The 65,615-nt window shown below is 38.1% G+C and overlaps 2 protein-coding genes across 2 annotated transcripts; both read left to right on the plus strand.

Annotated features, from left to right (window-relative positions):
- The first annotated feature begins 1,001 nt into the window (after positions 1–1,001).
- On the plus strand, positions 1,002–15,834 carry TRIM69 (tripartite motif containing 69). The gene is made up of 6 exons (XM_060003572.1): positions 1,002–1,475; positions 2,314–2,409; positions 4,731–4,964; positions 5,736–5,758; positions 5,841–5,965; positions 15,293–15,834. Exons 1-6 carry the CDS (start codon positions 1,101–1,103, stop codon positions 15,832–15,834), a joined length of 1,395 nt encoding a protein of 464 aa, XP_059859555.1. The 5' UTR covers positions 1,002–1,100.
- A 5,953-nt stretch (positions 15,835–21,787) lies between these two features.
- TERB2 (telomere repeat binding bouquet formation protein 2) lies at positions 21,788–42,437 on the plus strand. Its single transcript, XM_060003573.1, has 7 exons — positions 21,788–21,851; positions 21,968–22,049; positions 22,837–22,976; positions 25,214–25,275; positions 28,788–28,873; positions 36,888–36,976; positions 42,295–42,437. The coding sequence occupies exons 1-7, from the start codon at positions 21,788–21,790 to the stop codon at positions 42,435–42,437; spliced, it is 666 nt and encodes a 221-aa protein (XP_059859556.1).
- Positions 42,438–65,615: the final 23,178 nt, after the last annotated feature.

Raw genomic sequence — 65,615 nt, forward strand, 5'->3', positions numbered from 1 at the left:
TAAATCTCACAAATATAATGTTGACCAAAGAATCCAACAACAAAAGAGTATATATTGCATGGCTGCATTTATATAAAATTCAAAAACAGGCAAAACTAATGTATAGTGTTGGAAGTCAGGATGGGGGTCAACCTTGATGAGGGATAGTGACTTGAAGCAGGCATATGGGGAGCTTCTAGGATGCTGAAAATGTTTCTTGATTGGGGTGATGATTACACAGATGTGTTCATTTTGTGAAAAGTTATTGAGCTGTACACTTATGATTCTGCATTTTTCTGTATAAATGTTATTTCTGTAATGTGTTTTTTAAAAAGGATGGGTGGGACTTCCCTGGTGGTGCAGTGGTTGAGAGTCCGCCTGCCGATGCAGGGGACACGGGTTTGTGCCCTGGTCCGGGAGGATCCCACGTGCCGCGGAGCGGCTGGGCCTGTGGGCCATGGCCGCTGGGCCTGCGCGTCAGGAGCCTGTGCTCTGCAACGGGAGAGGCCACAGCAGTGGGAGGCCCACGTACCGCAAAAAACAAAAACAAAAACAAATAAAAAGGATGGGTGGAGGGCCTGGATGATATTATAGTTGGTGATATTATGCCATTGACTGAGGAATCTGACTGATCTTCCAATTCTTTGCATATGACTTCCAGAAAACAAAACAAAACAAAAAGGTAATAACTAGTAGAACAGAAGTTGGAAGTAAAGCTTTCAACTGATACATAGAGAAAGTGGTGGAAGAAGCGATGTACAACGAAATACATTTCTTTGATTGAGTACTCTTTCTTCTTCTGCCTTGGTTCTCTATTAAAGTTCAATAATGTTGGGAGTAGTAATAAACTATGATGTTAGATAACAATGAATTTATTGATCACTTTCAAAGAAGAGATTATGGTGCCTTTACTCAGACTGCATCAATTCTCAGCTCCTTTAGGAATAGAGCCCACTATCCTGGAATGCTGAAATGGGCAATGAGAAAGAGAAACTCATTTTAGCTGTTCTTTTCCAAAGGTATCTTCCAACCCCTCTGTCAACATTGACCCAGACAACTACGTTGAAGTGAATGATTTCATCACCCAGATACCCTCTAAAGTGCAGATACAAGATATTACTATGGAGTTACACTGCCCACTGTGTAATGATTGGTTTTGTGATCCACTGATGCTAAGCTGTGGCCACAACTTCTGTCAGTCTTGTATCCAAAACTTTTGGAAGCAGCAAGCACAAGAAACATTCTGTCCTGAGTGTAAGATGCTATGTCAATACAGCAACTGTACATTTAACCTTGTACTGGAGAAGCTGGTAGAGAAGATTAAGAAGCTACCCCTATTCAAGGGCCATCCACAGTGCCCAGAGCACGGAGAGAACCTGAAACTGTTCAGTAAGCCAGACAGGAAACTGATTTGCTTTCAATGCAAAGATGTTCGATTGTCTGTGGGGCAGTCTAACGAATTCCTGCAGATCTCTGATGCTGTCCGTTTCTTCACGGTGGGTGAGCCCTGGGTTTTGAGCAATCTTGAGCAATTCCTTAGGAAGGCTGGGAAAAATCTTTTGTTGGACTTCTTCTCTCTTCCAACACCACCCCTTTATTCAGATGATTACTAGAAAGCTCAGAGTGCTCAGAAAATACAATATATCTTGCAAAGTTCTTTTTCTATAGTTGCCAATTATAGGAAAGCAGTGAAGGAGCTCTGGTCTACTCCCTCAGTCAATCAAATATTTACCCAAACCCTGCCACGACAGCATTCTACTAGACACTGTACAGAATATGGACATATAAGATACTGCTTTTGTTATAAAAGTCTTGAAATTTAGTCCAGTTTAAAATGAATAAAACAACCAAAGCAATATAAGATAGTCTACTGTTGTGAGCTAAATTTTTGTCACATTTGTAATTCACAAATATTTAGAATTTCAGAGGAGATTAGAGAAAACTGAAATAGTCAGGGGAGGCATGGTGAAAGAAAGCTTGAACTGGAAAATTATTTGAATTTGGATGGGCAGAAGGAAGAAATGAGTGTTTTAAGTGAGAACAATGCAAGTAAAAGTATAGAGAGTGAGAACAATGTAACTAGAGCAGAAAATATATAGAGCTCTGGTATGTTCTTCAAACCCCTGAAGTTAGCTAATAAGAGGATAAAACTAAGTTTTTCTGCTGCTTGTAATTTTCTTCACAATTTTTGCAAGAGACAGGAATTACGATACAGGCTAAAGGAGACTTTTGTAACAAGAGCTTGCTTTTTTTACCCCTGACACCCTGGGGCTTTGGGGGAGATGGCCCTTTATCTCTCAATTACCTTGTGTTAATTCTACATGGTATTCCCAGGAGGAGCTTACTATCCATCAGGGTCAACTGGAGGCAACCCTGAAGGAACTTCAGTCCCTGAGGAACATGCAGAGAGATGCTATTGCTGCTCACAAGGTGAGGAGCAGGGTAGAGGGGTTATGAGATACAACCGGAATATACCCTCCTTGTAACTTCAGCTATGTGAGTGGAAAGGTACCTTTACATACCAGGCACCTTTGAACCCAGGTCTCTCAGATTGCTGGCTTTTCTCATCTGATTTGATCTTTCCTAGCTTCCCTAAAACTAAATAAAACTATTGCTTATACTTTCAACTTCACAGGAGGTTAATGGTTAGAGACTTGGCAAATCAGTTCCTAGGTTGGGGGAATAAACTGGGAGTTCTGTTTCTTCATTAATTATTCTGTAGAGGGGTGTCTTCTCTGGCATTTGGCATCTGGAAGAAGAAATATGTACAATGAGGGAAAGAAGAAGGATAGATGGAAATGATGTCTCAAGAGAATCTTGTTCTTGTTGTAAGAGTTCCTAGTTCAGCTATTACAGTCAACATCATTCATTCAACAAATATTTATTGAGTGGGTCAGGTATTATACTAGACACTATATTCCTACCATGGTGGGAGATAGATGTTAATTAAACAATCCCACCAATAACAATAAAACAACAACTGTGGTAACTACTATAAATGAAAATATAGGGTATATTAGAGCATATAAATGGAGAACCTAATCTAGACTGGGTGTTCTTTGAAGAAGCCACTTATTAAAAATTGAGAATTGAAAGGATAAGTGTTATCCTTAGCCAAGTGAACTGGGTCAGGTGAATATGAAGGAAATTGCCTGGAAAATGTTCTGTGAAGAGGAAAGAGCATACGGAAAAGTTCTGAGACAGGAAGTTAGTTGTTATGTTAAACAGAGAGAAGGCCAATTAAGCTGGATCATGGTAAGCAAGATGAGACTGAAAAGGCAGATATGGGGCCAATCATGTAGGCCCTTGTAGATAATGTTAGGAATTTTGAACTTCATTCAGGGAATAATGAGAAGTCATTAAAGGGTTTAAATAGGACATGGCTTCATCTCATTTTGAAAGCATCAGTCTGGTGGCTATGTGGACTATGGATTGGAGAAAGACAATGACAAGGATAATGGTTAGCAGAGGGCTGCGGCAATGATCCCAGAGAATGATGATGGCTTGGACTAGAAAGGCAGTAGAGATCAAAAGAAATAAATAGCTTCAGCATATGCTTTGGAAATAAAAATTACCTGCATGTGGGGATTGATTAGATGTGAGAGGTGAGTGATGATATCAAACAGACAGTTGAATATAGGAATCTGGAGCTCAGAAGTTGCACTAGGATGAAAATAAGAAGTCAGCATATAGATTGTATTTAAAGTTGTGAAAGGAGAGGCTATTACCTAGAAAGAGAGTGTAGAATGAGAAGGGGAAAGAGCCCCAGGAAGAATATCAAGTAATCTAATATTTAGAGCTTGGTTAGAGGAGACTGAACCAACAAATAAGACTGAGAGATAGTGGTGAAATAGGTAAAAGGAAAAATGGAAAAGTCTGACCTAGAGGACAGGGAGAGTTAAGACTATTTTAAGAGTGCAATTATAATGACTGACCATAGAATGTAAGCTGGATAATAGGGGACACGAAGAGAGAGAAGTTGATGAATGGAAATGAAGGGGTCAATAAACAGGAAGTTTCAATGAGACCCAATAATTGTTGCAATAGGGGTTCCTGAGTAACTGAGCATAAAAAGTAATTTTAGAGATGGTACAATTGCTGGGGATGATAAAATCCTCAATGTGACTAAAAGAACGAGTAGATAAAGGTAAAAATCACTAGAAATGATGATGAGGAACTGAGAAGCCAGGATGTCAGATGGCGTACCCATGAGGATGTTGAGGTCACCTAAGAAAAGAGATGCCAGTGTAGCAGTTATCAATTTCAGTGCTTCAGACATTGCCCATCTCTTGCTTTTTCTATATTGTCCTGGCAGCAGGAATTGCATCTCCCCTAGTTCTCATTTCTTAAAAAAGGACAGTTCTTCCAGCCTCATATGGACCCAGTCTAACAGAATCACTTGGTAGATATTGGTTTGTACTTCTGGATAAAAGGGAATTATCATTCATTTAAAAATGTTTGATTAACCCCATGGTCTTATTTAATATGGCATTGGTTACCACCTCAGTACTGTAATAGGAACCTAGGATGACTTTTGACTATTTCGTGCTGAACTATTAAACTAGCTGGGAAAGACAGAGTAAGTCTCCCAAAGGGCTCCTTTTCGTACAGTTGAATGTTGATAGTCAGCCATTTGCATGCATTTTTCTGTTATAATGTTTCCCAAGTTGTATGAGTGTTAGTGGTGTGGGCCCCCATCCTCAAGTGTCAATCTCAATAACTACCATCGTGATGATCATGGAGTTTTCCAGGAAAACAAGCTACATCTGCAGCAACACATCTCCTCAGAGGTTCTAAAGCTGCATCAGTTCCTGCACAGCAAAGAAAAGGACGCTTTAAATGAGCTCCGAGAAGAGGGGAAAGCCTTGAATGAGGAGATGGAGCTGAATCTGAGCCACATTCAAGAACAGTGCCTCCTAGCCAGGGAGATGTTGGTGAGCATCCAGGCACGGATGGAACAGCAGAACTCCTTCGACTTTCTCAAAGTGAGACTCCATACCAACATGACTATGGGTACAATAGAGGGGGAAAGAGGGTTGGAAACGGTGTAGAAGCAGATTTTCCCCTCCAGGAGGGTAAAAAAACTGCTGTAGTGCTTTTAAGATTCCTTGGGAGAAAAGCAGGAGGCTGCTTTTACCTTATACTCAGTTGAAAGCTTTACTTTCACACTCCTAGAAAAGAAGATAATAAAATGCCATTAAAACAGCATGTTTTAATATTTCTCCATAAAGAAATTTGAAGCTTTATTTCTCAAAAGTAAGAATGTTGCCAAAAAGTTGTATCTTTTACTGGCTCTCAGCAATCATAAATTGACCTGTTTGAAAAGCTGTTGGTCAATTTTTGCTTCCTCACGCTTCACCTCTAAAGTGGCATTGGTTACTACCTCAGTGATCAGAAGCTTGATTAGCCAGAGTAAGGAAAAGTGGCCTTGGGGTTGGAATACCTACTGTGTTTTTCTCCTGAGACTATGTGGCAGTGTAGGCAAAAATAGCTTAACCTTAATTTCTTTCTTGTTCCCTGTAAAAGGGAACTCTAGAAAATCAGAGCAAAGTAAGCCAGTTTATCCTGGGATAGATGAAGGATGAAGATCAGAAAAGGCATATGGAGGAGAGGAGTTGGTGGCAATGGGATGGGGACCATCTGCATAGGATCACAGTTTTGACCATCAAATTCTGGTGGTGGCCAGTAGGACCAAAGAAATTTCTGGAGCTGATGAACAGGCATCTAACCTTTCTATTTCTCCTTTCCTCTCCTAGGACATCACACCTCTCTTGGATAGGTAAGTGTTTCCCTGTGGTATTAATACCCTTCCTTCAGTCCCTGGAGGATGTCTAAGAATAAATGATTTATGTCCCCTGCAGCTTGGAGCAAGGAATGAGGGTGCTGACACCCAGAGAGCTTATCTCCAGAAAGCTGAACCCAGGCCTGTTCAAAGGTCCCATCCAGTATATGATGTGGAGGGAAATGCAGTCCACTCTCTCTCCAGGTATCAGTGGGTAGTAGTTATTTGTTCCTGGGGCTCCCACTTTATGTTTCATCTGTGGGATGTCTTCTGTGGCCCTAAATAGTACATTAGAGTCTGGACAGAGGGAGGGGTGAAGTTTAGCCAAAAGAAGGCTAGTTGGTATGACTGAATTTCTTCTCTTACCGTCATCTAAGAATTTATGACTCTGTACTGGTAAACAGAGTCTGATGTCCGAATTACTTCTCAGCCTACCATTTTGTTTGATTGTTCTATCAAATGTGACAACCAATATTTTAATGTTTTTCTAAAACAGTTATGTAACTCCCTGAGGCATCTCTGCCCTGGAGGAGGAGGTTACTGTACATACTCACCGTGTGTATGAATACAGTTCCTCTTGTGCTTGACGTTTATAACATGGAGTTATCTCATCTTAGGAGACTGTTTAGAGATCTATAAAAATCATTACAGAAATAAAGCTCTAAATAAAGTTTTTTATAGACTTCATATAGACTCATTATTATTTGTAGTTACTGATTTAATGAAAATCACAAATCTATCCCTGTTAATTTTTCCAGGTAACTGACACTGAAAACAAAACAGTACTGAGGTATAATTAACATAGAATAAAATTCACCAATTGTAAAGTACAATTTGATGAGTGTGACAAATGTATACACTTATGTAAACATCTCCAAAATCAAGATATAGAAAATTTCTGTCATCCCAGAAAGTTCCCGCATACCCCTTTGCAGTCAATCCTTTTCTTCTAGCCTCAGCCACTGACACTCACTGATCTACTTTATTTCACTTTAGTTGTCTTTTCTAAAATCTCATATAAGTGGAACCATACATTATGTAGTCTTTTCTGTTTGGCTTTTTTCACTTAGCAAAATGCTTTTTGAGATTCACCTATGTTGTTGCATGTATCAATCACTGTATTTTATGGATACATCACAATTTGCTTATTCATTCACCAACTGATGGACGTTTGGGTAGTTTCTAGTTTATGGCTAGTATGAATAAACTTGCCTGAACATTTGTTTACAAATCTTTGTGTTTTAATTTCTTTAGGGTAAATATCTCGTGATGGGATTGCTAGGTTGTATGTTAGGTATATGCTTAACTATAAGAAACTATCACATTTTTTTTCTTAAGTGGTGGTACCATCTTAATTCCCACCTCCAGTGAATGAGAGTCCTGGTTTCTCCAAATCCTTGCTAAAACTTGATAATGTCGATCTTTTTGATTTTTTTAACTCCATCAAAAAAGATATTTTAGGGGGCTTCCCTGGTGGCGCAGTGGTTGAGAGTCCGCTTGCCGATGCAGGGGACACGGGACACGGGTTCGTGCCCCGGTCTGGGAAGATCCCACATGCCGCGGAGCAGCTGGGCCCGTAAGCCATGGCCGCTGAGCCTGGGCGTCCAGAGCCTGTGCTCCGCAACGGGAGAGGCCACAACAGTGAGAGGCCCACGTACCGCAAAAAAAAAAAAAAAAAAAAAAAGGTATTTTATTAAAGTTCCCAAAACAAATTTGAGAAGTTACGCTGCGTTTAAATTGAAAAAGGCCAAGTTAAAATATGGAAATAAAGTTTTCATTTGGTGGAAGCTGAAACTAATGTATACATTCTAATCAAAGATCTATCCCATGTGACATTTTTTGTTTTTAAGAGTCTACCAGGCCAAACCCTTCACTGCCTTTACTGCCTTTGCTTTGCTTTCCCCCTTTTCTTTCTTTCGCTTTGCCTTCAGCTTCTTTTTTTTCCCTCCCTTTGGCCTCTGGTTCATCCATATGGAGTACTGTCCACGCTGATCTAGAAGACTCTTTTTGTTTCTCTTAATATCAATCTCCATTTTTATGTCACTTTTTTCATCTTTCACTACATATTGGGTTTTCTCTTGACAATGTTTGGATACCACCACAGTTTTATTTTACCTTATTTTTTTGAAAGATACATTCCCTCATATAGAATTCTGGGTTAATAGACTTCTTTTCACTAATATAAAAAGTCACTCCATTGTTTTCTTACTTGTATAGTTTCTGATGAGATGTCTATTATCATTTTTATATTCATTTCTCTGTATGTACCATCTCTTTTCTCCTTGTAAGATTTACTTTTTTTGTCACTTGTTTCCACCAGTTTGATTATGCTGGATCTTGGTGTGTTTTCTTTTTATTTATTTAGTTTGTGGTTCATTGAGTTTCTTGGATCAATGGGTTTATTGTTTTCACCAAGTTTGGGAAAATGTCAGCTATTATTTCTTCAAGAGCTTTTTTTACCTATCCACCTTTTCTTCTCTCCTTCTGGAACTCTAATTTTACATATGTCAGACCACCTAAAGTTGTCTCACTTGTCATTGATGTTCAGCATTTTTTAGCCTTTTTTCTTTCTGTGCTTCATTTTGAATAGCTTCTCTTGCTATTGACGTTCTCTCATTTTTTTTTTTTTTTTTTTGCGGTACGTGGGCCTCTCACTGCTGTGGCCTCTCCCGTTGCGGAGCACAGGCTCCAGACGCGCAGGCTCAGCAGCCATAGCTCACGGGCCCAGCCGCTCCATGGCATTTGGGATCTTCCCAGACGGGGGCACGAACCCGTGTCCCCTGCATCGGCAGGCGGACTCTCAACCACTGAGCCACCAGGGAAGCCCAGTTCTCTCATCTTTTCACCTGCACTGTCTAATCTTCTGTTAATCCTGTTCAAGATGTTTTTCATTTCAGATACATTTCATTTCTTCAAAAAGTTGGGTCTTTTTATATCTTCAGTTTCTCTCCATACCATGTTATTGTTTCGTCTACATTCTCATGCAAATGGAAGATATATATAATAGCTGTTTTAATGTCTTTGCTAATTCCACCACTATTGTAATTTCTAACATGTTATTGCGTGAGTTTTCTTGAGACTCTAGGTCATATTTTCCTGCTGCATTGCATGGCTGGTATTTTTTTAAATTTTTAATTGACTTAATTTTTTTAGAATACTTTTAGATTTACAGAAAAATTGAAAAGATAGTACAGAGAGTTCTTGTATACCTCATTCCTAGTTTATATTATTATCTTATATTTAGTGTGATACATGATTTATAATTAATGAATCAATACTAATACATTACTATTAACTAAAGTCAATAGTTTCTTTAGATTTCCTTCTTTTTTTACCTAATGTCATTTTCCTATTCCAGGATCCCATCTAAGGTTTCACATTACATTTAGCTGTCATTTTTCTTTAAGCTCTTCTTGGTTGTGACAGTTTCTCAGACTTTCCTTGTTTTTTGATGACTTTGACAGTTTTGGGGAATACTAGTCATGTATTTCGTAGGATGCCGCATTATTGCAATTTGTCTGATGATTTTCTCATGATAAGACCAGGGTTATGAGTTATTGAGAGGAAAACCACAGAGTTAAAGTGCCATTTTCATCACATCATATCAAGCATACATACTGTCAACATAATTTACGACTGCTGATGTTGGTTTTAATCACCTAGCTGAGGTAGTGTTTGTCAAGTTTCTCCACTGTAAAGTTATTCCCCCCTCCCTTTTCCATACTGTATACTTTGGAAGCAAGTTACTATGTGTAGCCCACACTTAAGGAGTAGGTAGTTATGCTCCCTCCTCCTTGAGAGTGGAGTATCTACATAAATTATTTGGAATTTTGCATGAGAGATTTGTCTCTTCTGGCTGTCAAACATGATCAGTTTTACATTGCTATTTGCTGAATTTTGTTGTAATCCTTTAAGCTCTATGGATTTAACTTTGGCATTTAGTGAAGTTATTTGGAATAACTTTGTTCCTTTTGACACTTTAAGCTTTGCTGAGCCTTTAAGCTTTGTGAGAGTGGTTCAAGAGCAGCCTTTAATCTAGGGTTAACTTTGTCAATTTTCTAAGGTATTAACCTTCTGAGTACTCTGTCTGATGTTCTACATACTATAACATTTTTCCATTCTGGCTGACAGGATTGAAAACTATTCCCAGTCTTGTGTGAGCTCTAGAAATTATTAGGCCTACTGCTTTCTGGAGATTTTCTCTCTGGACTTAGTGAGTTTCACCGCATGCATGTGGCAATATTCAGCCACAGCCTTGAGGGAATCCCTTTGTAGATGTTTGAAAGTCTATGTACAGCTCCCTCCTCTGTGTTACTCTACCCTGCAAATTCTAGCTGTCTCAGGATCACAGTGTTTTTCTTCTTGTATTCTTTGCCTGTAAAATCAAATTTCACTTTTAGCAATCATTTAAAGCACAAACTGATTTTTTTCTTTTTGGTACAACTTTACATTTAAGAAAATCAAATGGGATTTATTTAATAGATGGCTATTTTAATAATAATGTACCATGGTAAAACGCTGGTAAAATATACTTTATACTTCTTATTTCTAGGCCTTTGCTTATTCTGCAGATTCATATTTTCTTCTTTCCTGCCTTATAAATGAGGCTGTTGCTTTAGGATAGGGGCTGATACTTTTTCTGTAAAGGGTCAGACAGTAAATATTTTAGGCTTTTTGGGCTGTTTGGTCTTTGTTGAAAGTACTTAACTATGCCATTGCAGTGAAAAAGCAACCATGGACAATATGGCTTTTCATGTATTCCAGGGTAGGGAATTGTTTAACTTAAAATATTTTAATATATTTCCTTTAGTTTTGTGTGTATTAGTAAAATATCACCAAAGTTCACTCATTCATTCAACACACTCTTCTAGAGGGCCTACTACATGCTAAGCATTAAGTTGGGCTCCAAGGATATGGAAATAAAAGACAGTTTCTGCTCCTCAGGAAAGGCTAGAAGACCAAGTTAGAGTCTATAGCAACCCTCTAGGTAAAACATTATTAAGATGTAAGCCAGAGAGAGGCATGGGAATGGGAATGGAAAATAAAGAATAGATTCTGGAGACAGAATTCCTGGAGCTGAAATATACAGGACAGTAACTGGTGGTAAGGGATAGAGAAAGGTGATGTCAAGGATGGAAATACAGGAGATGCAGATTTTGGAGGGTGCTGATGAGTTCAGTTTTGGCCATGTTGTGTTGACCTACAGGACAACTAAGTGAATATATTCAAATGGGTAATTATTCTAACTGGAGCTTAGGAGAGACGCCAGAGCTGGAATAATCAATATAGAGTGGGGGTAGCTGAAGCTATTCATGTAAATGAGATTTCCTAAGGAAACTGAGAACATACAGTCAAAGAGAGAGCGTGTTATAGAGAATAACAACAGATGAAGGTCAATGAAGCGTCAGAAGAGACTGAGGAATTCTGGCAACAGAAATAAAAGAAAAACCAGGAAATGAAGTCCACATGGAATCTAAAACAAAGAGACTGTCAAAGAGAAGGGAATGGTCATTCACGCCAAATGCGAAGATCAATTTAGAAAATGACTGGAAAAGAGATATTTTAAACCACAACTGGTGACTTTGGCAAGGCCAATTTCAAAAGAGTGGAATGAGTAGAAGTTATTGTGTAGGGTTCAGGAGTAATTTGGAATGAGGCGGTAATGAAGTGAATAGATCACTCATTTGAGAAGTTTCACTAAGAAGGGAAGATGTATGAATGGAAAACATGCTGAAGGGAAGTAGCCTGTAGAAAGGCAGAAATCAACAGTATAAGAAAGGGAATAATTGGTGGAAGTAGGGAAGAGTGAGAGCTACAGCAGAGAGAGGTATTGACTTTCCACAGTTTCCTCTGAAACTGGAAAGGAGATAAAGATGGTAGAAGTGAACAATTCTGTGGGGTGGGGTTTGCAGTATGAGTGGGAAGAATTGAGGGATTCCTATAAGACGTACTGTAGCTTCTCTGTGAAACAGGAGATGAAGTCTTCTGCCTGGGAGTGAGAAGGGAAGTGTCGGAATAGGGGTTTGAGGTGGGAGTTGAAGGTTTGAAATTGCTGTTGTGAGGAATTGGAGAGGATTTGATTTGGGAAATATAAGAGTTCTGGGCAGTGCTGATGGCCAAGCATAGAGTGGAAATAATGAATTTGTAGTGGTACCTGTATGCACAATTTTGTGATTTTCCTCCTGCAATGGTCAGGAATTGGGGTGTTAATTTGAATAGTTGAATAAATCCAAGGTTAGAGAGTTGCATGGCAGATGCTGCAGAAATAACATAAGAGGATAAAAGTGTTGAGGCTATTGACAACAAAGCTATCACTGCTAACTGTTTAGGGAAGGATTTTAAGCCAGGAAGGAAAGAGAGATAATAAAGAGAGATAGGGGACCAGAGATGTTAATGAAGTCAAGTAATGGTTGTAGGGAGAGATGAGAGTGAGAAAGCTCAAAAAATAAAGAGTATGGCATATCTGAATTGAAGATTTTAGAGAATGAATAGTTCCTGATGACTACAAGATCCAGAATATAGTCATTGATATGGACAGCTTGGATGTAATGGAGTCAAAAGTCACCAGCAGTAAAGTCAAGGACATGCAAGAATAGAAGAGTAGCTGTATATAAAAGATAGTAAAATCACTTGAGATGATGGGCTGGATTTGGGGTAGAGAAGTAAGGTTAACCCAAAGTGCAGGGGGTATAACCAGGAACTTTGTACATAATAGCATCAAATAGAGATAGAGGGAAATATGAAATGGAATGACAAGAGTCTCAAATGATGAGTGATGTTTTTACATGAGGATGAGGAGTAGAGTATGGGTCTGGAAGTAGCAGTGGTGGCAACCTGATCTCTGGCATCTGAATTTAGAAAATGAATAGTCTCATGAACTTCTGGAAGCTGTTTTTTAGTTAGTTTGTTTTTTGGAAGAACCAGCCAGATTTATGTTAAATTAAGGAGGTGATGAGAGAATTCTGTAAACTGAGGATACAGGAGAGATAATTAGGGAGGTAGTTCTAAAGGGCAGAGTGGAAAGGGTTGGGTGGGAACAGTGGAAGGATGGGTGAAGGCAGAGGAGGTAAAGAACAGAAGAGTGGGGATAAAAGTACAGTAGAGAATAAATCATTAGAGGAGTCTACATTCTGGGCATTTATGCCAAGGATAACAGGAATATGAAGCATGGTGAAATTAATTAGTGTCAAGGTTTCAAATGGAACTCTAATTGAAGTTCATTTATTTGTTTAATAAATAGTTACTTGAATACCTAGGAACAGTTCCAAATTTTGAAGATATATGAGGAAACAAAACAGATATGGTCCCTGCCCTTCTAGAGACTACACTCCAGTGGAAGAGACAATGAACAAGTAAATAATTTCACATAGTGATAATTACTGTGAAGAAAACAAAGCATGGTATACTCAGTAAATAATTATTCATGAGAGAAAATAAAGCAGGATAAGAGTACAAACAGTGATAGACAGATGAACATGCTATTTTAGATAGAATGGCCAGAGAAAACCTCTCTGAGCAAACAGTCCCCTCTCCCTATGTTTTACTGTGGACATTTCTAAACATACTGAAAAGTTTAAAGACTTTTACAATGAACACTCCTACACCTACCTAGATTCTATCATTAACATTTTACTGAACTTGCATGAATAAAGTCCTGAATGATGTGAAGGAGTGAACATATGGGGAAAGAGTGTTTAGGGACAAGGAAAGAAAAGTGTAAAGTCTCTGAAGTAGGAATGAGCTTAGTACGTTCAAGGAACAGCCAAAAGGCAAAGGTGGTTGGACCAAACTAAATGGGGCGAGGGGGTGGTAAGTGGTGGGAAATGAGGTCAAAGAAGTGGGTAAATCATGTATGTCTTGTTTGGTCTGTAAGGACTCTGGATTTTACCTTGGGTGATGGGAAGCATAAGTGCATTTTGAGTAGGAGAACTGGATGATCTCATTCATGTTATGGGCAGAATAGGCTGCAGATAGGCAAGAGTGGAAACAGAACAGTTAAAAAGCTATTGCAGTAGTTCGAAGCCAGTGGTATTTGTGGAAGTTATCTGTCTATATATTCTGAGTAGGCTCAGAATATATTTTAAATGTGGAGCTGACAGAACTTACTGTTGGATTGAACATGGCATAAGAAGAAAAGCGGGGATGCAAAGCTGACTCCTAGGAATCCTCAAAACCAAGGCCGGCTGAGCTAGCTGGAGGTGTCAGAGGTTTGGTGATGAGAGCAGACTGTGGTTCTTAAAAGGTTGGCAGGAATTCTTTATGATACCTCCAAAGAAATCCTAGTTCTCATACTGGAAAAAGTAACAACCCAAAGTGGATGAGGATCTGTGTGAGAGAGAAGATTCAGCCTATATGGGAACTTTTCAGGATTCTTCAAAGCCTCTTGTTAGAAAGAAAAAATCCTTGGGATGATGGAAAAGATTCAAGCTTTTCTGAGAAGAGAGAGATAGACTGGATTGATCTTCCTTCCAAGTATAAGTAAATCCATTAACAACAAATGTATGCATATTTGTATCTGTGTCCATGATGTGAACATACAATAGTTTTTGTGTTTCCTGTATCAAATTTTGTGCCAAGGTTCAATTACCTCACATCTAGTATTTGTGTCACCTTCTTGCTGATATGCTTCCAATCTCTCTTTATTTAGAAGTTCTTTTTTATACTGCTGCCTATTGATTTGTTTAAACCAATACTTCTCAAATTACCTGTGATAAAGGATCAGTTTTTAAAACTGATTATGTTTGTAGAATACGATATAAATTAATTACTTGAAAAGTGGAATTAAAATAACAAAGATTACAAAGTGCAAGCCCAGTTTTTTAACAAAATCAACTGGCAAAATTACTGTCAGAATTCTATGAAAGTTTCCAAGAGCTTACTCTCAATTCTGTACTATCCTGTCACAAACTGGCAACTACACAGTTTGTGAACCACATTCTGATTATCAGTGGCATCAACCATTCCAGACCTCAAAAGTTCCAGTGTCTATTAAACCAAATGTAAACTTATCACCATTGTCCTCTAAATTCTGTGCCAGTTAGCTCAGTCTCACCTGCTTCTAACGGGCAAGCCCTTATCTTCTCTCTCATGCAAGCTACTGTTTTTAACTCATTCCTTTTTTGCCTTTTTTTACCCAAAGCATCCTGATACATCTCATAGATGTTACATCAAAACTAAAATGGTTATTGCCCTTAGAAAGCTTTCCTAGGACCCACTTACCTAATCTTTACCCTTTCAGCATTTGTATTTTCTTGTATTTATTAGTACAGATTTATCTTATTTGCATTTTTTATTAGAGTATAATAATTGCTTCAGAGTAAAGTCTGATTTTTACCACAAATATAAAAATGTCTAGAATATAGCCACATGGATATCAAAACAATATAAAGTATATAAGTAATTACCTGCCTGTCTAAGAGTATATGGCATGGGGAGATAAAGCACTGGTGTCTATGTGAATACTATCTATGGGAACCTGCATTCATCCCTTTTCCCCCATGCCCTCCCTGATTTCTCTTATTTTCTTACTAGGCCTATCTCCATTAACTCTGGACCCTAAAACTGCTCACCCAAATCTAGTGCTCTCCAAAAACCAAACCAGTGTGTGGCATGGTGACATGAAGCAGGTAATGCCTGATGATCCAGAGAGGTTTGACTCAAGTGTGGCTGTGCTGGGCTCAAAAGGCTTCACATCTGGAAGGTGGTACTGGGAAGTAGAAGTAGCAAAGAAGACAAAATGGACAGTTGGAGTCGTCAGAGAATCCATCCTTCGGAAGGGCAGCTGTCCTCTAACTCCTGAGCAAGGATTCTGGCTTTTAAGACTAAGGAACCAAACTGATCTAAAGGCTCTGGATTTGCCTTCCTGTAGTATGAAACTGACTAACAATCTCAACAAGGTGGGCATATACCTGGATTATGAAGGAGGGCAGGTATCCTTCTACAATGCTAAAACTATGACCCACATTTACACCTTCAGTAGCACCTTCATGGAGAAACTTTATCCCTACTTCTGCCCTTGCCTTAATGATGGTGGAGAGAATAAAGAACCATTGCATATCTTACATCCACAGTAATTTGTCATACTATTGTATAAATTCAGAGCATTATTAAAGAGGTATTGAAATAGTTTACCAGTCTCACTGGTTTCTCTTCCCAATTTATGGGGAACTCTGGAATAATGAAAAGAGGATTCACAAATTGAATTCTGTTCTCACTGTTCTAAGTGGATTTCACTGGAGCTTTTCAAGCTGTCATTCTAACTCTCTGGGGTCTACTATGACACAGGAGCCATTCTCATGAGCATGATCATCATCCTATTATAACTGGAGCAAAATGCAACTTGAGTTTGTGATGCTCAGGAACCCTTTTAAAACGTGCTCAGAAATTCTATCATACCGTCCTTATTCTCCAACATAATGACTCAATAGATTAATTTTTAGATGTGTGCTCTTCTTCCTATTTAATTATCTTTTAATATACATTTTGCAACACATTTATTTTCTGGAACTTGTTACTGTAATTTAAAAAAAAATTGTTCCAGAGATTTAAAGAATAAAATGTTCTGGGCTAGTTTATATTCTTGTCTTGAATTCTCTCAAGATACTTTTTAGTCCAGCAAATCTCTGACTCTTTCTCAGTCCCTTTTTCTTGCTTTACCTACCTATGGAGCACTTGTTTTTCTGTATTCAAATACATTTAAGTATTTTCATTTACTTTTGACCATATCCTTTTAGTCATTCCTGCCTATAATTTAAATACCCATATATTTCATTGTGTCCTCTCCAATATACTCATCCTCTAGCTTGTTCCTTCTTTCTAAGCCTAAACTTCTTAGGCTTATTGATCTCAGCAGTACCCTTGATGAACCACCCCTATTTCCCTTCCTTTGGAAGTCCCATCTAACTGGGCTTCATGCTCTATATCTGACAGGTTTTTTGGGAGAGATGGGGGGCAGTACTTAGGACCTGCAGTATGGCCCTCTAAAATTACAATTAGCACAGCTCTTTGGGCAGGATAAAAGCCCTCTATCCTATCTGTCACAGTGGGAAGGATACATACAACTACAGGTAATATTCGTGTAGTGTTGGTATATACAATATACATACATTTATAGCTGCTGATTTGGGCAAACAGCCATGACATGTTATGGCTACATTTAAGAAATTACCTTTTTAAAAAAAAATGAATTCATTTTAACTGGAATGTAATAAGGGCCTATTTTGTGCCTGGAGCCTTGCTATATGTTTCGAAGGATATAAAAGAAGCATAAAAAGAAAGAAAAAGGTTCATCTAGGGGGATATAAAAGAAATTCAGGTGCCTGGACCCCACCTAAGACCAATTAAATAAAAATCTCTAGCAGATGGGGCCTAGGCATTCGTAGTTTGTAAAAGCTTACTAACGTGTGGCTAGGGCAGGGAACCACTGAACTAAAGGAACATGATTTCTCTTTTTTAATCTTTAAAAAAAATTCAAATGTAGAGGAAAAATTACATATTTATATGATAACTCCCATATACTCTCCACCTACATTACCAGTTATTAACATTTTGCTACATTTTCTTAGTCTCTCTCCCCCACATCCACCGCATATGATTTTGTGTGTGAGTATAATTATTACTAATGTTATTTTTGCTGAACTACTTTAGATTAAGTTGCAGGCATTATAATTCTTATTCCTAAATACATCGGCAAGTATCTTCTAAGAACCAAGGTATTCTCTTACATAATCACAGTACTAAATTATCAAATTCAGAAAATTTAACATCAACACAATACTACTTACTAGCTAATATACAGTCCATATAAATAAGTAAATAATTCTAATGGTGGGATTTTAGGCACTGTAAAATTTCAAGTAATGTGACAAAGAATTTGGGAGAAAGAAGAGGGTCTAGTTAAGCCATAGACAGAATTCTAGATAACTGATATCTAAAGTCTGTCCTTGGGGACAGACGAGTGCTACAGAGTTCAAAGAAAGGGGAGGTCAGTATTTACCAGAATAGGAGAAAATTCTAAGGAAAAGACAGATTAAGTTGGACATAATGAAAGATGAGTAGGAATGGATATAAATTCTAATCTAGATTTGGAAAATATACTTCTTAAAAATGAATGTTTTGTATTGATGGTTGCATAGCTATATAAATATACTAGAAATAAATGAACTGTAAACTTATAATGGGCAACTTTTTGAGATGTAAATTATACCACAATAAAGCTGTGTTTAAAAAAAGGGAAAGAAAAAATGAATGTTTTATTCAGATCACCAGGGGAATTAGAACAGGCCACAGGTATATACATATTTTCCACTATCTGTAGGAGTCAACCTTAATACTTTTTCTGATATACTATCTCAGCTCTCCAGTACTTGTCTTAACACAGATGACACAAATTTTCCCCCAGTTTTCCCAGATAATTGGTTATTTTTATAATTGGTTATTCTATACTGAGTAATTTGAACAATCCCTCTACTTAGAACTCAGACTATAATTAAAGGCAGGAATTCGGGACTTCCCTGGTGGCATGGTGGTTAAGAATCCACCTGCCAGTGCAGGGGACATGGGTTCGATCCCTGGTCCGGGAAGTTCCCACATGCCGCGGAGCAACTGAGCCTGTGCGCCACAACTACTGAGCCTGTGCTGTAGAGCCCGTGAACCACAAGCCCCCGCTCGCCGCAACTAGAGAAAGCCCATGCGCAGCAGCGAAGACCTAACACAGTCGTAAATAAATAAATAAATAAAATAACATTTTAAAAAAGGCAGGAATTCTTCTAACGAGTATGAATTATGAAACATCAATACGGGATTTCCCTGCTAGAAATAGACTCTGAATAGTATTCACTAAGAAGCATGACTGGGGCTATCTTATATACTGTTTTCTCTCAGGCCACAGGAGATGAGGCTGATAGTAACCAAAAAATGAAGTAGAGTATAAAGAGGCCCCAGTCAGTGTGTTGGGATTCACTGAGGTGAGAACCTCAAAAGGAAAATGCCTTGTAAAATACATTCAGAAGCATGTATGCAATGTATATGTACAGTTTGGAGAATAATACGAAGAAACAAACACTCATTAATTCACCATCTAGCTTTGGAAATAGAACAGTATCAAAACCTTTGAAGGCCCCTATGTATCTCTCCCAGCCCCGAGGTAATCACTATTCTACATTTTGTGTCTGGATTTTTCTGTTTTGCAAATAATTCATAGGTATGTTTTTCCAACAAATGTATTGTTTAGTTTTTTCCATTCTACATATGTATGTATTCCTAGAAAGTATAGTATCATTACGTCTGTTCTTTGAACTTTAAATGAATGGAATCATGTTGTACGCCTTCCTTAGCTTTTTTAAAATTCAAACTTATGTTGTATTCCAGTGTATGAAAATTCAACAATTTAAACATCCAAACTACTGTTAACAGGTAAGTAGTTGGTTCTAGTTGTTTCATTTTTTTAATTGTTGCTGTTGCTATTGCTATTAGCAACAATGTTGCCATTAACATTATTGGATATGTGACCTGGTAAATGGGAGCAAGAATTCTCTAGGTTTACACCTGATAAGCATTGGTACATAGGGTATGCACATCTTCAAGTAAGTAACGCTGAACAGTTGGTCAACTCTATTGTGCCAATTTACACTGCCACCAGCAGTGGGAGTTCCCATTAATCTATGTCTTTGACAATTCAGTTTTTATCAGTAAGGTGGGTACACATAATGGTATCTCCTGGTTTTAGTTTGCATTTCCCTAATTACCACTGTGGTTGAAGCATCTTTTCATAATTTTATTAACCACTTAAGTTTCCTCTTCTGTGAAATGCCTATACAGATGTTTGCCCATTTTTGCATCAGATTGTCTCTTATTGATTCATAGGGTTACTTATATGTTCTGGATACCAATCCTTTGTTGGTTATTTGCACTGCAAATATCTTCTCCTATGGCTTAATACTTGTGTCTCATTTACAAAAAAATCCTTCTCAGAGGTCAGAGAGATATTCTCCTATGTTTTATTCTACATGTTTTAAAGTTCTGCGTTTTATATTTCAATGCTTGTTCAATCAACTAAAAGTAACAAGTATAAATTTGCATGCACCTAACAACATAATTTCTGTATAGATAAAGCAGTAATTAACAATAAATTAATAAATCTACAAACAACTTAGGAGATTTTTAACATGCCTCTCTCAGTAACTGATAGAAGAATCAGACAATATGATTAACAAACTTGACTCAATGAACATATGTTAAAACAGTGTACCCAACACCTGAGAACATCCAACAGCTGCAGGGCATTCTTTGTAAACACACACAGAACACTGACCATATACTTCAGTCAGAAGGAAAATTACAACAAATTTAAAAAGATTATAATCACACAAGCTATATTCTTTGACCTTAATTCATTTAAACCAGACATCGATAACAAAATAACTAATCACATGTATTTGGAAATTTTAAAATATTTTAAATAACCCATGGATCAAAAAAACTCCTATTGGAAATCTGAAAATATTTTGAATTGAATGATAATGAAAAATGACATCTGAAAAACTGGCACACAGTTTAAAGGGAATCGATAAGTCTTATATGCACATATTAGAACAACAAAGGATGAAAATCAGTCATCTCTTTCAAGAAATTAGAAAAAGAACAGCAATTTAAAGCCAAAAAAAAAAAGTAGAAGGAAATTATAAGGGCAGAAATTAAGGATATACAAAAGAAATATATGGGAGTCATATAAAAAATGTCATAAGTTTGTTCTTTGAAAAGTCTAATAAAAATGACAAACTTCGGGCTTCCTTGGTGGCGCAGTGGTTGAGAGTCCACCTGCCGATGCAGGGACACGGGTTCGTGCCCAGGTCCGGGAAGATCCCACATGCCGCGGAGCAGCTGGGCCCGGGAGCCATGGCTGCTGAGCCTGCGCGTCCGGAGCCTGTGCTCCGCGGCGGGAGAGCCCACAGCAGTGAGAGGCCCGCATAACGCAAAAAAAAAAAAAAAAAATGACAAACTTCTGGTGAGACTAAGAAATGAAAAGAAGGCACTAACATCAGTAACATATCAGAAATGGAAAAGGAACAACTGCCACAGAGCCTGCAGACATTACAAAATATTATAGAAGGTTTTATGGTCAACTTTATATCAATATTTTTTAAATTTTAGATTAAGTGGACCCAACGCCAGAAAAATATAGCTTATTAAAACTTATGTAAGGCGGGGGATGGGGAAACTATAAAGAAAACATAATTTGAACACTGGTGATATATGACTATATTGAAGAATTGCTATTTTTTATTTTATTTTATTTTTTTTTTGCCTGCACCATTCGGCATGTGGGATGTACCATGTGGGATCTTAGTTCCCGGAACAGGGATAGAAGCCCTGTCCCCTGCAGTGGAAGTGCGGAGTGTTAACCACTGGACCGCCAGGGAAGTCCAATGATTTTTTTTTTTTTTTTTTTGTGGTACGCGGGCCTCTCACTGTTGTGGCCTCTCCCGTTGTGGAGCACAGGCTCCGGACACAGAGGCTCAGCGGCCATAGCTCACAGGGCCAGCCGCTCCGCGGCATGTGGGATCTTCGCGGACCGGGGCACAGAACCCGTGTCCCCTGCATTGGCAGACGGACTCTCAACCACTGCGCCACCAGGGAAGCCCCAATGGTACTGTTTTTTAAGACGTCTTCATCTTTTAGAGATTCCAGCTGAAACATTTATAGATGAAGTGATAAAATGAGTTTTGCTTCAAAATAATAACACAGCACAACAACTTTGTTAATACTTAGGGTTTAAATTTCACAAGCACGACTGACCTGCGTCCTCCACCGAGTCCGGGGAAGCTGAGTGTCCTCCTCACAATACCACGAGCTGGTCCGCACAGGCTGGCAGCGACGGGAACCTTCTCCGTTGCGCCTCAGGCTTTCCCCGCCCATTACTCTGAGAACCAATCATGGAGCTGGCTTCAGACGTCCGACCAATCAGTGATCTCGGCTCCTGGCCCCCTCCCCCCACCTCCTCGCTTGTGAGGCGTGTGAGGCGGCGCCATGTTTCAAGGGCAGCGGGCTTGGTTCTGCCGCAGCGTCAGCTGCAACCTGAGGCAGTTCTGGGGTAGGAAGCTGGGCAGAAGCGGGTGGCTGAGGTGGGGAGGGGAGCACCCCTTCCTCCCTCTGGTACCTTGGCCGCAGGACACTTGATGGGCTTACCCTGTGCTCTTGCCTCCACAGTGGCCGAAGGGGGGACCATCAGTGACCCGAGGGCCGCCGATTTCTTGTTCAGCTGTGATGCCTCACACCCAGACACGCTGAGGTACCTGAAGCCCACCAGGCAGTACCTTTTGGGTCATGAGGAGCCAGGATTTGGAGATAGAAGTTGCAGTCCACTAATAAATATTGATAATAGGAAGATACTGGAAACGAGCAAGGTTTCAGTCCAATCCTAGATGTGCGGGGAGGAAGTAGGCGCGGGAATAGCTAACCTTTCTCCTCTCTTTTCTGCCGCAATGGCATGGCTTCCTACCTGGTCCTCAGATCTTTTCCCGAGTTCCAGTGGTGTGTTTCCATTTGAATCTCCCACATCCCCGTGGCGCCTTGAAGGACCCTCATATTCAACATGTTTAAACCAAATCTCCTGATTGCCTCTCATACCTGTACCAGCTGCTGTGTTCTTAAACTTAAAACCTTGGTAATTTCTTTTGAATAATAACCCCTATCCCCATTAATCCATTAATTAATCCAATTAATCCATGACCAAACACCATGGATTGTGCCCCTGTAAATGTTCTTTGTTCTTCCTGCCACTATCTTAGTATACAGTGTAAATTACCTCTTACCCCCAAATCACAGTAGTCTATCTGAGAGGTTGCTGTGCCTCCAATCTGTCCACCTGTGATCCGCCTTCACATTGCGGTCCGATTATGTTTACAAAACAGACGTCTGATCACCGTCCTGGCTGATCCCCTTCTCACCCCTTCACTCCCCCACCCCCAGTCTCCTGATTACCTACCAATAATTCTCTTTCTGTTCATTTATTCTGTTTTGAAATGTTGAATACATTCTTGTTCATTGCATAATTTCAAATATTTTCTTTCTCCTAGAATATATCAGAGTCTTGATTACATAGAAGATAATGCTACAGTTTTTCACGCCTGCTATCTCTCTGCAGTAGCTAATGCTGAAATAAAAAACTCGGTGGCTTTAGGTCATTTTATTCTTCCTCCTGAATGCCTTCAAAAAGGTTAGCAAAGATCTTTCATCTAATCTCTGTTAGACTGCCAAATCCAGCTATGTCACCCAACTTTACTGATCTTTGTTCTCAGAGATTTTTGTGTTTTGTATCATTTAATATAAATAGAAAAGCATGTACTTTGGATCAGATTGCCTTGGGTGTGCATCCTCGCTTTGTTTATCATTCATTCACACGTTCACTGAGCTCTTATTGAGCTCTTATTGTGTGCCACGTTTCAACCAAGGTGCTGGGGATTCAGTGGTGAGTAAGATACAGATCTTGTCCTCACAGTGTTCACTGGCTAGGATCCAACACTTACTAATTTTGTCACCTCCCGAGTTGTTTTGAGGATAAAATGAGATAATATATTAAGTAGTCTGACCTGTGAGTATATAATAAATGTTCGTTGCTAGTTTTGAATCTCACCATTATTTTTATGGATGTTTTTCCTGATATTTCAAGATTCAGTGTGATAATAAACCCATATATTTATATTGTTCTTTATATTATTGAAAGTACTTTCACATTAATTATTTCAGCAACCCTATCAAGTAAAGGGCAAGTGAATAAATTGCTTCTGAGATTGGTCCTTTTAGTTTTCCCTGCTTGGAACCCCCTTTCTTATCCTGTTCTGTCCAAATCCTACCTATCTTTTATGGACTAACTTTAAATATCCCATTTTTGTAAGTCTTGCATTATTGTCCAATTCTTGATGTGTTTTTCGATGTGTATGTGTCCATCCCTAGAAAGACAGACTGAAAGTAGTAAAAATTCCCAGTGAGCAGAGTATTTAAAAAAAAACAAAAAAACTTGAAAAATGTTTCTATAGAAGAGCTTTGGAAACCCCAAAGATTGGGTTCCTTCTATAGTTGATGTCCTGGTGAGACCTAGTTATAATTTATAAAAATAAATTGTTCTAAGTGGTTATGCAAATAAATTAATGACTGGATAGGAGAATTGATTTACTCAAAAACTGCAAATCAGAGAATACCCACCTTCAGGGAACTTATATTGTGGAATGACTATCTGATCTAATTTTAAATTATCACTCCTATTAAGTCTTTGTGTTTAGCATCTTACATTAAAATGCATTCAGTTTTTTAAAAAAAATTGTTTTAAATGAAAACATGATCCTTTTTAAGAATGAAAAGTATGCATTATTATTCACCTAGACCAGGATTGTCTAGTAGAAGTGTGAGAGGCAAACAAGTGTAAGCCACACACTAATTTAAAATTTTCTAATACCCACATTAAAACTAATAAGAGATGAAGTTAATTTTAAGAAATATTTTATTTAACCTAATGTATCTAAAATATTATCATTTCAATATATAATCAATATAAAAATTATTGATAAATTTTACATTCTTTTTTGATACTGGATTTGAAATCCATTGTTTATTTTAAACTTACAGCACGTCTCGTTTTGGACTAGCCACACATCTCAATATGTATCTAGTCTAGTGGCTGCTATATTGGACAGCTTAGGTCTAGAGGAATGTTAACTTTTTGTCCTTGAGTGGTATACTGTGGAAACTTTTGAGATCATTGATTTAAGATAATTTCATAGTCCTTTGACATGCTGAGCATTGTAGAATTCCTGTACTACCACGCCCACTAGACATGTTGTTCATCCAACCTCTTTTTTAACAAAGTAAATTCTTGAAGCACTCTACAGATTCAGGAATTTTATGCCTTTTATTTATTTATTTATTTTTTGCTGTACGCGGGCCTCTCACTGTTGTGGCCTCTCCCGTTGCGGAGCACAGGCTCCAGACGCGCAGGCTCAGCAGCCATGGAATGGGCCCAGCCACTCTGCGGCATGTGGGATCTTCCCGGACCGGGGCACGAACCCGTGTCCCCTGCATCGGCAGGCAGACTCTCAACCACTGCGCCACCAGGGAAGCCCTATGCCTTTTATTTTGACTAGACAGTTGTCTTCTTTATAATGCTTGGCCTAAAGACACTGACATCAGATGAAGATATGTATTACAGCCAAGAAAGTTTACAACAATGATTCTCATAATGCACTGGAGTGATCTGGAGAGTTTGTTAGAAATGCAATTCCCCAGCTTCTCCTCAATGATCTGGCTCAATAAGAATCTGCATTTTAAACAAGTATCTTAGGTACTTTTGATGCAAGTGGAATAATACTGACTTAGAAATTTGAAACCTAAACAAAATTCAGAAAATTCTACAAAGTTACTTTTTAAAAAACAGTATTGGATTTGTTTTTCTTACTACAGAAATAAGAAGAAAAATTGGTAGTTTTATTTGGGAACAAGACCAACATTCTCTGATAGAAAAGGTAAGAGTAAATTAAGGTGCTCGATTAGAATCTACAGTTTCAAAAAATTTTGAAAGCAATGTAATCTTAAAAATGCTTACTTGTGATATGTTAGCACCAATGACCCAGAGTAAGGAACTTAAAGGACATGCTTTTATTGAACATATCTAGTTTGACATTATTTTTACACTAGTACCTTAGTAAAATTGAGATTTTTTTGTATGAATAAAATTATTCACGTAAAAACTTGAAAATTTGAAAAAACTTGGAAATCTCAGTAATATTAAGGGAGTAATAGGTACACAGTATTTACCAGTTCTTTACTGCCAGTGTAGATGCTATTTGATTAATTCCTGTGTCGTACCATTTGTTAAATGTTATGAATAATACCCCTTAATAAATGTGTGCAATACTGAAAGTTTTTTAGCTTTTGCCATCCTGCCTCAAATTTGCCTGTGCTTGTGACTTATTTCAGAATCTTTATGCAAAGCCAAATTTGGGATAATTTGAGCATCAAAAAGAATAATGGATTATATACATTAATTTTTTTAAAATATAAATTTATTTATTTTTGGCTGCATTGGGTCTTTGTTGATGCTCACGGGCTTTCTATAGTTGCAGCGAGCGGGGGCTACTCTTCGTTGTGGTGGGTGGGCTTCTCATTGCGGTGGCTTCTCTTGTTGCGGAGCACGGGCTCTAGGCGCGCGGGCTTCAATAGTTGTGGCACGCAGGCTCAGTAGTTGTGGCTTCCGGGCTCTAGAGTGCAGACTCAGTAGTTGTGGCACATAGGCTTAGTTGCTCCGCGGCATGTGGGATATTCCCAGACCAGGGCTCGAACCCGTGTCCCCTGCATTGGCAGGTGGATTCTTAACCACTGCACCACCAGGGAAGCCCATACATTAAATTTTTTTAAAAATCCGTGATTCCATAGTGATACTCCAAAAGCATAAAGAAAGAAAAAAGGAAGAACAGAGGAAGGAAACGAGGAACAAAGGTGGAAAAGGAAGAAGGAAGGAAGCAAGGAAGGAAGGAAGGAAAGGGTGGGATAAGGGAAAATTTCCTTTCAGAATAAAAGGTAATAAACGAAGAAAGGATGATAGAATAGAAAATTCGCACTGTACCACCCCCAGTAAAATAATTGGTTTAGGCAAGTGTCATTAATGGGTGTTAAAATCATGATCTAAAATGATCACTTCATTGATGATTACTTATTAATTACAAAGGCAAGCAATGCTTGTACCTTTACAATGGAGGGACCTGGCAGACGCCACCATAACCAACTGATAAAATTTAGCATCACCAATATTGGAACAACCTCTTGTTATGTTCAGCTCGATGTGATATAATAAAAAGTACACAATATAGGGAATTCTCTGGGGATCCAGTGGTTAAGACTCGGCACTTTCACTGCCATGGCCCCGGTTCGAATCCTGGTCAGGGAAATAAGATCTCGCCCACCTCATGGTGCCAAAAAAAGAAAAGTACACAATATTATCTTGTAGTGTTCTTGTTCAAAATTGTGAATCTAATCATGAGTAAATACTCAGATAATTCCAGATTATGGAACATGTCACAAAGCAACTAACTGGCTTAGACTCTTTAAAACGATGTCATAAAGAAACAAAAAAAAACAGGGCAGACTGTTCTAGATTGAGACATAAGAACCAAATGTGATGTATGAACCTTGAATGGATTGTGGATTTTTTAATTTAAAAAAATGTAAAAAAGAAATTTTGAGGACAGTCGGAAAAATTTAAATATGCAATGTATATATTAGGTGATATTGAGTTAATGTTAATTTTCTTAATTATGATAGTGGTATTAAAATGATAAAATAATGTTGTTGTTTTTTTAGAAAATGCATGCTAAAGATTGAGTGAAATGTCATAATATCTGCAAATATTTTCAAATGGTCCAGCAAAAATAAAAAATGAGAGAGAGAGGGCATGCAGGGTGGCAAAAATGTTAACACTTTGTGAATCTGGGCAAAAGGTATATAGTACTTATTGTATTATTCTTTAACTTTTCAGTAAGCTTGAATTTTTTCAAAATAAAAAGAGAGAAAATCTCTATGTCTAAAGCCCAGCAATTAATTTATGCATTTTGTATTCCTTTCATTAACTTGTTATTTCTTCCCAAAGCGTCATCATCTGAAAATAATAGCTCTTTTAGTATCATTGGCTATGTTAAGGATCAAATATCTAATCCTTGACTTGTCAGAGTGTTTCCAGGGACATGAGTGGTGGTAGAATGGTTATTATTTGATAATAATTATTGAGTATACCGAAAGGCCCTTAAAGTTCGTTAATTTAATCATTCTGTTTTAGAAATGAGAAAACTGAGGTAAGAAGGTAAAGACCTGACTTAGTTCACATAACCAGATGTTAGCAAAGTGGAACCAGATTTTATCAGCTCCAATCCAATCTAATGTTTCTTTCTACTAAAAAATTAGTAGCACATGCCTGTACTGACTGTTGACTCTAGAAATTGTATGATTATACGATAAAGGATTTTGTTCTTTCAAATATTGATTGATGTTGAGTATTATCCAATTATAATAATGTAACCATGGAATATGTAAGTAGAAGGTACTTCATCCAATGGCAATAATAAGGGTAAATCTGGGGACTTCCCTGGTGGTCCAGTGGTTAAGAATCCGCCTTCCAATACAGGGTATGTGGGTTCAGTCCCTGGTCAGGTAACTAAGATCCCACGTGCCATGGGCAACTAAGCTCTAGAGCCCACGTGCCACAGCTAGAGAGAAGCTACAGACAAGCCTTCACACTGCAACCAAGACCTGATGCAGCCAAATAAAGAAATAAATATTTTTTAAAAAGGGTAAACCTGGAAGGTAATTTGGGGAACATTATTATTGTTTGGAGTGGATTTGTGACCCAAATATAGAAATTTCCTAATGGCATATTAAGTAAACATATTATGTGATAGGTACCAGTATCTGAGGTCAGTCACTTTCACATAATCTTTTGGAAAAGCTTAATATACATTTAGTTCTTTTGTAACTTCATAGCTAAATACTCCACTTTAATTTTTAAGGGGAAACTTAATTTGTTCAGCTTACTTCATATTTTTGATTTGTAGCTCACAGGAAGCCTAGGAGTTTTCAAGTCAAGGATTTTAAGAAAGTTTAAATTAATAATACTTTTTTTGGTTTCCTTATTTTTTTAAACTAAAAAGTAATATGACCACATTAGGGAAAATTTCAAAAAATCAAAAAGAGAATAAAATCAGTCAGTTTTACTATCTAATACAAACACAGCTGATATTTTAAAAATCCTGGTCTTCTTTCTTTACGTATCTCTAAAAATATATAATATAATTCTGTGTGTGTATGTGTGTGTGTACAAAATTTTGTGAGTTTTTCCCACCAAACTAGATGGGATGGACCTGAGTGTATAAATATTTTTGTGACTCTTGATATATATTGCCAATTTTTTTCTTTACTTTTTTAAAAAAATTATTGATTGCATCATTGGTGTGCTGATTTTTTTAAATGTGATTTCTTTTGCTCTCAGCATGATGAAGTAACACCAAATGAAATAAAGTCCCTTAGGGAAAGCAGTGTACTAGCAACGGATCACAAAAAAGAATTATCTAAAAGGTACTGAATTTGTATACTTCACTGATATTCAATTAAGTATAGACACCTTTGAACACTGTGTGTTTATCTCATTTAATTTTCACAGTCGTCTTATGAGATTGATATCATTATCACCATTGCCATACAGAAAAAGAGATCAAGTATATATAGATTAAGTAATTTGCCCAAAGTCATACAAACTTTTACTAAATGGGAAGAAGCAGGATTTGAACTGGGTCAGTCTAATTCCAGAATGCATGCATTTAACTATTATGCTAGACTATCCTTGCAGAAAATAAACAAAAATTTTATGTATATTTTGATCACTGTTACATTATTTTTAAACTATGTATTATAATAAGAAAGAAAGAAATATTAGCAGTAATTTTATTAGGATTGGGAGTTCTGGGTGATTTCCCCCTTTCCTTCCCAAATTGTTCGTAAAGTGGCTACTTTGGTTTAAGAAATTAAAATTATATCTTAAAAGACAAACAGACATGGACTTGCCATCGTGTTAGGTCCAATCTCTGAGAGGCCCCCTTGTTTCAGACTTACTCATTATCTAGTCCTAATTCCGTATTTTCCAGTTCAGTGGTTTTCATATGTTCATAGGGAGCATTAACTATATGAAAGTCTGGTATTTAGCTGCTGAAATAAAAATGATCTTTCTTCAATATAAGAATTAATGAGTTTAATTTATATAGTTTTTTTAATTTTAAGTTTTTTCCCATAATTTTTTATACCTTTTGTACCTCCTGTTTTTCTTTAATTTGAAATAAGTTATTATCTGATTTAACATAAAGTTTTATATTTAATTATTTTAAGTTTAGTAAACTATTGCTTCATGGTCCTATGACTTCTAGATAATCCACCGCTTGGGTTTGAGTATCCATATTCTAGGTCTTTGGGATCTCTATGTATAGCACTCCTTTGAACTTGTTATGGTTTCTGAGATAAGAAGCTGGTAAGGAGAGGAAGAAAAATGAAATAGAAGTAGAAGAAAATGGTTATCCTAAGTGACCTTGTAAGAGAAGAATGGGAAATAGAAATTAAAAAGTAAAGTAACTCCCAGTGATTCACTTGACTTGGAAAGACATCAGATATATATGGTTTTTTTTTTTTTTCAAGAAATGGTTGTCCTGGGACTTTCCTGGAGGTCCAGGGGTTAAGACTCCACTCCCAATGCATGGGGCCCATGTTTGATCCCTGGTCAGGGAACTAGATCCTGCATGCTGCAACTAAGAGCCTGAATGCTGCAACTAAAATATCCCACATGCCACAACTAAAGATCCCGAGTGCCGCAACTAAGACCTGGCACAAGCAAATAAATTTTTTAAAAAAAGAATTAAAAAAAAAAAGAAAAAAGAAATGGTTGTCCTGCAAAATGCAGAAGCATAAGGAAAAGATTGATAATATGACTACCAAAAATATTTTAAACTTGCACATGGAAATAAAAATACCATAAACCAAGACAAAAGAAAAATATACACTTGAAAAAGTATTTGACAAAGGCTATTTTCCTTAATATACAAAGAGGGCTTACAAATCTGGGGAAAATATGTCCAGTATTTTCCAATAACAACAACAAAAATAGACAAAGTAGGTGTCTAGTTAGAGCCTTTTTCTTTGTAGAACCACCAGAGGGTGCAGTGCAAACATAGATAAAATACACTTTGTCCCTACTCGAAGTTTATTTTTTTGGCATGCTACTAGTGATAGTGAACACTAAGTGGTGAGCTAGTTTTTGAACACTTGCCAAATACAAGACATTTGTGAGCTAAGCAGTTCACAGTATTTCATTTGATGCTCACAACCTTATAAGATAGTTAAATAGCATTAGCCTCATTTCACAATTGAGGAAACAGGTTCAGAGAGCTAAATAATTCACCCAATATTATTTAAGTAGTGAACATAATTTGACACCGACTCTAGCTGATCCAGAGTCCAAACTCTTAATCACTATGCTGTTTTCCTTTCCCAGTAAGTTCCCAGATCTTCTGAAAATGGCATGAATTTTTGCTTATTTTTCTTGTTCTTAATTATTTTATTATAAATATAAAGCATGTAATTTGTCAAGATGGAAAATGCTAAAAAAAGAAAAACTACTAAAAAAGAAAAGAATAAAGAAAATTTAAATTATAAGCAAACCCACCACTCAGATAACCACCATCAACATTAGTACATTTCTTGCTAACTTTTTATAGACATACACATTAAGCAGAGTTGAGGTCAGACTGCAGATATAGTCTGTCTCTTGATTTTCCATTTAATATTCTATGGGCAGTTCCCCATTCTGAAAAACCTTATTTAATATTATGATTTGTAATGGCTGTATATGGCATTTAATCTTATTGTCTGTTTAACCACCTTCCTTTAATTTTTTTTTAAAAATTACAATTTGTTACTCTTGTGGCACCTTCATGAACATCTTTTTAAAAATAAATCTTTCTCTACTTTTTAGATTTTTTTTTCTTTTGGCTGTGGCATGTAGCTTGTGGGATCTTAATTCCCCAACCAGGGATAGAACCCGGGCCCTTGGCAGTGAAAGCACAGAGTCCTAACCACTCGACCACCAGGGAATTCCCTTGATAATTTTCTTAATGTAAATTCTCAGATGTGGAATTTACGGTATTAATGAGGTATGAGTGTTTTTAAAGGCCATGATGCCTATTGTCAGTTGCTTCCCTCAAAAGTACAAATTTAAAACTGCCACCAGTGTTGGTCTCACCACATCCTCATCAGTATATTGAGTATTAATAAGAAGGCTTGTGCTAATTTAATAGATGAAAAATAGCATCTTGTTTTTTGTGGGATTTTTTTGCAGTACGCGGGCCTCTCACTGCTGTGGCCTCTCCCGTTGTGGAGCACAAGCTCCGGATGCGCAGGCTCAGCGACCATGGCTCACGGGCCCAGCCGCTCTGCGGCATGTGGGATCTTCCCGGACCAGGGCACGAACCCGTGTCCCCTGCATCGGCAGGCGGACTCTCAACCACTGTGCCACCAGGGAAGCCCAGCATCTTGTTTTAATTTGCATTTTTCTTTGATTACTAGTAGGTTTGAATCTTTTTGAATTTATTAGCATTTTACATTTTCTTTTCTGTGACTTGTTTTTATCCTTTCTCCATTTTCTATTGGGAGTCTTATTGCTTTTCTTATCAACTTGTCTGACATTTTTAGCTATATTATCCTTTTGCCAGTTTGTCACATTATTTCCTCAGATTGTTCTCTGGCTTATATTTTTTAGAGATACAAGCTTTGAGTTTTTACATTGTTAAACTAATCACTTTTCCTTTATTGTTTCTTCTATCGCTTTTATGTTCAGAAAAGTCCTTTCCCATTCAGGTATCAAATTGGTTTTTAATTCTGCAGATAGTTATTTTGATGTATGGTAATAGGTGAAGATCGAAGTTTATTTTTGTCTTACAAATAAGAATTTTCCACCAGTTTTTTAAGAATAAATCTATCTCCAACTGATGTGATTTCCATTCTCATATGTTGTGTTTAATGTCTGGAGATCTGTTTTTAGACTATTTGTTTTATTCCATTAATCTATGGATCTATTTTGATATAAACATAATATTCTTTTAAGTTATATAACTTTATGTATTTTAATACACCTGACAAGGCAAGTAAGTACCAAACTCATTACTCTCCTCTTATTTTTATTTATTTCAAATGATACTGTTTATATGTGGAATCTAAAAAAATGATACAAATGAACTTATATGCAAAACATAAACAGACCCACAGACATAGAAAGCAAACTTATGGTTACCAAAGGGGAAGGGTGGGGGGAGGGATAAATTAGGAGCATGGGATTAACATACACACTCTACTCTATATAAAACAGATCGTCAACAAGGACCTACTGTATAGCACAGGGAATTTTTTTTTTAACATCTTTATTGGAGTATAATTGCTTTACAATGGTGTGTTAGTTTCTGCTTTATAACAAAGTAAACCAATTATACATATACATATATCCCCGTATCTCTTCCCTCTTGCATCTCCCTCCCTCCCACCCTCCCTATCCCACCCCTCTAGGTGGTCACAAAGCACCGAGCTGATCTCCCTGTGCTATGCGGCTGCTTCTCACTAGCTAGCTGTTTTACATTTGGTAGTGTATATATGTCCATGCCACTCTCTCACTTTGTCCCAGCTTACCCTTCCCCCTCCCCATGTCCTCAAGTCCATCCTCTAGTAGGTCTGCGTCTTTATTCCCATCTTGCCCCTAGGTTCTTCATGACCTTTTTTTTTTTTTTTAGATTCCATATATATGTGTTAGCACATGGTATTTGTTTTTCTCTTTCTGACTTCACTCTGTATGACAGACTCTAGGTCCATCCACCTCACTACAGATAACTTCGTTTCTTTTTATGGCTGAGTAACGTTCCATTGTATATATGTGCCACATCTTCTTCATCCATTCATCTGTTGATGGACACTTAGGTTGCTTCCATGTCCTGGCTATTGTAAATAGAGCTGCAATGAACATTGTGGTACATGACTCTTTTTGAATTATGGTTTTCTCAGGGTATATGCCCAGAGTGGGATTGCTGGGTCGTATGGTAGTTCTATTTTTAGTTTTTTAAGGAACCTCCATACTGTTCTCCATAGTGGCTGTATCAATTTACATTCCCACCAACAGTGCAAGAGGGTCCCCTTTTCTCCACACCCTCTCCAGCATTTATTGTTTGTAGATTTTTTGATGATGGCCATTCTGACCAGTGTGATACTCTCCTTTTAAAAATCTCTTCCTTAGTTCTTCATGCCTACTTATTATTTTTCTACTTTCAAATTTTAATTATTTTTTAGGAAGTATATTCCTATTTTTAGGAAGTATATTGGTTCAAAATCCAAGATACACAAAAGGGGAAACTATGAAATATACTGGCTCCTAGATAGCCAGTTTCCCTCTCAGAGGCAACCCCAATGTTATCAGTTTCTTATATATGCATATACTACTTCACAAATAGTAGTATTCTATAAACATTGTTCAGCACCTTGCCTTTTTTCTCTTAATAATTTACCTTGGAGATCATTCCATATTACTACATAAAGAGCTTTTTCATTTTTGTGCTGTGTACTATTTTATTGTATGGATTTACCATAATTTATTTAACTAGTCTCCTATTTTACTGGACTTTCAGGTAATTTCTAAGTTGCTGTTAAAAACAGTGCTTCAGTGATTGATCATGTAATGTCATTTTGCATGTGTGCGAGTGTCTTTAGGGTAATTCTTAGAAGGGGAATTGCTAGGTCAAAAGGCATATACATTTTGTATCCTTGATACAATCATTGTCAAATTGCCCTCCATAGAGGTTAAACCAGTTTACATTCCTATTGTTTGTGTATTTAAGTACCTTTTCCAGGCTAGGGTAACCAGCCATCCAGGTTTGCTTGGGACTGTCCTGGTTTTAGCACTGAAAAGCCCATGTCCTGAGAAACCCCTCAATCTAGGGTAAACTGGGATGGTTAGTCACCATTCTTTCTTCTATACTTTCTCCAACACAGTGTGCTAACATATGTTTTGGTCTTTCCTAATCTGATAGATATAAAGTGGTATCTTACTCTAGTTTTTTGTCTGAATTGCCATTATGAGTGAGGTTGAATGTCTTTTCATATGTTTAAGAACCATTTATAGTTCCTATTCTGTGAACTGTTTGTTCATATCCTTTGCACGTTTTTCTATTGACTTTTATTTTTTTGCAAGAACCCTTTACGTTTAGGAGAATTAATTTTTTGTGAAATAAATTACAGTTATTAGCTTATGTTTGTCTTTTGACTTTAAAAATGTTGGGTTTTGCATTCAGAAATTTTTTACTATATGTATTCATTCTTATTAATATTTTCTTTAATGGCTTTTTGAGTTTTATGTCATAATTAGGAAAGTCTTCTCTAAGATTACTATTATTTTGCTATGGTTTCTTCTTAGTGATTTCTTTATTTTTAAATTCAAATCTTTGATACGTTTGGAATATATTTTGGTGTAAGATATGAGGTGGCGATCTACCTTCTTTTTTTTTTCAGATAGTTACCTACTCTTGGCTATTGATTGAATAATTCATCTTTTTCCCCACTCTACTGAAATGCCACCTTTATCCTAGGTTAAATCCACATAAGTATCTGGGTCTATTTCTGGACTTTATATTCGATTCCATTAATTTGTCATGCAACAGTGCCATTCTGTTTCAGTTGTTTATAATATGATTTAATATCTAGAGCTAGTTCCTCCTCCTTACTCTTTTCCAAATTTTCTTAGTTAACTATTCTTCCTGGTTTACTTTTCCATCTGAGTTTTGGAACCAGCTTGTTCATATTAAAACAAAAACTTCCGTTGTTATTTTTAGTGACATTACAAAAAAATATAGATTAATTTAGGGAGACTTTGATGCTGAATCTTCCTATCTGAGAAAATGGTATTTTTTTCCTTACTTGTTCAAGTTTTCTTTTGTGGCCCTTAAAAAACACTTTCATATTTCCTTCATATAAATCTTATACTTCTTTTAAGATTATTCCTAGGTTTTTTTTTTCATTCTATTGTAAATTTGTTCTTGCCTCCTATTAGATCTTCTAACATGTGATTGTTCATGTGAATTTTAGAATTATTTTTTTCTTAAACACTAAAATCCCTTTGGGATTTTATTGAGAATTATATTAAAGGTTGAGAAGAATTGATGTCTTTATAATTTTCAGTATTCCTATCCAAGACAATGCTTTTTTGTTTTTCTTTATTTTTCTTTTCTATATCTTAGTAAAGTTTCCTGATTTTTCTACAGATAGAATCAGAAACTGCTTATTATGTTATTCCTAGATTTTTATGAATTTTGTTGCTATTGTGGATTGGATCATTTCTTCCTTCATTAGTTATTGCTAACATAGAAAAGTCATTTATTTGAGGGTATTTGTCTTATATTTACCCACTTGGAATCTTTAAGATTCTAAAAATATTTCAGTTGATTCTCTTGGCTTTTCAGGGTACACGTTTATATCATTTGTTAATAATGAAACTATTTCTTCTTCCGTTTCACTTTATAACTCTTCCATTTCACTAGATAGCTCTTCCATTTCTTTCTCTCCCCTCCCTCATCTCTTTTTGCTTGGCCAGAAATTTTAGAGCCATGGCAAATAATAGCAATGATAATGGGTATCCTTGTTTAGTCCCTGAGTTTTCTGGGAATATTGTTTTGCTTTATTTGTAGGATCTCATCCTAACTGAGCTATGGTTTCTTTTAGAAGAGTTTAGATGAACTCTAACTTTTAAACAAATTGAAAGTAAAACCTTTGTTATCACTCAGTGTAATTTTAGAATTTTTAGGAAAATAAATTTAAGGATGACTCCAATTTTTTATTAAGGTTTTTATTTTCATACAATTGTATTACCTATGGATTATATGTAGTCTAAATATAGTAAATTGTTATTTGGCAGTTAGAAAATAGGATATTTTAGTTGAAAACTGCTTAGCTCTTTAAAAATTAGAATATAATTAATTATATACTATACAACCACACTCAGAATAATTTAACTTTTGTTCTTTTTAACTTAGAAGTCACTTAGTATACCTCATGATTTTCCCAGACATCATTTTTTATTTATTTTAAAGTGTGGAAATACGAATTAATAGAGTTCCAATTATTTGAACACTGAATAATAATAAATGCTGTGATTATTTAAAATGGAGCCTTTTCTTTTAACATATTTGAGATTACATATGTATATCTGTTTTTTATCTAATTATAAAGTATTATTGCATTATTATACTTTCAAAAATATTGAGAAAAAGACCCACATCTGTATTTACTCAGTAAATATTTGTTTTAGGAAGCAGCCCAGAAAGCCAAAAATATCTGTATGGGCCCTTGTATTACTTAGAAGCACAAAGAAGTTCGTAGTTAATGTTTTCACCCAGTAAGACTGAAGTCTGATCACAGAGCAATTAGATTGCTATATATATTGCCTGGAATCATTTCTCATTTGTAAAACAAGTCCAAAAAAATATAAACATGACTTTCTATGTGTTTCTATATTTTATAGCACAGAAAAGCATTTTATAAGGACTCCAGTTGTAGAAAAGCAGATGTACTTCCCTCTTCAGAATTATCCAGTGAACAACATGGTAACAGGTAATTTAAAATAAAATTTAGAGTCAACCCAAGTAGGGAAGAAACAAGGGAATATTTTGTACAAAGTAGAGCCCCCTCTATTATACATGCTAATAGAAGACATCATTCACACGTTAAATAAATTAATCTGCAGAACTAATCCAAAGACAGGCTCCATATTTTCTGTGTTAAAATGCTGGTCTGTCCTGCCCCTAGACGTAGAGAATAGACTTGAGGACACGGGGAGGGGGAAGGGTAAGCTGAGACGAAGTAAGAGAGTGGCATGGACATATATACACTACCAAATGTAAAATAGATAGCTACTGGAAAGCAGCCACATAGCATAGGGAGATCAGCTTGGTGCTTTGTGGCCACCAAGAGAGGTGGGATAGGGAAGGTGGGAGGGAGACGCAAGAGGGAGGAGATATGGGGATATATGTATATGTATAGCTGATTCAATTTGTCATGAAGCAGAAACTAACACGCCATTGTAAAGCAATTATACTCCAATAAAGATGTTAAAAAAAAATCCTGGTCTATGGGTAAGGTGAAAACACACCCCTGTTTACATAAGACAGTCCCAATTTCTGCGTGTTGTCCTGGCATTAGCGTTTACTCTTTTTTATTTTTTTAACATCTTTATCGGAGTATAATTTCTTTACAATGGTGTGTTAGTTTCTGCTTTACTCTTAAGTGTCCCAATTTGGAAGATTAATTGTATGGACAATTCTAATTATAGTTTCCTTTGAGAATCTGATGAAACATAAGTCCCTTTCCCTAAGCATACACACACACAAACATAACACACAAATTTACATGTAATTTAAAGAGGCTCACTTATGCCCAGAAGCCCTTTCATGGATCATCCAGGTGTCAATGGACTCCATATTTGGGTTTCCTAGTGCCCAACATAAAGAGAAGACAGCTAACTGAGGCTGACATTGAGAGGGTGCAAACAAGGGAACTAGTTGAAAAGTGACCATTGGGATTTGGATAGTGCTACGTGAGGTGAGATAAGGAAATAATATTTGGATAATTTGATCTGGGTAGTATTCAGCAGGGTCATTGATAATTTTAAAAATAGAGGTTTTAAAAAAATTGTTTTTAAGACACTGCAATTAAACAGTATAGGCTTTTTGACATTTCATTATAAAATCATTTGTACATTTATCATTTTCTCTTTATTTAGCAGTGTCAAAACTACCTCTTGCAGCTAGTTCACAAATTCCTAAATGTCTTCTCTCATATTACTGTTCCTTCTAACCAATTTGTCTAGACATTTGTTTTATTATTTTTTTTCTTCTGTTCATTTGATGTAAAATAGCTTTCAGAAAAGCACTTCAAAAAGAACGTTTAATGTGTAGTTTTGGGCTGAGTGTTGGAGACATCAAAGAAAACTTCTATCCAACTGTGATAGTAGAAAAGTCAGTTTTGGAACTCTTAGGAGCAATTGTTGACTCCAAAGGACAATGAACTAAGTAGAAGTACAGTTGACCTTTGGACAACATGGGTTTGAACTATGAGGGTCCACTTATAAGAGGATGTTTTTCAATAATAAATGCTACAGTTCTACATAATCCTCAGTTGGTTGAGTTTGTGGATGTAGAACTACAGATAAGAGGAACCTTGAATCCCCAGGGCTAGCTATATATTATAAGTGGATTTTCGACTACAGGGTGGGTTGGCACCCTTAACCCCAACCTTACTGGTGAGTCAACTGTACTTAAGTACTAAGACTGGGAGTAGCTGATTGCTGCCTAGATTTATCCTTACACCTACATATTCAGATAAAGTGTAGGTACCTTAAACCATGGTTGTGGTATAGTACTGGTATTGATTTTGCTTCAGGCAACTCCATCACCAGGTACTAAATATCTTTTGTTCATTTGGACTTACCAAGTGTTTGATAACATATTATAAAGATCAATGATAAATATTAAAATCAGCCACATAATAAAGACAAATGCTTAGTTTTGGACAAGTAACAATGTTGCTCTATGTTTCATTGCCGTCTGACTGTTCAAAAAGACATGACAGTGTTATATAAAAGCAAACTAAAAAAGAACTGTAAAAATAATCATTAGTAGAATCTTTAAAGTATAATTTTAACCTGTGGTAAGCTGGTATTGATTTTATCAGTAGAAGTAAAATTTTTGATTTTTTTAATTTGTGCAATTGAATAATTATCTTCCTTCTTTATATTTCTAAATTAAATTTTAAAATAACACTTTCTTGGAAGAAAGCTTCATTTTTTAAAAGATAATTCAGGGACTTCTCTGGTGGTCCAGTGGTTAAGACTCCATGCCCCTTAAGACTCCATGCTTCCATTTCAGGGGGCACGGGTTTGATCCCTGGTTGGAGAACTAAGATCCTGCATGGTATGGCCAAAAAAAAAAAGATAATTCATTTGTCTTTAATTTTGAGGTAAAGTGACAGTCCTTCCTTTTTTGTCATGCCCATCTGCTTGTACAGGAAGAAATAACTTCTTGTTGGGAAAATCATCTTGTGTTAATTGAAAATGTTGTGAATGAGAGTTCTAATTTAGGCAGTGGTATCAATTTTTGTGACTATACCTTGACTGTCTCTTCCTCAAAATGGGTTGAGTTCAACTCAGTGAATGTTAAATCTCTTAAAATAAAACTAATTAGATGTTTGGTTTTAGAAAGTACAAGTTGGACTATACTGTAGAACAGGGTTTCTCAGTCCTGGAACTGCCAGCATTTTAGGACAGGTATTCTTTGTTGGAGAGGGCAACCCTGGCCAGTGCCCACTAGATGCCAGTAGTATCCCATCCAGAAACCTTTCCCCACCCCCGTTACCCCTAAGTTGTGACAACCAAAAATATATACAGGCATTACCAATGTACCATAAAATATCAACGGATTTTTTTTTGGTCTGTTTTTTGTTTTTGACTGGAATTAAATCCTCTAGGTCTGATATCACTGGTTATTACCCATGATAAAAAGGTCTGATTAACAGCTACATGTGTGATTAATAAAAGGAAAAAAATTACTAATAATGATAAATATCTTGCAGGCAAAAATTTTTAAACAAAAATTCTGATAATTAAAAGTTTGGGAACTTATAGTAGATACTGTATTAATTATCTATTGCTGTGTAACAAATTGCTCCAAAACTTAGCAGTTTAAAACAATGGACACTTACTATTACATAGTTTCTGAGGGCCAGGAATCCTGGAGCATCTTAGTTGGATTCTTCTGTCTCATAATCTCTAATAAGGTTGCAGTCACGTTGTTTGCCAGGCTGCAGTTATTTCAAGGGACAGCTGGGACTGGAAAATCCATTTCAAAGCTCATGCATGTGGTTGTTGGCAGGCCTTGGATTTTTGCTGGGTTTTGGCAAAAGGCTTAGACTCCTCACCAAGTGGACTTTTCCATAGGGCTGTTCACAACATGGTAGCTTTCTTTCCTCAGAGTGTGAAATGCAAGTGGGAGAAAGAGTGTGCCCAAGACAGACAGAAGCCATGTCTTTTTTATATCCTATTCTCAGAAGTGACATATCATTACTTCTGCCAAGTGCTGCTGGTCATATAGACCAACCCAAGTACAAAGTAGGAGGAGACTACACAAATTCGTAAATACCAGGAGATAGGGATCATTCAGGGCCATCTGGGGGGGGCTGGCTACCACAGACTCATATGGAATTGTCCACCAAGAATGCCTTTCCTAAGAACTCTCTTTTCTTCTTCCCAATTCATTTGGGTTACATTTTCTAAAACATGAGCTTGCTCCTACCCGCAACAGTTGGTTTGGGAGTGAATGCCTGATCTGAGCTGGGCCAATCACAGTTCTTTGTCTGGATTTCTAGACATGGAATGCAACAAGTCATGTCATTCTTATTCAAGTGACCATAGCTCTAAGATATAAAACTTAAGAGCTATCAGCGGGCATGTTTTCTACCATGTACGGAAAGCCAGCTTGTGTCAAGAGAGGAAAATGAAACTAACATGCAGAGGAAAAAACTGGAGGTTAGTGACATGGCCATGAGAGCTGGTGCTAGTTATTTCTGACTCCCAGCAATATGTTTGTTATTTCCAACTCCCAGCAATATGTTTGCCTTCCTCATAGTTTGACTGATATGGCAATGTCCTTCCAGTAAACTCCTCTTTTGTTTAAGCTAGTTTAAATTGGGTGTATGTGAACTTCAGCCTAAAGTCCTAACTACTCCAAAACTGCTACAATAATCCATTTTTATGCATAAATGTCCTATCCTTCTTTAACTTACAGGAATATTTTTATTAATATGGTAATTATTTTAAATTTTTGTATCCTCATATATATCTTTAGAAACTTCACACAGTGTATATGTGCAATTAATTAAACATTAATATTTTTATGTGCTAGTTTATTTTACATAGAAATCTAGCTGTTAGGCAAAGACCATGAACAATATGGAGTATAGTAATTGTGCTTTAAAAGATTTTCTGAAGTAAATGGCTATGATTGAAATATCTTTAAAGATAGGAGTCTATTTTATATGATTGGCTTCATAGTTAATTTATTAACTGTGAATTTATTATCTATTATTATAAACAATCAAACTGTATAGATAACCTGGTGATAATGGTGGTGGTCTAAATTCAGTCATCCCTGAGCTCTACCAGAATTTTTTTCATACAGTATCTACTTTTAAACCAGGTTTCAACTTTAGTATAAACCACAAACATATATTACACATGAAACATTATCACTCAGATGAGCAGCTGCTATCAAGGAAATATTGCTTAAAGTCATTGAGTCCTTAAGCTCTCCCCATTCTAGGTTTTCTTTTTGATTCTCATATCTATTTCAGATTATTAATGACATCAGAATTCCTCACACCTGTAACCTTTGTTGACCAAGCAGTGATAACAATTTTCCTATTAATTTTTTAATAAAGACTGTTATCTCAGTGTTAGCAGTGCAGGAAAGTGTCGCTTGCTCTACTAGGGAAGATGAGCTAGCTGTTTGTGCTGTGAGTAGCTAGTTGGATAGGTAATTCTAAGTGATTACATTCTAAGCCAGACACATGTCCCAGTTATTTTGGTCTAGGTACTTTTATGTTCCATCCCTAACCTGTACATCACACTCTCTGTAGTCAAAGTGGCAAATCAAGAATCTGTGTTTTAAAAGGAGGTAGAAGCCTGGGGGGATAGTGGTGAAGGGGGGAGGGAGGTGTTCCCTGATAATTATCAAGTTTCACGGAGAATCTTCTCACTGGTATTTCTTCTTTTTACTTCTTTTCTAAAAACATTCTTTGGGAATCTTATCTAATAAATCAAAGACATTGAAAAGCAGATAATATGATAGAATTTCCTATATATATATTTTATTCTGTAGGTTATATATCAATTGATGCCATGAAGAAATTTCTTGGGGAGCTACATGACTTCATTCCTGGAAGTTCAGGTTATTTGGCATACCATGTTCAAAATGAAATTAACATGTCTGCTATAAAAAACGAATTGAAGAGGAAATACTAAGTTAAATATTGTCCTTCTATCTCGGCATTTATTTTCTGTAAAATATTGCCAAAAGAGTACATAATTTTAAATTCTCCTCTTTGGGACAGAGGGATGGGGAAATGGAGAAGAAAGAATTCATTCTTCCTCAAAATGTCTCTTTAGGAAATTCAGATTCATTTGGCTCTGTGTTTTGACATTTGGGCTGGACTTTTCCCCTGCTTGTAAGGTTATGTCCACAAATTCTGAGTGCACAGTTGTTATGGAGTAATTGTCAATGAAACATACTTCATAAGAAGTCTTAATTTCTCTCTCGCTCTGTCAGATATTCTTTTGGCTTTAATGTTCTATTAATTATGCATATTTTTTCTAGGGTTAATGTTGTGAATGCTAAGTTTTATGATTCTGGTCATCTTATTTTGACTAAAAAATTAGAACGCGATAGTTGAGTTTTGAATTACTGTTTCGGACTTGAAAAATATGTAAGAAAGTAAAAGTAAAACATTTTAATAATTCAGACTTCATGTATGGACAGTTTCTGATAATAAATGTATCAGAAGTGATTTAATGTAAACAAGTGTTATGTCTTCTGAAATGAACCCAAAAGGCGCCATAGAATCACAGCGCTGGAAAGGACCTTAGAGAATACTGAGTCCAGCCTGTTTGTTTTTAATGAGAAAATGAAGGCCTTGAGAAGTTGTCTTGCTTAGAGTGACTAACTGGGAGCTAAACCAGGACTGGAACACAACCCTCTTGATTTTCCAGGCCAGTGCTTCCCCACTCTCCCACATGGTATACGCTGTAGTCTATGTCAGTTATAATAGCAGATCTGCAAAGGGGACTCAGAAACAAGCAAGCATGCTTGGCTTGTCTTTTAAATAAGCTGAAATAGTGTTGAGATTTAGTGGTTTCAAGAGGCAGCTTCTTATCTTTATTCATATGATCATGCTATGTAGAATCTGGTGGGTTTATTACATTTTGGAGACTTGTAAATGACATACCTGTGAAGCTATGATCTTATTAAAACTGTACTTTCTTCTGGGAAGTGCATACCAGTTGTAGAATTATCTAAAGAAAATGAAATTTTTTAGTGTTTGGATCATTTGTGTATATGTGGGCCCCGGACTTTCTCTCATGACTCAAATTCATAATACAAAATTTTAACACTAATCTCAGCATCAGCTGAGAAAGTTCTGTTTTTCCCATATGGTAACTTTTGCTTATATATCTTCATATTTGTGGTTAAATTCTTCTGAACACCTAAGTATCAATTATCTTTTTCCTGAAACGTATTAAATATTATCTCTCCTGAACACTTTATCTTAGTCACATCCAGTTGATTATGTTTCTTATGTAAAAACCAAGCCTGTCTGTGTATTTTTTTTTTTTTTTTTTGCGGTACGTGGGCCTCTCACTGCTGTGGCCTCTCCCGTTGTGGAGCACAGGCTCCAGACGCGCAGCCTCAGCGGCCATGGCTCACGGGCCCAGCCGCTCCGCGGCATGTGGGATCTTCCCAGATTGGGGCACGAACCTGTGTCCCTTGCATCGGCAGGCGGACTCTCAACCACTGTGCCACTAGGGAAGCCCCTGTCTGTGTATCTTGAATTGATTAAAAGGATTAAGTAAATTTACACCAAGTTATGTACTTGGGATTTCTTGGGAGTGTTCCGGTATTTTTCTGACATAGGTAGTGTGCATGTATTAACAAAGTAAATAAAAAATTACAACAAAAGTGATTCCCAAACAGAAGTGATTATATCTTTAAGTGTATATAGAAAAGGTCAGATGCAATATATATGCTTGAAATAGAACCAGAAGCAATAAAATCAGTTGCTAATATAAGCCTTTCAGGAATTAGAAGCATGTGAACAAATAAAATAGGCAAAGATAAACTGTTTTGTTAAAAATCTATTGTCTTCTTTATCCATTCATCTGTTGATGGACACTTAGGTTGCTTCCATGTCCTGGCTATTGTAAATAGAGCTGCAATGAACATTCTGGTACATGATTCTTTTTGAATTACGGTTTTCTCAGGGTATATGCCCAGTAGTGGGATTGCTGTGTTGTATGGTAGTTCTATTTTTAGTTTTTTAAGGAACATAAATGGGAAGTGAAAAGCAGTATGATTTTTTCATTGATCATTTAAACTGTTTCTTTTTATTTGCCTTTCTGTATCTGATAGATTGCCTCTGGCTCCCATTTTGTTTAAAATGCTGCCCCACACTAGAACTTTTGGTTACTTCTCTGCCCTTCTGCAATCATGTCTCCTATGATGCTTTTCACTATTAGGCATAGTTATTCCTCATACTGTTTATTTAGTGTGTAGTTCTTAGTTCATCTTATTTATTTCATCCTTCGTGATCAGATTATTTTTCTTTCTAGCTTTTGGTAGGGTTTTATGTCATTAGATAAGCTATGAGTCATTGGCAGAGTCTGCTACTAACTTCTGAATGTCTGTTTGTTACCCTTTCTTCCATGATGACAGAACCCCTAATTTCTATCTGGGCACATGCTACCTAGAATAAAGATGATATTCTCAGTTTTACTTGAAATTAAGTATAGCTGTGTAACAATGTTTTGGTCAATGCATGCACAGTAGAAATGGCTTCTGGGAACTTTCTTTTTTTTTTCCACGCTGCATGGCTTGTAGGATCTTAGTTCCCTGACCAGGGCTCAAACCCAGGCCCTCGGCAGTGAAAGCGCCAAGTCCTAACCACTGGACCACCAGGGAATTCCCTGGGAACTTTTCTTAATGACATCTGGCACGTCCCCTTTGTTGCCCTTTTCCTTCCACTCATTTTTCCTACTTCTTTTATCCTGTTGCTTGGAATGGGGATGTGATAGCTACTATTTGAACTGTAAAAGCATACTCTACGATTTGCAAAGCAGTAAACTAAAAGGAGCCTGGGGTCCTGAGGACATTGTGGAGATATCTGCCACCCCAGCCCTGGGTTGCCTACCTCTAGACTTTTTTTAAAAAAAAATAAATTTATTTATTTATTTATTTCTGGCTGCATTGGGTCTTTGTTGTGGTGCGCGGGCTTCTCATTGCGGTGGCGTCTCTTGTTGTGGAGCACGGACTCTAGGCACGCGGGCTCAGTAGTTGTGGCTTGCGAGCTCTAGAGTGCAGGCTCAGTAGTTGTGGCGCACGGGCTTAGTTGCTCCGCAGTATGTGGGATCTTCCCAGACCAGGGCTCGAACCCATGTCCCCTATATTGGCAGACAGGTTCTTAAACACTGTGCCACCAGGGAAGCCTTAGAACTTTATGTGACAGAGAAATAAGCTTCTCCTTTGTTTAAGGCACTATAGTTTTGTGTCTCTTACTGCCAAACTAACCATAAATGAGGCTTAAGAACAGGCTACTGACCTTGTTTTATGGAAGATAATTGTGTGGAAGATAACTAGTTCTTTACATCTGTAAAGTATTGATCTTGAAGTTATAAAGATGACCTTAGTGACATTACATGCCTATTAGATTTATAGCAGCTTTAGTAGAAAATAGTCTTTCAAATGGAATATTTGGTTACACTGTTACTCAGCAGTGTGGAAAAACTGAAAATGACCTCAGTATTTAATAATGAATTAATAGAATGGCACCTTAAATCATATTGTATCAATTTAATGGAATAGTAATTTTTTTCTTTTTAACAGCTTTATTAAGATATAATCACATATCACACAATTCACCCATTTAATGGTACAACTTAATGGTTTTTAGTATAGTGACAGAGTTGTGCAACCATCACCACAGTCTGATTTAGAACTTTTTCATCACCCCAGAGAGGAACCTCTTGCCCACTAGAAGTCAACACCTATGCCCCTCTCCCACACCCATACTGCTAGCCCTAGACAACCACTAATCTACTTTCTGTCTCTGTAGATTTGCCCATTCTGGACATTTTATATGAATGGAATCATATAACACATGCTCTTTTGTGACAAACTTCTTTCACTTAGCATAATGTAGAGTTTATTCATGTTATAGCATGAGGTATCAATACTTTATTCCTTTTTATCGCCAAGTAGTGTTCTATTGTATGGACATACCACATTTTATTTATCTATTCATCAACTGATGGATACTTGAGTTTCCACTTTTTGGCTATTGTGAATAATGCTGCTATGAATATTTCATGCACAAGTTTTTGTGTAGATGTGTGTTTTCAGTTCTCTTGGGTATATATCTAAGAATGAAATTGCTGGATCACATGGAAACTACGTTTAACATTTTGATGAACTGCCAACTGTTTTCCAAAGTAGCTGTATCATTTTACATATCCACCAGCAACGTGTGAGGGTTCCAGTTTCTCCACATCCTCACCAATGCTTGTTATTATCTATCTTTTTGAATATAGTCATCCTTGTGGGTGTGAAGTGGTATCTCATTGGTGTCTATTGTTGGGGATATAGTTGGTCATCAAGAGGATGTGACCACTGGTTGACCTGTGAGCTGGACCTGGGGTCAGTGGCTTACCATCCCATCCCCTATCTTTGGAATGTTTGTTCTGCCCACTGTTCCCACAGTTGGGAGCCACTTTCAAGGACACAGCCTTGGAACTTCCCTGGCGGTCCAGTGGTTAAGACTCAGTGCTTCCAATGCAGGGGGCTTGGGTTCAATCCCTGGTCAGGGAACTAAGATCCCACATGCCATGCAGTGCGGCCAAAAAATAAAATTTAAAAAAGAGAAAAAAAAAAGGACGCATCCTTGAGAGAGTAATGTGTTGTTGAGACCATCTGGACAATATACATGACTGAACCCAGTTAAGGACTCTTTATAAACTTCTCAGATTCCAGTGGATGGGTGTGGAGATCTACTCGTATTGTGGCCACACAAGACAAGCCTCATATGTCACTTCCCTTGCTTATTGAAACTGCCATCTTCTAATCTGCAGTGGTCTGCCTTTTCTTTTGGTCTCTCCTTACCCTCCATGTAGGGGGACCAGTTACAGATTTTACCTGGGAAGCTCCCAAGTTTGCCAACCAATAGCTATTCGAGTCCTTTGCCCATTTTATTTGTTTTGTTGTTTTGGTTTGTTTGTTTATGTTTTTCTTCCTTTGCCCATTTTAAATTTGGGTTGTCTTTTTATTATTAAGTTATAAGAAATCTTTATATACTCTGGATACAAGTCACTTATATATATAAATTGTAAATACTTCCCCCCACTATGTCAGTTGTTTTTTACTTTCCTTTTTCTTTTTATGTATAAATTTATTTTTTAATTAAGCGTTTATGAAATTGCCATTCTATATTTGGACTCTTTTTTTTAATTTCTTTTTTTTCATCTTTATTGGAGTATAATTGCTTTACATTGTTGTGTTAGTTGTTGCTGTATAACAAAGTGAATCAGCTATATGTATACATATATCCCCATATCCCCTCCCTCTTGCGTCTCCCTCCCACCATCCCTATCCCACCCCTCTAGGTAATCACAAAACACCGAGCTGATCTCCCTGTGCTATGCTGCTGCTTCCCACTAGCTGTTTTACATTTGGTAGTGTATATATGTCCATGCCACTCTCTCATTTCGTCCCAGCTTACCCTTCCCCCTCCCCATGTCCTCAAGTCCATTCTCTATGTCTGCGTCTTTATTCCTGTCCTGCCCCTAGGTTCTTCAGAACCATTTTTTTTTTTAGATTCCATATTAATGTGTTAGCATACAGTATTTGTTTTTCTCTTTTTGACTTACTTCACTCTGTAGGACAGACTCTAGGTCCATCCACCTCACTACAAATAACTCAATTTTGTTTCTTTTTATGGCTGAGTAATATTCCATTGAATATATGTGCCACATCTTCTTTATCCATTCATCTCTCGATGGACACTTAGGTTGCTTCCATGTCCTGGCTATTGTAAATAGAGCTGCAATGAACATTGTGGTACATGACTCTTTTTGAATTATGGTTTTCTCAGGGTATATGCCCAGAGTGGGATTGCTGGGTTGTATGGTAGTTCTATTTTTAGTTTTTTGAGGAACCTCCATACTGTTCTCCATAGTGGCTGTATCAATTTATGTTCCAACCAACAGTGCAAGAGGGTTCCCTTTTCTCCACACCCTCTCCAGCATTTATTGTTTCTAGATTTTTTGATGATGGCCATCTGACCACTGTGAGGTGATACCTCATTGTAGTTTTGATATGCATTTCTCTAGTGATTAGTGATGTTGAGCATCCTTTCATGTGTTTGTTGGCAATTTGTATATCTTCTTTGGAGAAATGTCTATTTAGGTCTTCTGCCCATTTTTGGATTGGGTTGTTTGTTTTTTTGTAATTGAGCTGCATGAGCTGCTTGTAAATTTTGGAGATTAATCCTTTGTCAGTTGCTTCATTTGCAAATATTTTCTCCCATTCTGAGGGTTGTCTTTTCGTCTTGTTTATGGTTTCCTTTGCTGTGTAAAAGCTTTTAAGTTTTTTTAGGTCCCATTTGTTTATTTTTGTTTTTATTTCCATTTCTCTAGGAGGTGGGTCAAAAAGGATCTTGATGTGAGTTATGTCATGGACTGTTCTGCCTATGTTTTCCTCTAAGAGTTTGATAGTTTCTGGCCTTACATTTAGGTCTTTAATCCATTTTGAGTTTATTTTTGTGTATGGTGTTAGGGAGTGTTCTAATTTCATTCTTTTACATATAGCTGTTCAGTTTTCCCAGCACCACTTATTGAAGAGGCTGTCTCTTCTACATTGTATATTCTTGCCACCTTTATCAAAGATAAGGTGACCATATGTGTGTGGGTTTATCTCTGGGCTTTCTATCCTGTACCACTGATTTATATTTCTCTTTTTGTGCCAGTACCATGCTGTCTTTTTTTTTTTTTAATTTTTCATTCTAGAATTTTTATTTTTTTATTTTACTTTTAAAAATTTTGTTTATTTATTTTTGGCTGCATTGGGTCTTCGTTGCTGCATGCAGGCTTTCTCTAATTGTGGTGGGGGGGCTACTCTTTGTGGTGCGCGAGCTTCTCACTGTGGTGGCTTCTCCTTGTGGAGCACGGGCTCTAGGCATGCAGGCTTCAGTAGTTGTGGCGTGTGGGCTCAGTAGTTGTGGCTCGCAGGCTCTGGAGTGCAGGTTCAGTATTTGTGGCACACAAGCTTAGTTGCTTAGTTGCACACAGCATGTGGGATCTTCCTGGACCAGGGCTCGAACCCATGTCTCCTGCATTGGCAGGTGGATTCTTAACCACTGCACCACCAGGGAAGTCCCCTATACTGTCTTGATTAATGGAGCTTTGTAGTATAGTCTGAACTCAGGGAGCCTTATTCCTACAGCTCCGTTTTTCTTTCTCAAGACTGCTTTGGCTATTCGGGGTCTTTTGTGTTTCCATACAAATTGTACATTTTTTTGTTCTAGTTCTATGAAAAATGCCATTGGTAGTTTGATAGGGATTGCATTGAATCTGTAGATTGCTTTGGGTAATATAGTCATTTTCACAATGTTGATTCTTCCAATCCAAGAACATGGTATATCCCTCCATCTGTTTGTATCATCTTTAATTTCTTTCATCAGTGTCTTATAGATTTCTCATACAGGTCTTTTGTCCCCTTAGGTAGGTTTATTCCTAGGTATTTTATACTTTTTGTTGCAATGGTAAATGGGAGTGTTTCCTTAATTTCTCTTTCAGATTTTTCATCATTAGTGTATAGGAATTCAAGAGATATCTGTGCATTAATATTGTATCCTGCTGCTTTACCAAATTCATTGATTAGCTCTAGTAGTTTTCTGGTAGCATCTTTAGGATTCTCTATGCATAGTATCATGTCATCTGCAAAAAGTGACAGTTTTACTTCTTCTTTTCCAATGTGGATTCCTTTTATTTCTTTTTCTTCTCTGATTGTTGTGACTAAAACTTCCAAAACTATGTTGAATAATAGTGGTGAGAGTGGGCAACCTTGTCTTTTTTCTGATCTTAGTGGAAATGGTTTCAGTTTTTCACCATTGAGAACAATGTTGGCTGTGGGTTTGTCATATATGGCCTTTATTATCTTGAGGTAAGTTCCCTCTATGCCTACTTTCTGGAGAGTTTTTATCATAAATGAGTGTTTAATTTTGTCAAAAGCTTTTTCTGCATCTATTGAGATTATCATATGGTTTTTATCCTTCAGTTTGTTAATATGGTGTATATCATTGATTGATTTGTGTGTATTGAAGAATCCTTGCGTTCCTGGGATAAACCCCTCTTGATCACGGTGTATGATCCATTTAATATGCTACTGGATTCTGTTTGCTAGTATTTTCTTGAGGATTTTTGCATCTATATTCATCAGTGATATTGGTCTGTAATTTTCTTTTTTTATAGTATCTTTGTCTGCTTTTGGTATCAGGGTGATGGTGGCCTCTTAGAATGAGTTTGGGAGAGTTCCTCCCTCTGCTATATTTTGGAAGAGTTTGAGAAGGATAGGTGTTAGCTCTTTTCTAAATATTTGATAGAATTCACCTGTGAAGCCATCTGGTCCTGGGCTTTTGTTTGTTGGAAGATTTTTAATCACAGTTTCAATTTCAGTGCTTGTGATTGGCCTGTTTATATTTTCTATTTTTTCCTGGTTTAGTCTCGGAAGGTTGTGGTTTTCTAAGAATTTGTCCATTTCTTCCAGGTTGTCCATTTTATTGGCATATGGTTGCTTGTAGTAATCTTTCATGATCCTTTGTATTTCTGCAGTGTCACTTGTTACTTCTCCTTTTTCATTTCTAATTCTTCTGACTTGAGTCTTCTCCCTTTTTTTCTTGATGAGTCTGGCTAATGGTTTATCAATTTTGTTTATCTTCTCAAAGAACAAGCTTTTAGTTTTTTTTAATTTTTAAAAATTTTTTCGGTACATGGGCCTCTCACTGTTGTGGGCTTTACCGCTGCGGAGCACAGGCTCCGGGCACCCAGGCTCAGTGGCCATGGCTCACAGGCTCAGCCGCGCCACGGCATGTGGGATCTTCCCAGACCGGGGCACAAACCCGTGTCCCCTGCATCGGCAGGTAGACTCTCCACCACTGCGCCACCAGGAAAGCCCCCAGCTTTTAGTTTTATTGATCTTTGTTATCGTTTTCTTCATTTCTTTTTCTTTTATTTCTGATCTGATCTTTATGATTTGTTTCCTTCTGCTAACTTTGGGGTTTTTTGTTCTTCTTTCTCTGATTGCTTTAGGTGTAAGTTTAGGTTGTTTATTTGAGATGTTTCTTGTTTCTTGAGGTAGGATTGTATTGCTATAAACTTCCCTCTTAGAACTGCTTTTGCTGCATCCCATAGGCTTTGGCCGTCGTGTTTTCATTGTCATTTGTTTCTAGGTATTTTTTGATTTCCTCTTTGATTTCTTCAGTGATCTCTTGGTTATTTAGTAGTGTATTGTTTAGCCTCCACGTGTTTGTATTTTTTACAGATTTTTTTCCTGTAATTGATATCTAGTCTCATAGCATTGTGGTTGGAAAAGATACTTGATATAATTTCAGTTTTCTTAAATTTACCAAGGCTTGATTTGTGACCCAAGGTATGATCTATCCTGGAGAATGTTCCATGAGCACTTGAGAAGAAAACATATTCTGTTGTTTTTGGATGGAATGTCGTATAAATATCAATTAAGTCCATCTTGTTTAATGTGTCATTTAAAGCTTGTGGTTCCTTCTTTATTTTCATTTTGGGTGATCTGTCCATTGGTGAAAGTGGGGTGTTAAAGTCCCCTACTATGATTGTGTTACTGTTGATTTCCCCTTTTATGCTGTTAGTATTTGCCTTGTATATTGACGTGCTCCTATGTTGGGTGCGTAAATATTTACAATTGTTATATCTTCTTCTTGGATCGATCCCTTGATCATTATGTAGTGTCCTTCTTTGTCTCTTCTAATAGTCTTTATTTTAAAGTCTATTTTGTCTGATATGAGAATTGCTACTCCAGCTTTCTTTTGGTTTCCATTTGCACGGAATATCTTTTTCCATCCCCTCACTTTCAGTCTGTATGTGTCTGTAGGTCTGAAGTGGGTCTCTTGTAGACAGCATATATATGGGTCTTGTTTTTGTATCCGTTCAGCCAGTCTGTCTTTTGGTGGGAGCATTTAATCCATTTACATTTAAGGTAATTATCGATAGGTATGTTTCTATTCCCATTTTCTTAATTGTTTTGGGTTTATTATTGTAGGTCTTTTCCTTCTCTTGTGTTTGCTGCCTAGAGAAGTTCCTTTGGCATTTGTTGTAAAGCTGGTTTGGTGGTGCTGAATTCTCTTAGCTTTTGCTTGTCTGTAAAGCTTTTGATTTCTCTGTTGAATCTGAATGAGATCCTTGCTGGGTAGAGTAATCTTGGTTGTAGGTTTTTCCCTTTCATCACTTTAAATATGTCCTACCACTCCCTTCTGGCTTGCAGAGTTTCTGCTGAAAGATCAGCTGTTAACCTTTTGGGGATTCCCTTGTATGTTATTTGGTGCTTTTCCCTTGCTGCTTTCAATATGTTTTCTTTGTACTTAATCTTTGATAGTTTGATTAATATGTGTCTTGGCATGTTTCTCCTTGGATTTATCCTGTATGGGACTCTCTGTGCTTCCTGGAGTTGATTGACTATTTCCTTTCCCATATTAGGGAAGTTTTCAACTATAATCTCTTCAAATATTTTCTCAGTCCCTTTCTTTTTCTCTTCTTCTTCTGGGACCCCTGTAATTCGAATGTTGGTGCATTTAACATTGTCCCAGAGATCTCTGAGACTGTCCTCAGTTCTTTTCATTCTTTTTTCTTTTTTCTGCTCTGCAGTGGTTATTTGCACTATTTTATCTTCCAGGTCACTTATCCATTCTTCTGCCTCAGTTATTATTCTGCTATTGATTCCTTCTAGAGAATTTTTAGTTTCATTTATTGTGTTGTTCATCATTGTTTGTTTGCTCTTTAGTTCTTCTAGGTCCTTGTTAAGGGTTTCTTGTATTTTCTCCATTCTCTTTCCAAAATTTTGGATCATCTTTACTATCATTACTCTGAAATCTTTTTCAGGTAGACTGCCTATTTCCTCTTCATTTGTTTGGTCTGGTGGATTTTTACCTTGCTCCTTTATCTGCTGTGTATTTCTCTGTCTTATTATTTTGCTTAACTTACTGTGTTTGGGGTCTCCTTTTTGCAGGCTGCAGGTTCGTAGTTCCCATTGTTTTTGGTGTCTGCTCCCAGTGGGTAAGGCTTGGTTCAGTGGGCTGTGTAGGCTTCCTGGGGGAGGAGCTGGTGCCTATGTTCTGGTGGATGAGGCTGGATCTTGTCTTTCTGGTGCGCAGGACTGCGTCCGGTGGTGTGTTTTGGTGTGTCTGTGAACTTAGTATGATTTTAGGCAGCCTCTCTGCTAATGGGTGGTGTTGTGTTCCTGTCTTGCTAGCTGTTTGGCATGGGGTGTCCAGCACTGGAGCTTGCTGGTTGTTGAGTGGAGCTTGGTCCTAGCGTTGAGACGGAGACCTTTGGGAGAGCTCTCGCCGATTGATACTATGTGGGGACAGGAGGTCTCTGGTGGTCCAATGTCCTGAACTCAGGTCTCCCACCTCAGAGGCTCAGGCCTGACACCTGGCCAGAGCACCAATACCCTGTCAGCCACACGGCCAGACAAGCAAAGTTGAGAGTCAAAGAAAATTTTCACTCTGTCATTTCATGGCATAGCAACATTGCTATCCTTGATTTTCGCAACAGATCCAGAGGTCTTATGGTATGTTTACCTCTTAGAATAAGCCAATTTGAATCTTGTTTCATAAGAAGTTCTTATAAGATCCCTAGAGATGATTTCCCATAGTCTTGTGATAATTTCATAGCCGCCTCTTGTTGCTATGGCATGGAGCTCGACTGTTGTGAGCATCAGCTTCAAACACCAGAGACCGGTTTTTCACTTTCTTGATGGCACTGTTTGCAGCCCACAAGTTTTTAATTTTGATGAAATCCACTTTTTCTATTTTTATTTTGTTGGTTGTGCTGTTAGTTTTGTATCTATGAAGTCTTTGCCTAAACCAAGATCATGAAGTTTAGTCCTATGTTCTCTTCTAAGACTATTATAGTTTTAATTCTTACATTTAGGTCTGTGATTCATTTCAAGTTAATTTTTGTTCATGGTGTGAGGAAGGAGTACAAATTCGTTCTTCTGCATGTGGATATTCAGTTGTTCTAATACCATTTGTTGAAAAGACTATTCTTTCTCCCATTTAATTGTCATAGCAGGACTAACTCTTTTATTTTTCTCATTATGTGCGATGTGTTCCTATAAAAAATTAAATGACATGTAAATAAATAATATAAAAAGTAAAAGGCCCTTAGAATTCTACCTCCAAAGATAATAACTGTTAATACTATAAATGAGTGGTCTGGAATAATTGATCTCTAAGGGACCTTCCACACCTCTGTGTATATAAAATTTAACTAGGTACAAATTATTCCCAGAAATACTATTTAGCATAACTTCCTATTTAACATGGGTGATTCCCTGAAGGACTCAAATGAAGGGCCTAGTGGCCCAGTGATGTATCTATCATCTTGTTACTAGTCTATACCAGGGGAACCCACTTTAAGCTATTAATACTTTTATTAAAATATACAGATCTTTCCTGGAATACCCATCTGTTCTTTTTTATTTCCTACTTTGTATTCTTCATTATGCCAAGCAAACATGCTCCTAAATGATACTTGCACTCATCTCTCTGCACTGGAGAGGGCATCACATCTCAATATCAATAAAAAGGAGTGGCTAAGAGCACAGAGTCAGATTGCCCTGTTTATTTTTTGATTTTTAAAATTAATTAATTAATTAATTAATTTATTTATTTATGGCTGCATCGGGTCTTCGTTGCTTCACGCGGGCTCTAGTTGTGGTGAGCGGGGTCTACTCTTTGTTGTGCTATACGGGCTTCTCATTGTGGTGGCTTTTCTTGTTGCAGAGTATGGGCTCTGGGCGCGCGGACTTCAGTAAGAATGATAAAAGATTGTGTTCACCAGGAAGATATACAACTCTAAATTTATACTAACCTAATAACTTAGCCTCAAATAAAACAAAGATTTATAGAACTAAAAGGAGAAATAGGCAAATACAGAATCATATTGAGAGCTTTTCAAAATACCTCTCTCAGTAATTTATGGAATGCAAACTGAATCATTAAGGATATATATTTGGATATACAAACCAGTGAACTTGGCTTAATTGACACATAGAACATCACACCTTGAAATTACAGTTCTTAATTCTTCTTAAATATGCACAGAACATTTAAACAAATTGACCATGTTCTGGATAACTATTGCTGCATTACAAATTATCATTAAATGTAGAACTCAAAATAACAATTTATTATTATTATTTTTTTTTTGGCTACACTGCACAGCTTGTGGGATCTTAGTTCCCCGACCAGGGATCAAACCCGGGGCCCTCGGCAGTGAAAGCGCAGAGCCCTAACCACTGAACCGCCAGGGAATTCCCAGCAATTTTTTATTATTATTATCTTTATTATTATTATCTTTCAAGGTTCTGTGGGTTGACTGGGCTCAGATGGGTGGTTTTCACTTGGCATCTCCTATGTGACTGCAGACAGATATCCAAGATGGCTCCTTTAGTCACATGTCCTGGCATCTTGGTGCTCCTTGCCCTCTCTTTCTCTTCTCAGTGTATCTCATCCTCCAGGTCTTTCCACATGGCTTGAGTCTTTCACAGCTTGGTGGTCTCAGGGTAGTCAACCTTCTTAACTTGGTGCCCATCTTCCAAGAAGCTGGAAGGAAAATTTACCAGGACAGCTATTTTATCCTGGTTAGTTACAGGCCTTCCTAGATTAAAGGGGATGAAAACATAGACTCGCCCCTTGATGGGCCAGTGGCAAAGCCACATAGCAAAAGGGTATGTGGCATTGGGATATTGTTGTGGCCATCTCTGGAAAATATAATCTTCTACAGACCATATGCTGGGCCATAAAGCTAGTCTCAACAAATTTCAAATAATTGAAATAGTCAAAGTATGTTCTCTAACCACAGTGCAATTAAGCAAGAAATCAATGAAAATAATAACTGGAAAACCCTCACATTTGAATAATAAGAGATATAAATACGTCTAAATGACCCATGCATCAAAAAAGAAATCACAGTGGAAATTAGAAAATATTTTAAACTAAATGATAATAAAATACAAAAGTCGTGGGATGCAGCAAGCAAAACATGTGGGATGTGTGCTTTAGGAAGTTGTATAGTCTTAAATACACACTTTAGACAAGAACAAAGGCTGAAAATCGATCTAATAAGCATCCATCTCAAGAAACTAGAAAAATAATCACCAAAAACCCCCAAGGAAAATAGAAGGAAGGGAATAATATGGTTAAGAGGAGAAATTAATGAAGTAAGAAACAAACCTATAATAGAAGGGACCAGCAAATCAAGAAAATATTTCTTTGAAAAGACTAATTAAATTGATACATTTCTGGCAAGACTAGTTAAGAAAAAGAGAAAGAAGCATATAAAGCCAATAGCAGAAATGAAGAGGAATACATCTCAGACCCAATAGACCTTAAAAAAATTATGAGATAAATTTGACCAAATTTATGCCAGTAAGTTTGAAGATTTAAAAGAACTGTCTAGGGCTTCCCTGGTGGCACAGTGGTTGAGAGTCCGCCTGCTGATGCAGGGGACATGGGTTCGTGCCCCGGTCCGGGAAGATCCCACATGCCGCGGAGCGGCTGGGCCCATGAGCCATGGCCACTGAGCCTGCGCGTCCGGAGCCTTGCTCCGCAACGGGAGAGGCCACAACAGTGAGAGGCCCACGTACCGCAAAAAAAAAAGAACTGTCTAAATTCCTAGGAAATATATTTTACTAAAACTGACACACAGAAAAGAGGAAATCTGATTAGTCTTATAACTATAAAAAATATGAATTTATAAGATAAAAAACTTCCTACAGCCCCATGAGTTACTAGTGTTGTGATCTTGCCAAGCTATGTACCTGTTTCCCCATATGAGAAATGAAGATAATAACATAATGTCATAGGTAACACTGTGAGGATTAAATGAGATAATGCCTGTAAAAACACTTTGCCCATGGCCTAGTAGTTGTCACCTGCTCAGTGTAAGCTAGCCATTGAGTCTCCTTTACAGCTCTGGGTGTGTATCACTGAATGCAAAAACGTGCTCTGCAGGTGCCCTAGTATGCGTGTTCTGAAAGGTAAAAGGGCCTGGTCTCTCTTTTTCTGAAGTAAAAGTGGTTGGGGGCACTAGATGCATTTGAAATTTTAAAATAAAATTGAAAGTAAATCAGTTTTGTCCTTAAATCAGATTCTTTCTGCTTTCCTTTTGTACACCTGCCTCAGTGTACAATTTTTCCTGCCACTGTGGGTGCAACTTACATTTGTGTGCAGAACTGCCTACACACCTCCAGGCATGAATCTCGACTTTAGTGGCTTGGAAAAGGCTGTCAGAACTTGTAATTTATACTCCAACCCAGTCAATGGCTGTTTTCATTCTTCTTCTGTCTCCCAGGCTGTTGTCTGATTCTTGTTCTTACTGCTCCTTGATCTCCGGGCATTCAGTACTTTCTAGCTAGAATATCGCCCACGTCACATAAAGTTCTTTTTGCCTTATCTGATCTCTACTCATACTTTGTCACTCTGGGGCTTTGCTCAGATCTGGTTGTGTAACATTCTTTAGGAGATTTCCCTTTCCTTGGTCGGAGGGCTCTTCATACCTCTAGTCCCTGCCTCCGCCGCTCTGAGTTTGTGACACAGACTTACCTCACCACCTGGAATTCCCAGCTTTGCTCCCTCTCCAGGCGAGTTCTTCTTCGCAGCATTGCCTTCTTAAACAAGAGTTTGAGAAGGAGGTGTTTATATGTCAATCCCAATGTCCCAATTTATCCCTCCCTCTCACCGCACCGCACCCCCTACCCGTAACCATAGGTTTGTTTTCTACATCTGTGACTCTATTTCTGTCTTGTAAATAACAAGATTGTAAATCAACTATATTCCAATAAAAAATTTTTTTAAAAAAAGAAGAAAGGGGCTTCCCTGGTGGCGCAGAGGTTGGGAGTCCGCCTGCCGAGGCAGGGGACACGGGTTCGTGCCCCGGTCCGGGAAGATCCCACATGCCGCGGAGCGGCTGGGCCCGTGAGCCATGGCCGCTGGGCCTGTGTGTCCGGAACCTGTGTCCGCAATGGGGGAGGCCACAGCAGTGAGAGGCCTGCGTACCGCAAAAAAAAAAAAAAAAAAAAAAAAAGAAGAAGGACCTATGGAGCCCTAACCCCTCTAATGGGTTTTTTTTCTCTGCCACCCTGTGATTTCTTCCACCCTCCTCTTTGGAGTCCATTTCATTTCCTTGTCTTAATTAGTCTCTTCACCATACCTCCTCTGCATTGTGTTTCTTCCCATCTGTCAAATTTTTAAAGCTGTTTCTTTCCCTCCCTCCATTCCAACTGTTCAAATCCTGTCCTACCTTCAAGTATCATCTCAAAGGATAAGTCTGAATGAAGCTTTTGCAAGTGCCTCTTCTTACCCCCTCTCCCCACAGGACTATTTATTCTACTTATAGAACTTAGTTTACTCAATCTAAAATTATAATTATTTGTGTATAATTATTGTATATAATTATTTGTGCTCTCTACTAGATACTTAGGGACTTGAGGGCAAGGATATTTTTTACTCATCTTTGCAGCTCCCAAAGCACCCAGCATGGTGCCTGGAACATGGGAGCTGTTCAGGGACTATTTGTTAAATTGAATTCATGAATATGAGACCCCAGAGGATAAAGGCAAGTGTTTCCCTCAGTTTTCAGGCTGAGACCAACAGTGCCCTGAGTGGCTTCATTGTTTAATCAGGAAATGGGTTGTATGAATCTGGAGGTCCCAGATGAAACGAAGGCTTCCATAAAGCATGTTCATCAATCTTGTAAGAATTGTCTCATTCATTCATCAACAAACACCTATTGAGACTAAGTGCTAAACCTAGTGAAGAGAGATTACAAGGAATAGGAAAAATGCCATTAAGACATTAGTAATCTTGTTTAGAAGTTTGAAAGGCAAACTGACTGTAAGGCAAAGTGAAATAGGTACTATAATAAAGTATAGACCAAATTCTCTGAGAACATTAGTCCTTGATTTCAGGAGGGGGAAGGTAGGGGGACACTGGAATAGATGATGATGGCTCAGAAGACGAGCAGCTTTGTTTTTCCTATTGGACTCATAGCATCAGCGTGACAACAAGGCCCCTGAACTTTTCTGGCTCACCCCTCAAATCCCTGCACCTGATGGGAATAGGAGGTAAGAATAGGAAGGAGGAAGCAAGTCAGGTTACTCTAGACCTGAGCCGTCTAATACAGTAGCCACTAGCCAGATGTTGCTACTACTGGACGCTTGAAATGTGGCTAGTCCGAATTGAGATGTACCTAAGTATAAAATATTCAGTGGATTTTGAAAATTTAGTACAAAGAATTAATTTTATATTGATTACATGTTGAAAATAATATTTTGAATATATTGGGTCAAATACAATATATTCTTAAAATTAATTTCACCTGTTTCTTTTTACCTTTTTTTTTTTTTTTTTGCTGTACACGGGCCTCTCGCTGTTGTGGCCTCTCCCGTCTTCCCGGACTGGGACACGAACCCGTGTCTCCTGCATCGGCAGGTGGACTCTCAACCACTGCGCCACCAGGGAAGCCCTCTTTTTACCTTTTTAATGTGACTACTTGACAATTTAAAATTAGATACAGCAGGACTTCCCTGGTGGCGCAGTGGTTAAGAATCCGCCTGCCAATGCAGGGGACACAGGTTTGAGCCCTGGTCTGGGAAGATCCCACATGCCGCGCAACTAAGCCCGTGGGCCACAGCTACTGAGCCTGTGGTCTAGAGCCTGTGAGCCACAACTACTGAGCCCTTGAGCCACAACTACTGAAACCCACGCGCCTAGAGCCAGTGCTCTGCAACGAAGAGAAGCCACCGCATTGAGAAGCCTGTGCACCACAATGAAGCATTGCCCCTGCTTGCTGCAACTAGAGAAAGCCCGCGCACAGCAACGAAGACCCAATGCAGCCAAAAATAAAATTAATTAATGAATTAATTAAATAAAAAAATAGATATAGGGTTTGCATTATACTTCTGTTGGGCAGCACTGTTCTGAAGTCTGTTCCCCAGGTTCAGGGAACCTAGAAAATTTGGAAAACACATAGACAGATTTTGATACTGAACCAGGACCCAGGCCCAGTGGTATTTACCATTCGTGACCTGGATCCAAACCCTCAGGGACTTCAGTCATCACTTGGGTCTGGGCTGGGGCAGAGTTAGGCCACAGTTGGGAAAGTTGGTTCTCTCCCTACTGCATTTCCTTGTGACTAAGGTCACAGGGACAAACATGACAGGGAGTTGGTTTCTCTTCTGTGTTTCTTTCAAGCAGCTTCCTTGAAGTTTCTGAAAGGCAAAGATAAGGGGCTGGTCTGGTGGAGTCTTCCATAATAACAACAAGGCCTTTGATCATTAATCAGTTAGGTTGGTATACTGCTTGCCCAAGGTGAGGGTGGCACTTATATCAAATTGCTCACTGTTCTTTAAAGAACTTTAAGATGATATGCATTACTAAAATAAAACCCTGAGGGTGTGAGAACAACAAAGTCTTAGTGGAGGAGCTTCAGCCCTTGATAACACAGTAAAGCTACCCATCATGGGCATCTAGGTTCCCAAGTGCCCTACCCTACCCTACTGCTTTTACCCTTTGGTTCTGATCTCCCACAGCCCTCTGACTAATGCTTTCAGATTCTGCCCACCACCCTTAATATTCTCTCCAAGGTATTCCCTGTGCCAGGAATAGTTTCCTGTTTCCCTTAGTCCCCACTGTTTCATGATCCATTTTTAAAAATGAGATGAAACTACCACATGGATTCTTTTTGTTTTAATTAAGCTCTTTTGTAAGAAATAAGGATTAATAGTCCAGCTCAAGTAATAGGAGTTTTTTGGGGTTTTTTTGCGGTACGCGGGCCTCTCACTGTTGTGGCCTCTCCTGTGGCGGAGCACAGGCTCCAGAAGTGCAGGCTCAGCAGCCATGGCTCACGGGCCCTGCGTCCGCTGCATCGGCAGGCGGACTCTCAACCACTGTGCCACCAGGGAAGCCCAGGAGTTTATTTTAAGATGGCATGTAGCAATAAGGAAGATAGGCGAAACATGGAAATCCAAGAACAGGGAATCTTCTGGGTGCAAGATGGCTCTAGGAATCTCAGTGACAGGAGTTAATAGATCTTCACTGTACTGTTCTTCTGTTTGTGACTCATCTACTAAGACTTTGCTTATTAGGGGAGTTACCACCTCTCCTGACTTCATCAGCATCCATTCGATATCTCCTCTTGACCTCACTACTCTTGTATACTCATAGTTTCTGTTTCGTCATAACTTAGCCCTACTCAAGAACCACAACTTGCTTCTGGCCCCACAACTTCCTCCCTCCTTGTGTCTTTTTAGCTTCAGTTCCTGCCCCTAATTTCTTGATTCTCTTCTTACTTCCCATTTCAGATTGTAGAGAGCAACCTGCTGCCACCTTACTTTTTAGGCAGAACTTTCTCCACTAAGCTACATCATTAGTATCTGATCAGCCTGTGGATCTAGCTGACTTTGGGGAATTGGGTGCCCACACATGGTCCAATCAACTGTGGACCAACTAGGCTGCCCAAGTTCTTTCTCAACAAGGGCTGTAAGTATACCAGTCACCATGATTGCCGTGTCCAAGATACTTTCACTTATGTCATCTCATTTTAATCCTTATAATAATCCTGACAATAGATACCATCCTATTTTCTATAGATGAAGAATCTAGGGAACAGAGAGATTAACTAAGGCAAAGTCAGCATGCAATCTCAAATCTGCCATCAGAAATCACCATGCAGAAGCCTCAAGGAAGCATGTTAAGTGAATTCTCTTGAAACAAAATTACAAGGCAGAGAGATGTCAGAGGTTGGACAGCACTACTGCTGCCCTCTGTTCCTCCCACAACTGCATAAAGGACAGGTTTTCCTAGGAGAACTAACCCATGGTTAGTGTGTGTGTGTGGTGGGGGGGCATCCTGTGCATTCAAACCCGGGATATTACTTAGAATAAAGCCTGATGGATAAAGTCTAAGACAGATCCGTCTTATACCATAATCCACCTTAAGGTAAATAGTAAATACAGATGTAATGTAAAAATCCAGATTTACAAAACAAGTCAATGAAAATATAATTTTTTTTTCCTGTTTCAAATTCTTTCCACCTTATTTTGGACCCTGGGTTATGGGATTGGTGTAGGAGTGGTGTGAGGGAAGCCCTAGGCTTAAGGCCCTTCAGATTTCTCCCTATCCCAGAATAAAAGTCAGGAAGATTCTGCACATGTGAGTACAGGGTGAGTGTAGTGGGACAAACTGAGGCTGGTAAATCAGTAAGTATCTACTTACTAATACACTTCTCCCTGACAGATGAGGAGATGGGAAAAGGTGAGAGTTGGGTGAAATAATATAAGGGAAGCCTTTAGAATAATGCCTGGCTGTATTAGTTTACCATGGCTGCTGTAATAAATTACCACAAACTTACTCACTTAAAACAACACAGATTTGGGAGTGACATCACCAAGATGGAGTAGGAGATTCCTGCCTCCATTCCCCGACAAAGATCAACAATTAGACAGCTATCCATGAATAAACACAGCTCTGGAGAGCTCTGGAGTCCACTTAAGACTACTGAACAAAACACTTGAGAATAACCACACGAAAAGGGAAGGAAGACAGCTTCATTTGTCTGCATGAACCCATCACCCAAGCTAGCATTGCTCAGCACCAAGACAGAACTCTCCAGCTAGGACTCACCAGGAAAGGAAGAACAGGGTGAGCAACCAGCTTCTGCAGCCTTTTGGGGAATCACATGAAGGACCTGCTTCAGTTCACTCCACTCAGAGACTGGCAAAGCTGAGATGTATAAAGATGGCTAGGAATAGGGAAGAAAAGTGGGGATTCCAGTAGCAGTCATGCAGTCAGAGCAACCACAGTTCCCAGGTCACCCCTGCTCCACAGGTGACCCCAACAGCTTTCAACACTGAAGAAACCAACAGCCCCAACATCTGCTGGGGATCCCCTGCAGATTTCACTGGCTTTTGTTCACAGGTAGTTGCATTTGCTAATGCCAGCTTCCTGAGTCCCTCCCCTTGTCCGCTGGAGCCCGGGAAGTACCCTGGCAGCCGGTCCAGGCCTCTGCAGCACATGAATGCAAGACGCCAAGCTAGACCTCTGCAGCTGACCCCTGTCACTGTGCATGCACTTGGGGATAGCCCCTCCATCTGTGTACTTGCATGCCACTGGCCTGACGCCTGTCACCAGACTCCACTATTTTATGGATGTCCATGAGGAGACTATGCAGCCAACGGACAGCACACCAATGACTTGGGACCATGCAGCTGCTTGTGGGCCTGGATCAGGCCCTGTCTTCTGTCACTGGCCTTCACCACAACACTCATCTGCAGCTAGCCCCTCCAACTGCGTACCTGTGTGCCCTTGGTCCAATCCCAGGTGGGCTCCACTGCCATGTGCCCATGGTGAGACCCAGCAGCCATGGTAGTGCACACAGACAGCCAGAGCCCCTGCAGGTGTCAGTGTGTACACAGTTGGCCCTGGCCCTTGCTGCCTGCCCTGGTCACAACCACTACATGTGTGTTTAATTACCCCCTGCCACTACAGGCACCAGCAGCTGGCCCCCACAGCTGACTGTGTGCATACTATCAGCTCCAGCCATCACTGCTGCTTGCCCTGGTCCATAGCTGCTGGATCTGGAGGCACTGCTGAGGACCCCAACAGCCCTTGCAGTCTCTGCGGACTCCCAACAGCCCTTGTCAAGGGCCATGCAGTTGTAGATGATGTGGACCCCAATGGCCTGAGTCAGTGAGTCACCATGACCCCCAGACCAGGTACCACCAAAGGGAGTTCATCACCACTAGGCCTGCCTTATAAGAAATGCTGGAAGAAGTTCTTCAAGCTGAAATGAAAGGATGCTAACTAGTGTCAGGAAAATATATGAAAATAAACATCATACTGGTAAAGGCAAGCATATAGTCGGATTCAGAATACTCTAATACTATAATATGGTGGTATGTTGACCACTTTAATATAAAGGTTGAAGGACAAAAGTATTAAAAATAGCTATAAGTACAATAATTTGTTAGTGGATACATGATATAAAAGATGTATAGGGCTTCCCTGGTGGCGCAGTGGCTGAGAATCTGCCTGCCAATGCAGGGGACATGGGTTTGAGCCCTGGTCTGGGAGGATCCCACATGCCGTGGAGCAACTGGGCCTGTGAGCCACAACTACTGAGCCTGCACGTCTGGAGCCTGTGTTCCGCAACAAGAGAGGCCGCAATAGTGAGAGGCCTGCGCACCGCGATGAAGAGTGGCCCCCACTTGCCGCAACTAGAGAAAGCCCTCGCACAGAAACGAAGACCCAACACAGCCAAAAATAAATAATTAATTAATTAAAAAAAAAAGATGTATAGTGTGACATCAAAAACCATAAAACATAAAATGGGAATAAAAGGGTATAGTTTTTGCATATGATTGAAGTTTAGTTATCATCAGCTTAAAATGGACAGTAATATTTATGTTTCAAGGAAGCCTCAGGGTAACCACAAAACAAAAACCTATAATAGTTACACACAAGATAAGGAGAAGGGAACCAAGTATACCACTATGGAAAATCATCAATTCATAAAGGAAGACAGCAAGAGAGGAAGAAAGAAACTTCATAACAGCCAGAAAACAATGAATAACATGGCAATAGTAAGTCCTTTCTTATCAATAATTACTTTAAATGGATTAAGTGCTGCAATAAAAAGGCATAGAGTGAATGGATGAAAAAACAAGATCTACCTATATGCTCCCTATAAGAGACTTGCTTCAGCTTCAAGGACACACATAGGCTCAAAGTGAAGGGATGGAAAAAGATATTCCATGCAAGTGGAAATGAGGAGAACAGGGGTAGCTATACTTATATCAGACAAAAGAGAATTTAAGTCAAAAACTATAACAAGTGACAAGGTCATTATATAATGATAAAGAGGTCAATTCATCAAGAGGATATAACAGTTGTAAATATATACATGCCCAATATTGGAGCACCTAAATATATTAAGCAAATACTAACACATCTGCAGGGAAGAATGGACAACAATACAGTAACAGTAAAGGACTTATATACCTCACTTTCAACAATGAATAGATCATTCAGGGGCTTCCCTGGTGGCACAGTGGTTAAGAATCCGCCT

This window comes from Delphinus delphis, chromosome 2, assembly GCF_949987515.2.
Source record: "Delphinus delphis chromosome 2, mDelDel1.2, whole genome shotgun sequence".
In the NCBI taxonomy this organism is placed as follows: domain Eukaryota; kingdom Metazoa; phylum Chordata; class Mammalia; order Artiodactyla; family Delphinidae; genus Delphinus; species Delphinus delphis.

Coding starts and splice junctions, on each gene's coding strand:
- TRIM69 (XM_060003572.1), top strand. CDS start 1,101: ATGGAGTTACACTGCCCACTGTGTAATGATTGGTTTTGTGATCCACTG. Junction 4,965..5,735: donor ACTCCTTCGACTTTCTCAAA/GTGAGACTCCAT, acceptor TTCCTCTCCTAG/GACATCACACCTCTCTTGGA. Junction 5,759..5,840: donor ATCACACCTCTCTTGGATAG/GTAAGTGTTTCC, acceptor TGTCCCCTGCAG/CTTGGAGCAAGGAATGAGGG.
- TERB2 (XM_060003573.1), top strand. CDS start 21,788: ATGTTTCAAGGGCAGCGGGCTTGGTTCTGCCGCAGCGTCAGCTGCAAC. Junction 22,050..22,836: donor TCACACCCAGACACGCTGAG/GTACCTGAAGCC, acceptor TCTTTCTCCTAG/AATATATCAGAGTCTTGATT. Junction 28,874..36,887: donor AAAAAAGAATTATCTAAAAG/GTACTGAATTTG, acceptor TATATTTTATAG/CACAGAAAAGCATTTTATAA.